The sequence below is a fragment of the Cryptomeria japonica genome, chromosome 7 (genome assembly GCF_030272615.1).
Source record: "Cryptomeria japonica chromosome 7, Sugi_1.0, whole genome shotgun sequence".
NCBI lineage: Eukaryota > Viridiplantae > Streptophyta > Pinopsida > Cupressales > Cupressaceae > Cryptomeria > Cryptomeria japonica.
This window is the reverse complement of record NC_081411.1, coordinates 147,115,884-147,187,972: the sequence shown is the minus strand read 5'-3', so window position 1 is coordinate 147,187,972 and position 72,089 is coordinate 147,115,884. Positions and strand designations below refer to the sequence as shown.

The 72,089-nt window shown below is 34.8% G+C and overlaps 1 protein-coding gene across 1 annotated transcript; it reads right to left on the bottom strand.

Moving 5' to 3' along the window:
- Positions 1–50,468: 50,468 nt before the first annotated feature.
- Positions 50,469–58,975, bottom strand: LOC131038016 (uncharacterized). Its single transcript, XM_057970280.2, has 3 exons — positions 58,591–58,975; positions 53,613–57,929; positions 50,469–53,448 (listed from the first exon to the last, which is right to left on the bottom strand). Exons 2-3 carry the CDS (start codon positions 57,816–57,818, stop codon positions 50,656–50,658), a joined length of 6,999 nt encoding a protein of 2,332 aa, XP_057826263.2. The 5' UTR covers positions 57,819–57,929; positions 58,591–58,975; the 3' UTR covers positions 50,469–50,655.
- Between the last annotated feature and the right edge of the window lie 13,114 nt (positions 58,976–72,089).

Sequence of the window (72,089 nt, the reverse complement as noted above, 5' to 3'; positions counted from 1 at the left end):
ATCCAAGGCTTGTAGTTGGTTTGATAGTGATATGTTAAATATATTTCATTTTATTAAGTTTTGAAGTCCGACTAATTATATTTTAAACATAGGTGTACATTTGAACACATAACTTGTTCTATATATATCGAAATTCATTTTTTTTTTGTTAGAAAGAAGACATCAATACCTAGGACATAGATATTTTTCACAATTTTTTTGAATTAGTTTACTATTTTTCCCAGTGCGTTGAATAGAGAAATTCTTGTTCGGTGAAAACCTATGTTTGGTGAAATTAAAAAAACAAGTTCATAATAAACTCAATATGTAATAAAATTATAGTCATTGGAAAGCTTTCTTCGAGGACTACAATACTACATTTTGGGTTGTCAAGATCATTCCATTTGAGCCTTCAACCAGATGTTTGAAGGCCAAAAATCTGCAAAAAATATAGAAAGCTTCAGAGAAGTGTTAAAAAAGGGGTTTGAATGAAGGGGGGTTCAAGCGAACCCCCCATTTTTAGGGGGGTTCGAATGAAGGGGATTTCAATCAAACCCCCCCAATATAATTGAAAAATGACATAAACAAGCATTAAAGGTGCTTCACTTGAAAGAGGGGGTTCGAGTGAAGTGGGTGCTTCGCTCGAACCCCAAAGGGTAGTCCGTTTGAAAACCCCCACTTCGCTCGAACCCATGTATTCATATGTATGGTTTGTGCTTTACATAGCTCTTTCATGCCTTATGAGCATTACTTCATGCCTTGCAGTCTTCTCAAAATATTGCAAAATCATTCAACAATAAAAAGAGTAGTAGAGGCTACATACCAAAATAAATTAGATCTCCCTCTTTATTTCCTCACTTTCTTCCCTATTTTCTTCCTCCCTTCTTTATCACTTCCGTTTTTCTTTATTTTTCCTTGATATAACTAACCTTTTCTCCTTAATGTTCTTCATGAATCCAAAGATTCCTTTACGCTCCCCACTCTACATCCATGGCAACTACCTCCATAACTTCACTTAGTGTGAAGTAATTATTCTCTTCTACCATGGCCTTCATATATCTTTCATATATCCTTTCATATATTACCATCCATATATATATCAACCTCATTCTAAGACTTTGAGTCTACCTCTTCTACCTCATTATGTGACAACAAAATGTGAGGATTTAAGACCAGCTTCAAATCATAATAGCCTTTAGCATTGGTTCAGAAAGAGTCTCATATTATGCCTCCTAGATTGGATGGCTCTGATCCTTATCACACTATTCAGCTTTGTCCTCCTCACTGGATTATTTGCAGTTGTGATGATAGAATTGTGAAGAGTGTATTTCAACAATTTTTCATTTTTTTTTCTCGCTTCTAATTCAACTCTTTATATGTCCTAAAATTGTATGAGCCTAATAGCTTCTACTCTTGTTGATAGTTTGGTGGCTCTGAACAATGGCTCCTTCGAAGAAGTGTGATCCTTATAATTTTGGCCTTCCACGATGTGAAAAAGAGGTTATGTTATGAATAATGGTCCAAATGATTTAGTTATTTCTTATTATGTTGAGTATGAGTAAATTTGGGCTTCCTTTGCTATGGTCACTATTTTGTACTAACTATTGTCATTTTGTGTGATTTGATTATGGACTTCAAGTAATCAAGAGGGTGGAAACAATCTTCAAGTGTTAGGGGGTACATGGCCTTGACCAAGGGATGAAAGTATCAGGAAAGTACAAGTGATTCATGTGTAGATCAATGTTTCATTCACCTATTAATTCCTAGTAACATTCTCAAATAAACAAGCAAAGAGGTATGTTGAGTGCATATATACATTTTATGTTGCCATGATATAAGTAATATATCAAACATGTAACTTAGATTGATTTTCAATTTCATTCATAAATATTAGTTCTTCCTTGTGGATTTTTGAATGCCTAATGTCTCGTTGATTTCAATATCTTTATTGCAAGTACTCTTTTCAGCATAAAACTCCACTCATTGAGGTCTCTTACTAAATGCAAGTTAGTTGTCCTATCAATGATTATATATTTTGCATTCATTTTATGGGGAAATCGTATTAATAGCTATGGTTGGGTTGTTCATTGTTTTGTGAAAATATATACAAGTAGATTGGGACATTAGAGTTATAAACACCGTAAAGTGTGTTTGAGATCATTGTCCTAATTGTAACAGTCAACCACCATCAGCCCAAGGCCACACCAACACAATTGTGACACCAAGGTTTGTGCATACTGGTGTAAGGGCTACTCTTAGGACATTTCATTACTATTACATATCCACACCTAGTGGGGTTTCCAAACACAACTAGTTTGAGTAGGCAGTATCACTGGTAAAATTGTGATTGTCACAATTGGTACCCTTAGGACAGTCATTAATATTTGGTCTATGGAACTTTTTTATGGCTTATAAATTCTTCTATGGGGTGTGCATGGGTCCCACACATCTCTTCCAACATTCCATCCAAGGCACTTCACTCTCACCTATCTTATATTCCACTTTCTCTATGTCGCTATCCCAGAGGTCCGATACATGAAGAATATCATACCAATCAATCAAATCTAGTGTGTGTCTCAAAGGTTTTGGAGACCTACAAGAAAGAGAAATGAAAATACATATTTACAAGAGCCTTTCCAACCAGTGGTGTGAGTTTTTAACAGTGAAAACGCCAAAAATACATTTTTTTCCCACTCATTGGAAACCCTACTAAGTGTTTTGATAGTTTTTGGAAAAATAGTGATATCTTCTTCAAATTTCAATGGATCTCAATGCTACAAAAGATGAAATGAAGGTAATTCATTTCTCTACCATATCCAATCGACTTCTAATGAAAATATGATGAATTTCAAAATTAAAAATAATAAGAATTAGACTGAAACATTTTTGTATGAACAAAAATCTCCAACTTCATTTAGTAAAACTTTCAAAATTCAACAAGACAAACTTGGGTGCTATGACAAAGGCCTATTTATGCCCATCCAAGTGGGTTACAATATTAAACCGCTAAAAACCAACCTGCCAACCAAATTTTAAAAAGTTGTCATGACAATAATGACAACTTTTTACAATTTTTACAATTTTTATCCAATGGACCTCAAACTTTCCCAATTAGGTCCAAATACATCAGAATGGCCTCAAATGGCCTTATTTACATGAAATAATACAATAAAAACTAAAATCTCAAATTTTGACCGTTTTGGCCTAACCTAGGTCCCTAGGGTGGTCCTGCACCATCAAACCATGTGAATATAATGAACAATAAAGACTTCTTTACAGTATTATATATTCATTGTAGCTGATAATGCTTACCAAAAAATAGAAAGGTAAGAGTTTATAAGTTGAACCATTCTTAAATAGATATGGTTGCAAATTACTTTGATATATTATGTATAACAAATTGCTATAACCGAATTTTTGTGCTATACTCTTGGATGCAATACTCATGATTTTGGATTTTAGATAGCATGTCCCGCTAGATTACTTTGGACTATAGGTGTAGATTCATTGTGGTTTATGCTAAAATAATTCAAACAATTGTAAATATTTTATGGGTAACTTCACTTAAGAAACTCATGTCCCATCTCAATTATGTTCAATTACATTGTCAATTTGAAGATTTGGTCAAGTTTTTGGTAGGAACTCAAATTCCTCCTTTGTTTTTCAATTGAATTGTTAGTTTGTTGCAAATGAATTGTTGAGTGAATTAAAGTATTCTTCCAATTTAAATCTCTCCATTTGGATAATTATATGATTTGTATGAACTAAATTTGGAAATTACAAGTATATATGAGGTTATGCTATTCAATTCTATTTGAGATTTTGAAGTGACAAATCAAGGGAGTATTGTATTGTTGAGTTGATTAGAATCAAAAGGCTATTCTTGCATTTTCATTTTATGTACTTTGAAATTTCAAGCTTTTTGAGGTCCATCAGTTAAGGGTGTTTGTCTTGGTCCCATAGACTATTTAGTCTCATGGAAGTCATTAAAATCCTTCATTCATTCATTCATCAATGGTAATTGGCCTCATGACTAGTTTTTGGTCCAAACTTGGGAATTATTGAAAAGTGGTATTTGATGATTTTGAGATGATATTCTATTATGGAATCATGATAACATATATGTGAATTTTGATAAGGGATCAATTGGGATCCGTTCTCTTGGTGTTGTGCCCAATTGAGTATGTCTTGCTTATGTATGAAAATGGCATTTTGCAATTGAGATAATTTGATGTATTTGAGATGTCTTGCATTTAGATATGGCATGAGCTTAGTCCTAGAGTGAGTCTAGGGAGTGGCTCCCACTTGTGTTCCTCATTTCAAAGTGGTACGCTTGGCATTCGCGTTTGGGGAGTTTTGTAATCAAGTGATAACATAACAATAGACTTGGGTTAAAACAAATAACAAGATAATCGGTTCCTTGAGCACGCCTTAAGCACTATCACAACACCAAGGGTGTTTTGGGAAGGCATGCTCACACATGGAGCATTGGGACTTGTGAAAAGAGGCATGCCCACTCACACAAGGATTATGTGATCGTTGTTCTCGTTCACATGAGAGAATGCTAGGTTTCATATGGTCCATCCCCAAGAGCACATACGATGAAAGGCATGCCCTCACATGGGGCGTTGGGACTTGTGCAAAGAGACATACCCACTCATGTAGCATAGGGATTGTGTGATCATCATTCTTGTCTGTATGAGAAAATGCTTGGTTCCATATGGTGCATCCCCATGAGCACATACAATGAAAGACATGCATGCACATGGAGCATTGGGACTTGTGAGAAGAGACATGCCCACTCATGTAGCATAGGGATTGTGTGATCGTTGTTCTTGTCTATATGAGAGAATGCTTGGTTCCATATGGTGCATCCCCATGAGCACATACGATGAATGGCATGCCTGCACTTGAAGCATTGGGACTTGTCAGAAGAGACATGCCTGCTCATGTAGCACAAGGATTGCACGATCGTCCTTCTCGTCCATATGAGAGAATGCTTGGTTACATATGGTGCGTCCCCATGAGCACATACGATGACACTTCCTCCACTGCACTCTAGAATCTAATGTCATGTGTACTTTTAAAGTAGTGACCCTATGTGGATTCATGACTTGGTATCATCCTTCTCTATTGATGTTGAACTGTATTATTCCATTACTTGTGTCATGTATGCATCGTGTATGGCATGTGTGAGCCTATCATCCCCCTTGTATACTTTGATTGACTATTTGGAACTATCTCCACAAGCACGATGGGGTGGACCTAAGGGTTCCACATGGTCCGGTGGCATTGCAAACCACCATTGGGGACTGATGGACTAAATTCGTGATACCTCGGAGAGCACTACCACCTCCCTCAACACATGTTCTTTCTCTTTCATTTATTCTTGCAAGTTGTAATTCAAATGTATATTGAAATAAGTATTGTAATTATTGATGATATGTATATTAAACACTCCAAGTGGAGTTAAATGTAATTAAACATAATTGATATGGTTTATGCTAACTTCACTTAAGTATATTATGGGCCCATAAGCCATAGGTCCCAAGATCAATTTCATAACTACAAAATAAGATATCTAAATGAGTTGAAAAATTTTAGGAGTAAACATGTGGAAATGTTGAACTATACATGGGAAGAGATGACCTTTAAAATTTTATTTTTTTATACCAAAATTTAAATTCAAATACCTAGTTACTTAAACAAAAGAAAGGTTGGAACTATTTTATATCAAGTGTTTTGTGGGTGGTCATAATGCATTTTTGTTTTCTTTTAAGATGCTAGTAACATTATTTTTAGTACTATCTTTACCTATTGTACTTTGCTATTGGACTCGATCAACCCAATAACCTTGTACATGTGATTTATTTTATTAAAGAGGATATTCATGTAGTCTGGAATGCATTTTTATCGTCTTTGAGGGTGAACTCACAATACTGGTTCCCACTTTTTGACCAACTTTGACACTTAGATGAACATTTTGCAAAAAACCTTCACTTTCCGACACCTATAACTTTTAAATCGTTAAGAATTTGAAGATGATGTAAACTAGTGATTTGTAACATCCTTTTTGTAGATTCTAAATATATTTTTTTCAAATTTTTTTGAATAAAATTTTATTGATTTTTCCATCTCCCTCAAAAGTAGTTTTTTACAAGAAACGACATTTTTTAAAAGTGATGTGCGTCCCGAAACGTATAATTTTTTTTTTAAATGATAAAAACTTATCTCTTTTAAATTTTGGTTTGTAACATCAATACCCAGGGCATGCAGTTGGTTTGATAGTGATATGTTGAATATTTTTTATTTTATTAAGTTTTGAAGTCCGACTAATTATAATTTAGATATAGGTGTACGTTTGAACACATAACTTGCTCTATATATATCAAAATTAAGTTTTATTTTTTTTGTTAGAAAGAAGACATCAATACCTAGGGCATAGATATTTTTCAAAAAAAATTTGAATTAGTTTGCTATTTTTCCCAATGCATTGAACAAAGAAGTTCATGTTCGGTGAAAAACCTACATACATAAAAAATAAAATAAAAATATATTAATAAACTTAAATATATTAAAAATTATACTATTTGGAAATCTTATAATAAGGACTAAATCCTTAAGAAAACAAAACTTCTAAATGAATTCGTTTGACCCCTCAAAAGCTAATGTAAAATTGGTTTTTTATTAGCATTTGATAGATGCAAAGGAGACTCCATTGCAAGTATGATTTAGAAGTAGAGAGGTTTTATCCAAGAAATTTTGATCTAAGAGCCTTTGATCTAACTCTCTTCAATTAATTACTTCAAATGGGACCTCTTAAAGCTTAAATAATTATATTTTCCAAAAAATGTATGATTTCAGCAAAAATCAGGATGTACCAAAAAGTGGGAACCAGCTTTGTGAGTTCACCCTTGAATATATGTTGAATATATAATAACAAGTGACTACTTAGTATGAGATATATACATGTCATTCAATAGGTATATGCCATGTATTGACATAGGATGACACTTTATATGAGATTATCAATTTGGGATATACTTATAAGAAATATGTGTATATATAGTAGATAAATTCATTTCATGTATATATATAGTAGATAAGTTTTGGTAGCTCCCAAGAACAACTAACTTAGATAAGGTAGATAAAGTCATTTCATCTCCCTGATTGGCTTTAAAGGCTCTTGTATTTGGGTTAGCTAATTCCCTATCAACACCATTTTTAATAGGTTTACTAGTACTCAGTGGTTCATACAGTCCTCTTAGGAGTTGGACCATCTCAACCATGGTGCGCATGATCATATTAGCTTGAAACCTGTGCGCCTCATATTAGCTTGAAACTTATGCCCCTTATTGGTAGCTGATGGGGATAGAATATCATTCGATGTACATATCAATGAGGTGTGTTTTACGTCTAGATAATAATATTTTATTTTTTTTTTAAATAAATAGCCGTCAAAATTATGATAGAGACTAAAATTTGCACCGACGATGAAATCGTCGGACCAACAACATTCTCAATGGTACAAAGTTTCTGGCTGTAGTCGCAATTCTGATGCCAACTAAACAAACATTCGACCAGGATGTTGTATGTCCGACAACACTTCCTTATCGGACGATCGTTGATGCATATTACTGGACCAATGACCAAACCGTCAGACCAACAACATTCTCATCAATACAAATTTTTAGGCTGCCATCGAAATTCTGATGCAAACTAAACAAACATCCAACGAGGATGTTGTATGTCTGATGACTTTTTTGACCGAAAGAGCGATCATGGTCATCGTCGGTAGAGTCCATGGTGTCATCATAATTTTGACATTCAAAGGCATCGTCGGAAAGTCCAATGATGATTTTTTGACAACTTCATTTGTCAGTAGTCCGATGAAAAGTAGTCCCAATTCTGACGATCAGTCATTGGAAATTAGCCCCGAATGTACTAGTTCTCATTTATAGGGAGATATTCACCTAGGGCACCCTAGTCTTGGGAGCAAGGGGTCATGGGTGCAATAGGCCCCTTAGAATTAGCTCAGATTTCATCTAGAGTTAGAACAAACGTCTAGGAACCCATAATCAAAATATCAGCTAGTTCCGAGAAGTCTCAAGAACCAGTCACCTAAGACAACCCAATCTCTGTAGAAATAGTCTAGATTTTAATTACAAGTGCACTGTACTCTTCTTGTTTTATTTCCACATTTGATTTATAGTTTACATATTTCTATTACAATCATTTTCAGGTTAAAGTTTAAAACCCTATCATTTTGTATCATTCCAATTGACATCTCGAAGCAACAAAAGAATATAAGTCTTAAGAGCATAGATACTGAATTGACTCTCTTGGATAAGGAGTTAGTCAATCATATTTATGTTTTGGTGGCTTCATATTCTAATGTGATTGGTAAAGGGGATCCTTAATCTAGTTGGTTTATCCTATCTTCTAACCATCACAAATAATAAGTATGAATAATGCAATAAACAATTGTAAATCCTCATAATAAGGATTAAAAAATCCTAGATGGAACCCTAAGTAAGGATTAAATTAGATCATGACATGTGTTCTAATCCTATGACTTGCTCAATACAAAGAAAAAACATATGAACTAAGTTTAGCTTAAGCATGCTAGTGTAAAATGGGACCTAAGAATTAATTAATTAGATGATTTATTTTTTTACTCTAGCAATATATATGTTATATCGTACTTCACCTAAATTGAATCAAGATGATTTTTGTAACCACAAAATTACTGAGAGTAACAAAAGGGCAAGCTATTAATTAAATCCAAAACATTGGTTTTTGTGAAGTCAAAATCAATTAGGACTCCAAAAACTTATTAAGTTGTACAAACTATATACCAGTTACATGTAAGTCACTATATTTGAGACAAGAAATCAAAGACTAATTCAAAATAGAAGAAAAATATGCAAGGTGTACACTTTTCACCCTAATAAATTTAAAATATCAACTTAACTACCAATCAACACTGACTAAATTTTTACTTATATGATTAAATTATCAAAGATATAAATAATTTTATGTGCAAATATGCTTTCCCTATTTTCATCTATGCTAAGAAAATAACTTCATATAGATAAACATAAATTGATTTGATTAAATTAAATGATAGAACTAGGTATGAGAAATGTGTGTGCATCAATGCTAAATTAGGAAATTAAATATGTAGGGTTATGATATGTAGATTTGAAAACTAAGTTGAAGAATTAAATTGATATAATACAAAATTTGACCTACCTCAGTACTAAAATTAGATGTGCTTGATTTGATATTCGTGATAAGAATAGAATACTATGTGAATCCATTGTACATAAAATCTCTATTTTGTAAGATTAGTTCTAACTTCAATGGACTTGTCAATAGTACACAAATTTATCTTACTTCATAATGACTTCTTCTCTTCATTAACTATAAGGACTAGTGGTATTTAGAACACCTTGAGGAAATTGTTGGATCGCAATGGCCAAGTTCACATAAGTCAAACCCCTTGATTGAACTACAACTTTTATGTTCATGTAGAGGATCAAAGGAAAGAACTTTCAATAATAAAAATATATTACAATTTGAAATTATGTACAATTAGGTTTCTTTTATTGATCTAATGTGAAGTCTGCTTAAAATAATCATTCTCCTTAATGCGTAAAATTTGTGAACATGAATTGGTAGTAATGAATACACATCGAGTTCCTTTAACTACTAAATCATAACAGTTAACATATGTAAACATGTATCAAATTGGCTCATAATAGATAAGGAATGGATGAGAGTTGGAAAATATTTGAAATATATATTGTAATTTTAGGCTAATTATGCATGTCGTGCAACCATTCTCATATATCACTAAATTTGGTCAAGACAAGTAAGTGCTAATATTGAAGTGTTATGTAGATGCATGGGAATATGTGGGGACATGGTTGCAATTAAAAAAATATATGGTATATGTATAGAATGATTGTGGTTATGGATAGGATAGCATTAAATGTATGGAAATGAGTGTGTATGGATAAGATAGAGTTAAAGACATGGAGAATGAGTGTAACTAGAGAGGACTAACAAATCAAGGATTGGTATGAATAAGAGGAGAGCTAGATAAATTAATAAGCCCAATTTTGTACAAAAAGGTGTCATTTATTGTATGTAATTTATTGATTCATTTTTTTAAAATGAGTCCAACGTTAAATGAGAATAGACATGATTATACAAATTTCAATATTGGAATAGTAAATTTACACTTTAAAGCTTTATAAAAAGAATGTAATTCCACAATTGATAGTTTTAAGTTTTAAATATATATGTGAAAATAAACTAATTAAAACCTATATAATAATATGTATTTCACCCTTACTCTACCTTTACAATATTCTCTGATGAAGATTTCAAATATAAACCATCAAAAGTTTATTTAATTAAGTATTCATGTTATGAAATTAATGATGTTTATTTCAACTTTACTCTTATGACACTTCCCATTTAATTGACTTAAATTTTAAAATTATATCCTTGTGAAAAAGATATGGACCATCAGAACTCATTACTTGATTAAGTCTTTATATTATGAAATAAAATTACAAATATCACACGTACTCTTATAATATTTTCCATCCATTTCACTAAATTTAATGGTGGGACCATCACAACTCTTTACTTGACTATGATTTTAAATTTAAGTTAAATTATTGTCCCAATCAATAATTCAAATGTTTCAAAATAATTATACAACACTTAAGATGTACTTTTGACTATATTTATTAATTAATTAAAAAATAAAAGAAATATCATATTCTAATTTTTAACTAATTATTAAATACAATCATCTTAATATATTAAAAACATGTCTTTTCCACTTTATTTTTTAATTTTTTTAAAAAACGATGATGTTGTTGTACTAGTCATACACTGAAGAGATAATATATTGGAGTGCATTAATTAGTAAATATCAATGAACTGACAATATTTGTGGCTTTTTGAAGGGCATTAATTAGTAGATAATTAGGGCATTAAGATACTCATTTGAGATATTGTTTGTAAATTTCTAAGAAAAATAACGTTACCATGTTGTTGGTCACTATCCACCATTTGGATGTGCTATGTACCTATCATAGAAAAAACCATTAAATCTTCTTTAAATAGCACTAGTCTTTAATAGTCAATGGACTGGAGAAATTATTATGAAACAAGTCATATTTATCTACTTTTCTTAGGTCCATTCTTGTATAGTTAGGATTGATTCCACAAGAAACATATTTAAACTAAAATCAATAATTTGAAAACTATTCTCATATTGAGACATATTAAATTGAGTGCATCCATTTTTAGAATTGAGATAAGTGAAATTTTGTGTTTTAAGGAAATCATTGGTGCTTCTAGCTTCCAAATTTAAATCTCTTAACTTTGTGTATTTAATTTTTTTTTAATTTAACATTGATTTACATACAAATATCATTTATTTTAAGGTTTTCATTCAAAGTATATTTTTATTTACAACTATCTATATCCTTAATATTTTAATAGTAGCAAATTAAATTTTATTTAGTATTGGTGATTGTTTAATTGATGTTTTATAATTGTTAAGGTGAAAAGTGCATGCTTTGCATCTTTTGGACTTTCATTTTGAACTCACTAGGGATCATGTGTCTCAAATACAAGAATTAGAAAATAAGTGGTATATATCTGTAGTCACATAAATTTGTCCATTTTAATTAAATGAATATTTGCTATTTATTTGATTAAAATCCCACTAGCCATCAGTTAATTAAATTAATATTTAATTAATTCATTATACCAAATTCACAAATCAATTAAATGAATAAATTCTATTTATTCAATTTAATCTCTTTTTCCTCTTTTAAATAAATAAAATAAAATATTTATTTAAATCATTAACCCCCCCCCGCCCCCCAACTTGCATTTTTCTTCAAATGCAACTTGCACACACAAATTGAAATAAATTAATTTTATTTTAATTAAAATCCTATTTTCCCTCACCCACCAAATCCAATTGCACTCCTAAACCCCCTTCTAGATTCTTCTAAACCCTTCCTAATTAGCCTAATCCATTCCCTAATTATTGTCACATTCCTAAGCAACTTGGAGTCACTTCTCAAAGACTTCAAAGTCTTTAAAAAACATTTAATGCTTTGTGTGTTCAACAAATTAACCTCCAAAGTCTTCCAAACCATTAAATGGCTCTTATATGACCATTAATGGCTCTTACATAACCATTTATGGTTAATTCAACTATGACTCATGTGTCTCCTCAAGCATTTATTGTTTTGACCATGGTTATCCCTTTTGCCTTTGCACAAGAGTTTATCCATTGGATAAAAGCTTTATTCACTCAACCCAACCTTGACGTTAACCCCCAAGTTGACTCTCAGGTCATGTCAAGCATTTAATGCTTATTCCCTCTCCTCTCAACCTATCTCATATTGACACTTGTCATCCTAGGATTGGGTTCAAATCCATCACATGGATTGAATATCATTCAATCCTAACCCTTGTTGAGATTATTCAATCTCAACCATCCATTGCTACATTTTTCCTATAAATAGAGCTCATTTCTTCATAATCCAGATCTTGAAAACTTGTATGCATTTAATCTATAGGCATCTCTAGAGAGCATTTAGCATAAATCACTAATATCTTGTCATTTTGGTTTTAAATAAATCATTTTAATATCAATAGCATCTAGTATTAGCTTTTTATTCACATTTAGAGCAAATACTTCAATCTCAAACCTCCATAAGCATCCATAGTGCGAAAAGTTGTTGAGAGCTACACTAGTTTGGAACTTGGAGAGGAGAGGACCAAGGGAGAAGGAGCTAAGAGAATGTTAGAAGGAATTTGGAGATGTCTCATCATATTTACTTTCCTAGTTAAATATTCTCTCATCCTTTTGGTATCTCTTTTGATATGCTTGTGTAGGAAAATATTTTGTTTATGATTTCTAACACTAACAATTTGGCTTTTCTTCTTGTTTGTGTTTTGTTATCATGACTAACCTTCCCTTTTTGCAGAGCGTCATTTGGTGAACCCGACATGAACAAAAACACCTAAAAACTTTTTTAAAAAAAACCAACTAACATGTTTGAATGTTGAACTTGACACAGGTCACGCTTTAGCGCTTTTGATCATGTTGTAGTGCTATTGCAACTTGTTATTCTAGTGCTATTGTTTTTACAATAGCGCTATTGTCTCAAGTTTGGCGCTATTGACCTTTATTTAGTGTTTTTGTGCTTGTTTAAGCGCTTTTGCGCTTGTTTTGGCGCTTTTGCATTTGTTGTCAAGTTTTTCTTTTAGCACTTTTGTCTCTGTAATCACATGTTTTTGGTTAAATAACGCTTCTGTTTTCACATAGACTAGCGCTATTGTAACAAAACATTGTAAGGAAGACCTTGTAACCAAAAAAATGATTTTTTTTAGGCTTGTGGAAGCCCTCCCTATGTGTGAATTTTACTAACTGTTTGCTTTTTGTGCAGGTCTAAAACTAACTTCCTTAAAAAATCAAAAATTTGTTTTTGGTGCTTTAAAATTGAACAAAAGCAATTTTCCATTTCTTGCAAGTTAGGACAAATTGGTTTTTGGTGCTCTTAAAATTGAACAAAAACAACTTTCATTTCCTTGCAAGTTAGGATCATTTGTTTTTGGTGCTTTAAAATTGAACAAAAACAAACTTTATTTTTTTGGCAAGTTAGGCTTAATTTTTCATTTGGTGCTTAAAATCAACAAGGAAAAATTTATTTCTTGCATCAAACTTAAGCAAAAACTCACAATCCACACTTCCATTTTGGTGCAAATAAAATTCACAATCAACTTGTTTCAATTTTGCAAAATGATTTTCCTTCATGCATACGTGTTTCAAATTAAGTTGACCAAGATTTTAAAATTCTAGTTTACTCAAATATATTACCTTTGAAGTTAAAAAGAACACCATGATTGTTGGAGCAACATCTCCAAATAGTTAAAAGACATTGCGATGACAAGTTAAAAAGAACAAGTGAATTTCGTGTTTGGCACACTTGTGCAAAAGAGTTGGTCGAGTGGTCTTACTTCTAACACACACTATCCTCTCCCTTGGCTCTCATGGTCCTATGTGCAAGACAAAAGTGTTAGTAACACTCAAAATTTTTATCTTTTTAAGAGAGGCCTGCCAAGGGATCGTTACACTTGGGAATGACCTCACGTGGTAAATCCTTTGAGCCACTATAGAAATCAGGTGAGAGCGAAAGTTGTAGCCTTGGGTATAGCTATTCCTACAGTGTAACTTGCTGAAAGGACAAATGGGCCCCACCACAAGTTACAAGGCTCTTAAGTGAGTCACTGTAGAATGAACTTATGTCCAAAAACATTGAAAATTACTAAACACCTTTAAGTAGTAGCCCACCCATTCTATTGATTGAGGATATTTGTGATATAATTCAGTGCAAGAGCATAGATGGTTTTGCTCCCAAGATACTCACCATACATATTTCCTTGAGTAGAAACATAGCTTTTTGAAAAGTCACTTGTGGCTTGATGAAAGTGGTGACTCCCCCATCATAGGGATCATCTATTTGTTATGCTCGTGCAAGACTTAGTATATCACATCCTTACCTGCCACAGTGGGATTCATAAGGTATGTAGTACCAAAGTTGAAGAAATATCAAGATGTGGGCTGAATTTATTGGAACTAGCCATTTGACCTTAGGGATAAAAAGTGTTTTAAGTATTTTCATTTTAGTCAAAGACCAAGTGCAAATTGAGTCGACTTCAGGCTTTGGAAATACACCTTAAAATACATCTAAAGGAAAGGGTCATAAAAAGTCCAAGGATTGGGTTGATCTAGACCCATACTTATTTGTGCCTTTTGAGGCAACATTTTGGTGTTTGTGTGCTTTCTTTGTTTTCTTGTCAAAGAAAAATCAAAAATCATTTCCAAAAACAAGTATTCATCCAGCACAAACATTTTCAGAACACCAACAAAGGATCCAAATCAAAGAGCAAGAGTATTAAACTATATGACCATTCTTCACATCTTGAGAAAGAAGGATCTTCATCAACACATCAACTTGAAGAGAAGAACATTAAGCTCAAAGGCTTTAATCAAAAGGAGGAAAATCTTCTATCTTAATAGACAAATCTTTGTCTCTAATAGAACCTTCTTACAACACATGCGTCTCTATCTTCAAGGGAAATCAAACGAATTTGATCAAGAGTCATTGAACCGCAGAGCTTTTATGCAATATAGAGCTTTGAGTTATCACAAAAACCAAGAAGGCAAGATCAATCCTGACTTCTTTCCAGACATTTGTATCACATACAACGTAGCTCGAGAGATGCCACCAACACCTGAAAGAGAAGAGATAGAATTTGTCCTATATGTAACACGAAGTTTCTATTGAAGTTAAACATTTCATCCATTTTTCACCTTCACATCATCACTTCATTTCAACTCTCAAAACATTAAGAGGTTCTTGTCCTAAGTTCTCTTTAGCTATTTCTTGAATCAAACACAATACAAATCACTTTTTAGAGTGTCTCTACATCTAGGATAAGCTCATCCTAAGAGACATCTCTACGCAGGTTAAAACTAGTCTGTGAGTGAATCCTCTCATTACTAGGTAGTTAAGTCTGTAACACATCTCAGATTTCTCTAAACCTTATCACATCAAACTTTGTCAAAACACAACAAGCAATTCAAGAAAGAACTTTGGTAACATCTACCTTTGAAGTGCTAGAGATCCATATGCAACACACCACACCAACCATAAATCTCTCATTTCATCAACAACTCATCATCATTTTCACCCAACTTCAACAAAAACTTATAAACAAAATGGCTCAAACCAGATCTAGAACTAGACAACAAGAAATTGAGGGAGAAGAAGAGGAGGAAAATATCAATGAATTCCAAGAAGCCCTTGGAGGAAATGCAAATGATGAAAACCCAAGTACTCCTACCCCAGCAACAATAGAAAGGGCACAACACAACCCTCTCTTCAACAAACTTTTTGACGAAATACTTAGGAGCAATGTTGATGCTCATTTTTTAAGACTTGCTCAAGAAGGAGCCAAACTCCCCTCTGACTTTGATCTTGCACAACTAAGACAAGCATCAGAGCGACAAAGTCGCAATGAGGAAGAAAGAGGTAGAGATCCCATCAGACACAACTTTCATCGAGGTAATCCACCACCTCCTCCTCCTCCAAATGAAATAGAGATGTTAAGGCAACAAGTTGAAAATATCGCCCAACAACTTCATAGTGGCATGAAAACAAATCAGTTTTCACTTAATGACATTTGTCCCTATCCCTTTGATAGGAATCTTTATATGCCACCTTTTCCATGAGGGTTTGAAACACCCAAGTTCAAAAAGTACCGAGGAAAAGGAGATCCTTGTGATCATGTTAGAGAGTTCCATTCAGCATGCCTAGAAGTGGCATACGAAGATACATACCTAATGTGACTCTTTCCCCAAAGTTTGGGAGGAACAACCACATCATGGTTTTCCCGATTACCAAGTGGCATTAGGACCTTTGAAGAACTAATCTAGAAGTTCCTATCGCATTACTCACACAATATTGAACAGGATATCACAATGGCAGATCTATGTAACACTAAACAAAAACCAGGTGAGCTATTTTCGGTCTTTCTGCAACAATGGCATCAAATGTCTAGTAGACATTCACTTCAATTACCAGAATGAGAATTAGTGGAAATATTTATTTCCAACTTAAATGACAAAATGGAATTTCACTTGGATCTCAAAGACACAAATTCCTTCAATGACATGATCACGAAAGGTTTAAAGTGTGAACGGGTTCTCATCAAAAAAGGGCTAATCAAAATCTACAATGAGCCAAAGGATGCCCCTCATCCATGCTTCAATAGTGACAAACCAAACTTCTGGAACAAAAACAAAAATGTCATCAACGACGAGGTTGTGGATGCAAGAACTATCAAAAGTGCCCAACTTGTGGTTAGATCTGCAGGACACAATCCTCCACCCAAGACTAATACAATTGTTCCTCCAAATCAAGGACACATCACATCTCAAGATGAACCTAGACTGCGTCAACAAAAACCAAAACGAACATACACTCCCTTAGGGAAACCCATCAAAACTGTGTTACGTCAGTTGGTTTCTCAGAATCTGGTCACCTTACCCAAAACATCAAATTATGAACCTCAAGTCAAACCTGCATGGTGGAGAGATACTGAACACTGTGATTTCCATCAAGGAAAAGGACATAAGACAAGCAATTATCATAGATTGAAAGATCTTATTCAAAATCTTATTGCCCGAGTGGAAATCGAAGTCAAAGGACACGACCCAAAGACAACAAACAATGATCATTTGATGTTCAAAAATCCACTTCCATCACAAGATCAAAGGGGTCCTTCCACTTCAGGGAGAAACACAGACACCACTGATTATACACAGGCAGCGTATAATTACACTGTGAATCACCTATATGATGCCAGTGAAAAAATTGCAACTATTACCATCAAAAATCCCAGCTCCACTTCCAATGTTGTTACACGTGGCAGCAAGATTACCATAAAAGTAGCTCCACAAGGCACCCCATCTATCCCCAAGTAGTATAACCTTGTGGACCAGTTAGACAAAACACCTACACTAATATCTATCTTAGAGCTATTGCGCCTGTCTCCATCTCATAAAACAATCTTGGATCAAGCTATCCAAGAGGCCCTAATCCCTGCAAATTTGAACATGGATCAATTCCAAGTCCTGGTTGGAAATCTAAGGTCATCACCTTGTCTCACTTTCTCTAAAAGTGACAACTCTTCCTTCCAGCAACCACATAACGCCTCACTACGCATTGAAGGATTTATCAATCAGCATATGATCAAGCGAGTTTTGATTGATAATGGAGCAGGCCTGAATATTTGTACACTCCAATTAGTCACTACATTGGGATATGCAATTGAATCAGTGGATCCTCGCAAGAAGATCACAATCAAAGCTTATGATGATGCAGAGCGTTCATCCAAAGGAGCTATTGTACTACCAATCTGAGTGGGCCCTGTGGTGAAGCACATCATATGTTAGGTTATGGACCCTCCTCTACCATACAACTTGTTGTTGGGAAGACCTTGGATACATGCCATGCAAGCCATTCCATCCACTTACCATCAGTGTATCAAGTTCCCACATAATGGTGCAGAAATCACAATCATGGGCGACGCAAACCCCTTTCAATATTGTCATAATATAAATCATCAGCCAGACATTAATGTTCCCAACAATAGAGAAGCCATCTCCTCCACATCATACATAAGTCTCACCTCTCTTTCCAGTTCAAATACCACTATACCCAAGCAAGAGAAGCTCAAAATGAAAATTGCAGAGGAAGGTCTTGGAGAATACAATCTAAGCCAACTCTTTTGTGTTGGACAAATGCCCACTTCTCCTAAAACACATGGAAAACCTCAACAGGTGCTTCAGACATCACTGGTCACACCAGCTTGTACATTGATGCCTTTCATCCTTGGAAAGAGTCAAGAAGAGGAAACCAACAATGAAGACATAGCAGAATGGATCTACAAGGATCCTAGCACCACCGACAATCCGCAAGATAAACTTCCCACAGATCAATATGGCAAAGGTCTTCTCATTATGCAAAGAATGGGATATGATGGTAAAAGTCCTTTAGGGTATTGTAAGCAAGGGTGACATGAGCCACTGCAGATAGAAATGAAGCCTAAAGATAACACAAGCTTAGGCTTTCAAAAAGAGATCTTTCCTAAGCTCAGATTCAAAGGGAAACCTAGCAAACCCCTATATCAACCTACTACAAAGAGACCTCCTTTGATTATAAAAGTAGCACCCCAAAACATAACAACTATCCCATTGAAGCTAAAAATCCCAGCAAAACCATCTGCAATGCTAGTCGTCCCATCAATTGACCTAGCAACACCGTCAATAGTAGTGATAACATCAATTGTCCCCTTAGTAGCAACAACTCTATCTAAATACCCAGCAGTATCTACAACACCAGTGGTTCCAGTAGAAGCGGTGGATTCAACACTACCAACACTCCCTATATCAGATTCATTGATCCCTATAATTCTTCCTGCAGCACCGATCATTTCATCCACAAAGGTACATCAACCGATCACACCTGCAATATTTAACACAAAAGATATCCTAGCATGGTATAGTAATCAGCTCCTAGAAAGTGACTCAAAAAATGACTCGCATGAGTGGGAATTTGATTCAGTATAGCTTAACACTTCAGATGAGGAAGACACATCACTACCTCCACCCTGCAAAGACATCCCTGTTTATGGAGAAGCACAGATAAAGACCTCTTGGGTTCTTGAGCTGGAAACTTCTTCCATAGACCCTACGTCACATCCTACACCTAATTCTGATAGGGAGAGTACCATCAATGACCTTCACCACAATGTCTTAACCCTCGCTGACACATCTAACAAGCTTAACCTAATCAATGAGTTAATGCCCATTATCCATCCTGAACTCATCGAATGGAACCAACCTAATCCCCCATGTCTTGACCTTTTCCAAAATTATGAGGCAATCATAGACTTCTTGGAATTGTAGGATAACATACCAAGTGGGGATCATAAAGTTGGATTCGCCATAGAACTTAATAGCGCAGCATACTTTGGGGCGGATGCCAAACCTTTCAGCTGCAAAAATATAACAATAAAACATGGATCTTCCAGTGAAAACCACACTGTGGCACTGTTTGATCCCACAAAAGTAAAAAGAAAGAGCGTATCCAATGGTGAAAACCTCTTTGAGGCACCCGAGGATGAAAGGTTTGACATCCTTCCCTCTAGTACACAACAAGAAAGATCAATGATTATAATCGAGGAAACAAAAGAATACAACATGGGGACTCCTGAAACTCCTCACCACATACATCTGGCATCTCTTTTGACTCCAGAGGAACAACCCAAGTTTGTTGAATTCTTCCAAAAATGTCAAATCAACTTTGCATTGTCATATGCAGACATGCCTGGTCTTGATTTGGATTTAGTCATGCATCACCTGACAGTAGCAGAAGGAGCTAGACCTATCAAGCAGAAGCTTCACAAGATGCATCCTCAGATTGTCATCCTAGTCAAAGCAAAACTTAAGAAACTCCTAGATGTCGACTTCATTAGACCCATTGATTATGTGGATTGGATATCCAACATTGTGCCTGTCGGCAAACCAAATGGGGGCATCCGTATTTGTATCGACTTCAGAGATCTGAACAAAGCATGTCCTAAGGATGACTTCCCCCTACCAAATATCGACATCATAGTAGACCTAACAGTAGGACATGCCATGCTTTCACTCATGGATGGCTTTTCAGGATACAATCAGATAAAAATCATACCAGAGGATCAACACAAGACAACTTTTATATGTCCATGGGGCACATACTGCTGGAACGTAATGCCTTTTGGTCTAAAAAATGCAAGAGCGACCTATCAACGAGCAATGACTACTATCTTTCATGATATGATGCATACCATAATGGAAGATTATGTTGATAACTTACTAGCAAAATCACTCACAAGAGAAGGTCATCTGGACATATTAGAGAAAATCTTTGATAGACTAGAACAATATCATGTTCGACTCAACCCAAAGAAATGTGTCTTTGGATTAACCTCAGGGAAGCTTCTCGGATACATTGTCTCAAGCAAAGGCATTGAGGTCGACTTAGCAAAGGTCAAGGCAACCATGTAAATGCCACCCCCAAAGAACATCAGTCAGCTAAGGACATTACAAGGGCGGCTCCAATCTATCTACAGATTCATTGCACAACTAGCCGATAAGTGTCACCCATTCACACACCTACTACACAAGAACATTTGCTTTCAGTGGGATGTTAGATGCCAGCACGCATTCCAGATGTTGAAAGACTATCTTATGAATACACCATTGCTGATCCCACCAGATCCAAGTAGGCCTCTATTACTCTATATTTCAGCAACTAATATAGCTTTGGGAGTACTATTGGCACAACATAATGCAGAAGGGAAAGAGTGTGTTGTTTACTACATTTCTTGCACACTGGTTGGCTATGAACTCAATTACACCCCTATTGAGCGAGCTTGCCTAGCAGTAATATTGGTAGCCACCAAACTGAGGCACTATCTATTGACACATAAAGTATAGCTCATTGCTAAGATCTATCCACTCAAGTACTTACTCAGCAAAGCAGCATTGACAAACCGCTTGGTCAAATGGGTCATGATTCTCAGTGAATTTGACATCGAGTATGTGGACTGTAAGGTTGTCAAAGGGCAAGTTATTATAGATTAGTTGGCTGACACACCCCTCATAGGCGATCATCCCCTCATTTCCAATTTTCCAAATGAAGAGATATTTATGATCACAGAAGTACAACCATGGAAGCTATACTTTGATGGTTCATACACTAGGCATGGCTCGGGGACAGGCATTCTATTTATCACAACTCAAGGTGACAGCATCCTGAAGTCTTACAGGCTCACATTTCCATGCACAAACAACATAGCTGAATATGAGGCTTTGATAATAGGACTTAGGCTAGCCATACAATGGAAGTTACAAGAACTAAAAGTATATGGTGACTCCTAATTGGTCATTCGACAAGCAACCGATGAGTATCAGACTAAAGATGATAAACTCATGCCATACAAACAAATGGTGGACCGTCTCAAGGCATCATTTACTACTATCACCTTTGAGAAGATACCTAGAGATCAGAATCGAGTCGCTGACGCTATGGCTACTATTGCATCTCTCTTAGATCTTCCAAAAAATTCAACACGCTATGAGTTCTTGGTAGAACAGCTTTGGATTCCTGCTTATGATATCCCCAAATCCGAGATGATATGTCGCCTTGTCGGTTCTGAATCCCCATGGTACGGTGAGTTCTACAACTATCTCCACGATCACACACTTCCTCCTAACCAATCGAATAACCAACGTAAAACCTTCATTCACCAAACTGCTTGATATACCATTATTGTTGAAACCCTATACCGACGTAGTCTTGATGGTACTCTCCTTCAATGTCTGGAACAAGATGAGATAACAAAGGCCTTGGAAGACGTACATGAAGGAATTTGTGGGACTCACTCAAGTGGCCCGTCACTAGCCAAGAAGATCATACGAGCTGGATACTATTGGCTATCCATGGAAAAAGACTCCTACTACCTTGTCAAAAAATGCAAGAAATGTCAAGTTCATGGAGACCTGATACATGCACCAGCACAGGAATTACAACCAATCACAACACCATGGCCCTTTTGTCAATGGGGACTTGACCTTGTGGGTAAAATCCATCCATCTTCATCTAATGGCCACAAATTCTTTATTACTGCCACCGAATACTTCACAAAGTGGATCGAAGTTGTTCCACTTACCCAAGTCACCAGCAAGTAGATCGCCTCATTCATCCTTAATTACATCATCTTCCAGTATGGTGTACCCATGTCCATCATCACAGATAACGGCCTTCCATTCAAAAATCGAGATGTTTGTGAACTTTGTGAAAAGTTTCACATCCAACACCGCTTTTCCACCCCCTATTACCCACAAGGCAATGGTCAGGCTGAAGCATCAAACAAGAACATATTGAGAATCCTTAAGAAGACAATCAATGATGTTGGCCATGATTGGCATGTTCAATTGAATCCCACACTATGGGCATATCAAACAAGCATTCACACCCCTACAGGCGCAACTCCTTATTCATTGGTCTATGGTGCAAAAGCTATCTTACCTATTGAGGTCGAGATACCATCTCTACGGGTTTCCTTGTTGGCATATGAAAACTCAATGAGACATTGAAGGTGATTGAAGGTTTTTTCATTGATGGCAACCTTACAATCTTATGGCATCGGCAAGGCATTACACCGGCAAGGCACTACACCGGCATCAGCAGAACACACTCTACATCAGCACTCAGAACACCGGCACCGGCACAGAGGCCGACAGGATTTTTGATATATTATATTTTGTTTATTATTTGAAAAACTTTGTAAGCCAACTTGATATCATTGTAAAATGAATTATATATATAAGAAGTCATTGTAGGACATTTTGTAAGGAGGTAGAAAAAAAAGTAATGAGGCGAAATTAGGCAGACCTATTATGTGAAATATAGGTTAAGGGGTATATGTAAAGAACAGAGCAGAAACCGGTATTGAATCTGGCATTGAAGATGCTATTTAAAAGAAATACAAGTTATTGGATTTGTATAATCCACATTGTAAGTCAGTGAGACTTCCATTTGAGCAGTGAGCTCTAGGCACTTGGCCTTCCTACATGTGCAGGCCCCCTATTGTAAGTAATATTCTCTTATTGGCCGGTAAGAAAATATAGTGGGTCACAAATCCCACCAAGGTTTTCCCCACACTGGGTTTCCTCACTGTGTTATGGTGTGTTTCTTATGTGGTTGCTTTCATTTCTATTTATTGCATTATTTCTTGCATACCGGTACACTGTTATAATATGTTCTGCATGTTTTAAGTTGAGAAATTCTATTAACTGGTTAGATACTGATTCACCCCCCCGCCTCTCAGTATCTGTGGGAATCCTAACAATTGGTATCAGAGCCTGGTCCTCTATTTTTAGAAGCCTAACAGCTTGAGGAAGATCTTGACACCCATAGAGATGGAAAATCTGATGAAGCAACTTGAAGTAGCTCTCTCAGACTATGATGCAGAGAAATTGAAAAACATCAAACTTGAAGATGATCTAAAGGCAGCTCAGGATATCATTCAAGCACTTCAAGAAAATCTCACCATTGCAAGAAATAAGAGAAGAGAACTTTGTGAAAAGATGCAATTTGAGAATGATGAAAAGGAATCTCTTAATGATATGATTGGCAAGCTGAAGCAAGAGAACATGACATCAAAGAATGAAATGCAGGATATGACTATGAGACTTTGTAAGGAAATTGAAGATAAAAAGAAGAATGAGGAGGAATTGACTAGAAGATTGAATGATGCTGAAAATACAAGTACAAGACTTAGCTATGAAAATGACTTATTAAAAACAGATCTGATGCACACACAGAATGACTCAAATGCACTCATGAGACAAAAAGAAATCTTGGAAAGAGAATTGGCTGCTGCAAATCAACACAAAGACAAATTCAAGAAAAGCTCAGAAGAACTTGGTGACTTGTTGAAAAATCAGAAACCTAATAGTGACACTAATGGGATTAGTTTTGAAGTTGGTGAAAGCTCTGGTACTGCAAACACTCAGGATCACAGCAAACCGGTAAGACAACCTAATGCTTATAAATTCAATGGCAAATGTTTTAACTATAATAAGTATGGTCATAGAGCAAATCAATGTAGATCTATAAATTATCAGAACATCAACACACCCACCAGTCAATGTTCAAAATACAACAAAGTTGGTCATAACTCTAAAAATTGCAGAATGAATGTAAGATGTTATGTTTGTGGAAGATTTGGACATCTATCTAATCAATGCAGAACTCAAACTGGCATAGGCTATGGCAAAGCTATTTAGAAGAATAATGTAACTTGTTATGCATGTAACAAAATTGGGCATATTGCAAAATTCTGTAGAAGCAAAGGATCACCGACAGACAACAAAAGTGCTAGCTTGAAAGGGAAAGAAAAAGTTGAAGAAGTCAAGCAAGAATTCTCAAAACAATGGATTAGAAAAGAAGATCTAAATGTTGGAAATACTCCTCCACTGGTACAACCAATCAACACCCCACTGGTAGGACAGAGTAATGCTCCACCGGCAGGAAGTTCTTCATCGAATTGAAGAAAGTTACTTTGAGGGTTTGGCAATCCAATGACACATGTGCTATTATTCCCTCGGTTAAAGATGAGAAGTTGAAAGATACTTCTATACCGGCAGACATGTTAAGTGATTACTTAATCAGCATACATTAAATGTGGTAGATGGCGAAATAAACATTACAAATATGAGGTTTTAGCTCCATTTCACTTCACTGCGAATTCAAACACTTGAAGAGCGTGAAAGCTCCAGAGCAAAGGCATGTCAAGTGAAGAAGCAAAGGATTTCAAGCACTCATCCACCCTAAGGCATAAAAAGGTATTTATCATCATGGAATCCACCTCTGCACTTGAATACATAGCAAACCCTACTGTAGTCGAGGTTATAGAATGCCCTAGGCTCATTTTTCAACTAGTTCCCGAAGTAGCAAAGAAGGATGATACAATAGGTACTTTTTCCCAAATTCCAAATGGAGTTGTTTATGCTGAAGACCCTAGAATTTACATCCATTGCAACATAGAGGAATTAGGAGATGAAGAGATTAAAACCATGTTTAAATATGTCATATGTGATGCTTCCGGTAATGTAAAAGATGAGCATAAAATTATTGAAACCCTAGGATTTACAGAGATCCTTAGCATTCCTGAATTCCCAAAGGATGTAATTAGGATAGTCTTAAGCAGGGTTCATGGAGAATTTTCCTGGCTAGATGCAGTCCACAAAATTACCAAAGAAGTTGTCAAGGCAGTGACAGGGTTACCCTCAATCGGTAAGAGACCAAACAAAACCAAGAAGGTCTCAAATGACCTAGTTACTAAACTAACTGGTGCTACATCTGATAAAAGGTCCTTAAGAGTCAATGATGTAATCGACACCTAAGGTTTATCAGCATGATATTAGGGTATAAGGAAACTCATGAAAACCAACTCAACTCAGTCTCAAGTTTGCGCATTAAAAGTGCTTATGACATGATCACTGATAATGTCAAGATTGATGTATGTGAGTGGTTGAAGGATGAATTAATTGACAACCTTGGAAAGATCAAGAAAGATAAGAAAGGAACCTTTAGGTTTGGAAATCTGTTAGTATGCCTAATGCTACATATAACCAAACAAGTTCCCGGTATAGGCTACAAAGAGCTTGGATTTGATATACCGGTAGGTAAACAGCTGACATAACTATTCAATAATATGGGAGAAGATAAGGAACCGAATATAGATGACTATTTTCAAGCATTTAAGGCCAAAATGAAGAAGAGAATCAGATTATCTCAAAAGATTGTTGACAAATACAAGAAGGAAATCTGTTTTGTGATTAAAAAGGATGAGATCTGGATGGAAGCAGTCATCCCTAGGACAGTTTGAGTAATAGAAATGGGTTATGAGACAGATGACCTTATCATTGAAACATATGCTAAAGCACTTCTGGAAGCACCCAAAGAACCAGAAGAAAAAAGTCTTCGCTAATGCTGAGACCATAGAGAGCCAAATTCAATCAAAGAAAAATGTCAAAAAGGTTGAAGCTATTGTGAGAAGAGGCTGTAGAAAAGCTAAGGCAATAAAAGAAGATGTACTTAAGAAAACCGGCATCACTAAGGCTGAGTTAGAATCACTTAAACCTGAAACTCACCTATCACCGGTAGGCACATCTTTGGAGAATGACATGCCTACAACTTTCAAAAGAGTTGTAAGAAAAAGAGACCCCTCACCGGCAACCACACCCTCACCTAGGAGAACAAGACAGAAACAACAAGCAGTGAGATCTCCGATAAAGAAAACTACACCCAAGAAGAAGTTGAAACCTAAGAAGAAAAAGAGCACTCATTAGGACATGGCCCCTCTAGACAAACTGCTAAATGAAATCACAGAGTAAGGCAAACTAAAGAATGTAAAGAAAATGTATGATACTTTTACTGCAGATGAAAAGGAACAAGTAGAAAACAATGTTATTTTGCATATGGATATGTATAAGAAATTTTTATTGGAAGTGGTAGATGAATTACCTGAAGAATTGTTCAAAAGGTTAGAAGCAAGGAGACAAGCAGTAATAGAACTTGACAAGAAAATCAAGATAGAAAAGCTACTTGATGTATACCCAATGAAATCACCCAAGGAAATTGATGATTTAATTGTTGAAGCCAACCGATCAGTATTTTCTACTGCACACCAGCACATTGCATTAATGGTTGGAAGAATCAATGAGGTAAATGAGGACACAGAAAATGCATGGGACATATTCCTAGTAGAAAAAGAAAAATAGGAAGAATACACGAGCCCCAAACCAATAAAGGTATATCAAAAGGAAATAGACAAGGGTAAATGTAAAGTTGGTGGACCACCCAGTATCAAAGTCAAAGACAACCTACCCCCACCTCCTTTGATTACTCCACCGGTAATAACAACAACAACAACTATAGAAGATCAACTGGTAGTTGAAAGTATGGATGTAGAGGATGTCAATCCTAATCCTGAAGTCTTATATACAGTAAATGTTGTTACACAAAAGATCAACATTGTGGTAGACCAAGATACAACTGGTAAGACTGAAATGGCTAGTGAGCCACCGGTAGCTGAGCAAACTAATAACACTCAAAAGAAACCGACAAATGATAACATAGGGGAATAGGTAGAGACTTAGACTTAGACTGAGACAGAGCAACAAACAAGGAAACAAACTGAAACACCAACAGAGACACAAGCTGAGCAACAGGCTCCGGAACAAGAACAGAAACATATTCATGTGGAAACAAAGAAACCGACAACTGGTGAAGTACAAAAACCATTGGCTAAGGAAATGCAAACATAGATAGACCTACCAGAGGTCAATATAGACTTGGTTACTTCCACCACCGGTAGTATTCTGAATATAGGATCCTCATCAGTAGGTTTTAAAGCAACAAATGTGACTGAAGTACTCTTAGATTCAATTAAGAGGATAATAGATTGCAGCTCTCAAGCCTATAAGGCTATAGATGATACAATTCCAATTTTGAAGAGATTCGCTCCTAACTATAACATAGACAATAAGAATTCACTAAGTCAAATTGAAATTTTGTCTAAGTATATTAATGAAAACATAGTGACAATTGAGCAAGAGGCATTTGAAGGATAAAATGGAAATTGAAAAACAAAAATTCTTTGAAGATCAGATAAAGAAGTGTACAAGAGAATTTGACACACTTCTACCGGAATTATGTAAATTACTAAAAGAGTTCAAGACCTTGTATAGAGACACATGTAAGACAAATCTACTAACAACTGATATAGATAAATAGATGAGCAAGGTACATGATCAAATAAATAAACTTGCAGACAGTTTTGTGAACTCACCTGATACACTATCAGTTTTTGAAAAACACATAACAAATTTTGAGGATGAGATACTAAAGTTGGGAAGAGAAAAGGATAGAATAGTGGATAAGGCAAAAAGTTTAAGGCTAAGACTGAGTCCAAGATTGGACTATCTAGTATTCATGTTGAAGGAGATATCTGAGGCACTTGTACAAGGACAGAGGACACCAGCAGAACACTTACAACAACTCACCGGTACAGTCCAGAGGACAGAGATAGCTATCAAAGATAATAAAAGTTTATGGAGAGCATAAACTTAATTTTGGCAGATATATTTCAAATTGCAACTGCTTAGTTACAAGGTTGAAACTACAAACTCTATTGACATCTTGACAACCTTTGTCATTGATGCCATAGGGGGAGTAGAGGTATGAGGAAATTCAAAAATCACAGGAATCATATGCTCAGGGGGAGCACATATTTTTGGACACACATTTTTGGAGAACACATTTTTGAAATTTCTCATGAGTGTTGCCATCAATGCCAAAGGGGGAGATACCATCTCTACAGGTTTCCTTGCATAATCTTATAGATGACGAAGCCTACAGAGTATCCCATCTTCGGGACTTAGAGTTACTTGATGAGAAACGACAAGCTGCATACGATCACCTCAAAGCCTATCAGCAGCGCATGAGCAAAAGCTACAATCACCAAGTTAGACCTCGTACATTTGAGGTAGGTGATCTTGTTCTTCGAGAAAATCCTCGTAACCAACCAAATAAGGAACATCAGGGAAAGTTTGAATCAAATTGGCTGGGTCCATATGTTATCACTGTTGTGTTTGGGTCTGGGGCATATTAGTTGGCTACTTCAGAAGGAGAGCCGCTAGCAGATCCGATCAACAACATTCACCTCAAATGGTTTTATACCTAAGTTGTACAGAGCATCAGGCTCCCATACATACCAAAAAAATACCAAAAACATTTAGAAAAATGTCTTGAAGAAAATACGCAAAAACATAAAAATAGTAAAGAAAGATCATGCATCCAAATGGTGAACAACCACTTCGGTGGCACCTTGGGTAAGTGCGATGGTGAAAACCTGGCAAACAGGTGCCACTCATAAAGGCTATGGCTCCATTGTCTTTCAAGCTTGTTGCGATCACATTCATTAAATACACACATCCATCTATCTAAATCATGGCTTGTTATTGATCTGCAATAAAGAGAAAGTACTTCATGCACCTTGCATCCTGCTTTTTCATAGTCATGTCTAAACTAGGGGCAATGCCCTTACCCTATTTTGATGGAAGTAGATTCTACATTACTTGTGATTCATTGGGTTCATCATTCAAAACTGTCTCACAAAATCCAAAAACATTCAAAACAATCACCAAACTATCAAAAACATTGAAAAACTATCTCACAAAAATCCAAAAAAAACATTCAAAACAATCACCAAAATATCAAAAACATTGGAAAAACAATCTCACAAAATCCAAAAACAACGGAAAACATCAAACATCAAACAAAACCATGGCAGCACATTGTACATACTCATCTAGGCAGATACCATGCAAACATTGTGATATACTCCACAAAATGACCACTTATCAATCAACCAAACACTCAACATCAAACACTCAAACTGTCTTCAACAAGGATGCATCCTTCCTTACCAAAACAAAGGAAAGATGACATTTTTCTTTGACAAGAAAATTTTGTTTAAGCTATCAAATACTTGGTTGATTTGTGGGTTATTCATATTGATTTTTTACAGCATTGTTTGTATGTTCTTTGCGATTTATTCGGATGAAATTCTGGGGCATGTACTAATGGTGTCTACATGGGAAGTTCATGAAGTTACAAGATCTTATGCGAAATGCAGTCATAGATCATTACAACTTGCTGACTACAGCGTATACCTCGACCATCTGAACATGAACCATTATCGAGGATCCATATTCTTTATTTTTTATGTATGTTGTTGGCTTACATGTACAATGCTCTTTCTTTGGTTTCTCCTACCTCATCCAAACTAGATAAAGGTTTTATCTCTTATTATGGTATGAACTTGTCTCAGGATATGATCAACCTAAGATCAAGGAGGACGATCCAAGTCATGCATGAAAGGAGATGATCCTTGTCTGTTCCGCAAGCAATACTCTGGTCAACTTGACCCATTATATCAAGTTGTTTGTATTAACTTGCTATATCAAAATCCATGTAAGAAATACTCAGGTCATCTTGAATCATTATGTCAAGATGCTTGTATTCTCTTCCAACATTTTAAAGCTCAATGATGAAAATAGAGCACTATGGATCGTCATTTCATCTCATCTGTTAATATATTGCATTCTATTGCATATTGCCCATCCATTTACTCATTCATATACGTGATTTTTTATGCAAATGTGAACAAAGTTAATGTGAGCAGTTATGTGAAAATTGGGCTGGTCTTGGATACAATCACGACCGAGTCCTCTGATACATCATCTGTGCATTATGCAAAGTTCAGACAACCTTGCATTCATCTATCATAATCACATCATCATTTCATTATATTTAGTTGCATTGACATTGATCTTTAGCCATTCATTAGCGTGCATTTAATATCATTTAGTTGCATTTACTTGCATTAATATCATTATATCATTTCATTATTGCATTGATCTTTAGCCATTCATTAGCGTGCATTTAATATCATTTAGTTGCATTTACTTGCATTAGTATCATTATATCATTTCATTATTCCACTCATGACATTTAAAAAGATTAATTGTCCTTATTTACATTTACTACCATGATTAGCCATTACTAAACATTCATTTATCTCTCCATTAGTTAAAAAGTGCATTCATCCATTTTAGTGTCTTATTATATTCATCTTATTTCACTTAGAATTCATTTAGATTGCATTCATTATCCCTTTTTAATTGCATTAAGGTGCAGTTATTAACCATAAGTTGCATTATCATCACATTATCATTTTACTTCATCATATTTGGGCATTTAGAATCATAAAACCATTTGTCTCAAACATTGGTTCATACATTATAAACATATACATTCATTTAGAAATCATCATTTAAACATTTGTACTTTACATTTATCCATGTTACATTCATTTTTAACCCATATAGATGCATATCTATAAATAAATCATTCATTCAAAGCATTACATTCACCTCATTGCATATCATTATCTCATCCTTGTATTAATCTAAAGTACAAGATACTATCTATCCCATCTATATCATTCTATCATTATGCATACACCATCATCATGGCATTACATACATCAAGCAATACATCAAACCAATCATGCATATATAAACCTGCATTCACATGTTAGTATCCAACATCATACAACATGCATATAAGACATCACGTAAGAATAAATCATCATAAACACATGCATATAGGCATCATCTCATACATGCATACATATACATGTATCCATCTAAGCATAAACTCATAAATTATCATCCTGCATAACATCCATACATATCAAAAATGCATATCATAACCAAAAATGGGATCTCCTCATATATATATCATCTCATGTATCAGAGTACAATGAATTCCAAAAAAAAAATCGACTACCAAGAACCATCCAAGGGATAGTATCAAAATATACAAAATGCTCTCTCAAATGCCACTCTGACCAGATCCTGCACCCCCATCTCCACCTGCTCCCCCACTAGTCCCTGCACCACCTGATCTGTCTCTCCGTGGAGGACCCATCAAACCCCCACTAGCTCCTGCATCCCTTGATCTGTCTCTTTGTGGAGGACCCATCACACCCCCACTGCTCTGCATCCTCTGAGATTGCTCTGACCTAGTCTGCCGCATCTGAGAATAGCTCAGTGCTCATTGACTAGCTAGCACCACCTGCTCATATAATCCCTGCCAATACTCTATCTCAACCTATGCCTATCCAAACTGTCTCATCACCTCCCCTGTAGGACCCTGTGCTCCTACTCCAACCTGAACTCTCTCTGGCAGTTCCGCTAATCTCTCCACCGCACTATCCCTCTTCTTGTAGCACTACAGTCAGCTCTGACTACCGTGCAAATAGCTGCACATCTCTAGCTGCAACCTCTACCTCCAAATCCTCCACCTATGTCTCAGATGCTGTCAGTCGAGACTGCAAATGTACTATCAACCGCTCCCGAATATCTCCACCCACTCCCTCCCCTGTATCCATAGGTGCCTCACCTGTCACACCATCTCTAGTGGCTCTCTCCCCTCTATCCATCGGTATCTCCCTCTCCATACCTCGACCACCTAATCTGACTCCTCTTGGCATCAATGGTCCCTGTGATATCCACAATGGCAATCCGCCTCTACCTCTCCGCTAGACCCGAAAGCCTAAACCACCTCCTCCATCACCTCCACCATCCCCCCTCCCTCTCCATCACCTCCTCCTCCATCTCCACCATCCCCTCTCCCTCGTCCAGAAACTATCAGTCCTCGACCTCCTCTCCTCCTCCATCTTCGTCCCCTATCATCCTCAAAATAGGGAATTGTCTCTGTCGGATCTGATATCCAAGGAATCGGATGAGCCGCCATATACTACGTATACTCCTCCGACACCCCTACATCTACCACCCTTGGCCGTATAACCCATGGTCTCGCCTGCAACATTTGAAACTCTACCAATGCCTGATCATAAGGAAGTATTGGCCCCCATGCATACCTCTCTCGGACCACTCTAGCATACTCTCCTTATCCCTTAGGTAATCCTTGCTGCCGTCCAAACTGTCTCATCACTCTGCCCGGCACCTGTCTCTACATGATAGCATGTCCTCCCCAAAAGGAATCAAGTCATGAATACATACGGCAACGCTTCCGCATCATCCTCCCAGGGCTCACACTCAAGATAGGGTCTCCAGATCACTGCATCCAGATCATCCAGCACCCGTCACCACAACTCTAACTTCCCCAAGTGGGGCTGACTCATCATACCACTATACATAAATACATAGGGCTAGTCGATTGCCTGAAATCGTAGACTCACTGGTCGGGTAACCGATAAGTGCTCCCACACCCAAATATGCAGCAGCGTCACTCCCACTACTAATGAGCCCCTCCCGCGGTACACTACCTCATGCAGCTCTTGATATAGGTGCGTTAGCATGAACGGTCCCCAGGCAAATCGGGTCCCCTCTGTCATCATCAGCTCAATCACCTGCCCCCAACCAACGGCCAAACCATGTGATTGTCTATCCGGACACAGTAACCCCCCCACAATACCTGACAAAACTGTTGGTAATGGCTCGTACAAAGCAGCAATATCCTCCTAGGCTATCGAACCATCATCAATATACACGTCCTCATCGAAGAATCTTTGCACCGCTAGAGTCTTCCATGATCTATCATATGTTACCAGCTCACACTGAATGGGAATATGCAGGATGCGCCATACATCCTCCAGTGTCACAGTCATCTCCCGCTGTGTCAAGTGAAACATGCATGTCTCACTGTGCCAGCACTCTGCTAATGCTATAATCAAACCGTGATTCATCTGAATCACGGGCATGTGCATCACATCATATAGCCCAGTCACTACAATGCAATCAATCTCAGCCTCTGTCAGTCGATCACGTAGCCCCTATGTAGCGGGATGTCTCTTGCACAACTATAAGACGCGTAGATCCTCTTGCACACGTGCATCAACCATCAACCATCATCATCAGTTGTTTTGTTTCAAACTTTCTTAAGTTTAAACCTAGACTATCAACAGATACTTTGATCAAGTATCTTCGGGTCTCAACAGGTAAGCAATCATGGCACACCTAGACTTCAACAGGTATTTATCCTAATGACCTAAGTCTCATCGGGGTTGTTATGATTCAAAACAACTCCCACCTCACATCGCCATCCATCCATCATCGGCATCGGGAGATTTTTGTTCACACAAACTAGGGTATCTATTTATGCTCAAACAAAAGCGTTATTTTTTAAACAATAGCACTAAACCCCTAACCAAAGCGCTTAATCAATCATGCAAAAGCGTTCAAACTATAAAAGCGCTACAAAACCTATACAATAGTGCTACTTAAAGACAAAAGTGCTCAATTGACCCCTCAATAGGGCTGAACAACCCATAGCGCTCAAACATGCATACAATAGTCCTCATCTTTTCAAATGCGCTCAAACAATGGCACAATAACGCCATTGCGACACAAAAGCGCTAATTAATTGGACAAAAGCGCCAAAACATAGTTTCAGCGCTATTGTCTTGACTCAACTTGGACTCAGCAAAAAGCATATCAAAAATGCATAAAATTCAAATTTTCAAATTTGCTTACCGCTGGTCCGTAGTCGTTTGGCTGCTGGAATCGACGGACTCGCTCAAATCAGTGCTCTGCAACGGGTACCGGCATCCTGACTACTGCTTGCTCCTACAAAATGTCACTATCAGAGCTATAGTTTCACGATGGTCGCGGAAACAAATGACCTTGTTTTCACCCATTTCTCCCCATATAAACCCTTCGCCGTAACCTAAATTTTCCCCCGCTCACCGCCATGATCCCCGTGAACTTCTCGAGTCTCCCATTTCTTCATTTCATCTCCGATTTCTTCTATTTTTCACCAGCATTACTAACTTCTTCTCTTCTATCAACCTGTCAATTTTCATTCTCTTTTGAGAGATCATCCGATTTTTCGAAATTTTTGGCCCATCTCTCAAGGGGGCATACCACCCATTAAATTAACATTTTCTGGGGCATTTTCTTCACACCTATTTTTCTTTCTTTGAAACGGTGTGATAAACCGCACCGTCTCAAAGAGGGGCAAATGTAGTCACGTAAATATGTCCATTTTAATTAAATGAATATTTGTTATTTATTTGATTAAAAACCCACTAGCCATCAGTTAATTAAATTAATATTTAATTTATTTATCTTCAAACATTCTCCTATTAATTAAATAGATTATATAATTTATTTTAATTAATTCATTATACCAAATTCACAAACCAATTAAATGAATAAATTCTATTTATTCAATTTAATCTCTGTTTCCTCTTTTAAATAAATTAAATAAAATATTTATTTAAATCATTAACCCCCCCCCTCCAACTTGCATTTTCCTACAAATGCAACTTGCACACACCAATTGAAATAAATTAATTTTATTTTAATTAAAATCCTATTTTCTCTCACCCACCAAATCCACTTGCACTCCTAAACCTCCTTTTAGATTCTTTTAAACCCTTCCTAATTAGCCTAATCCATTCCCTAATTATTGTCACATTCCTAAGCAACTTGGAGTCACTTCTCAAAGACTTCAAAGTCTTTGAAAAACATTTAATGCTTTGTGTGTTCAACAAATTAACCTCCAAAGTCTTCCAAACCATTAAATGGCTCTTATATGACCATTAATGGCTCTTACATAACCATTTATGGTTAATTCAACTATGACTCATTTGTCTCCTCAAGCACTTATTGTTTTGACCATGGTTATCTCTTTTGCCTTTACACAAGAGTTTATCCATTGGATAAAAGCTTTATTCTTTGAATAAAGAATTTATTCACTCAACCCAACCTTGACCTTAACCCCCAAGTTGACTCCCAGGTCATATCAAGCATTTAATGCTTATTCCCTCTCTTCTCAACCTATCTCATATTGACACTTGTCATCCTAGGATTGGGTTGAAATCCATCACATGGATTGAATATCATTCAATCCTGACCCTTGTTGAGATTATTCAATCTCAACCATCCATTGCTCCATTTTTCTTATAAATAGAGCTCATTTCTTCATAATCCAAATCTTGAAAACTTGTATGCATTTAATCTATAGGCATTTCTAGAGAGCATTTAGCATAAATCACTAATATCTTGTCATTTTGGTTTAAAATAAATCATTTTAATATCAATAGCATCTAGTATTAGCTTTTTATTCACATTTAGAGCAAATACTTCAATCTCAAACCTCCACAAGCATCCATAGTGCAAAAAACTGTTGAGAGCTACACTAGTTTGGAACTTGGAGAGGAGAGGAACAAGGGAGAAGGAGCTAAGAGCATGTTAGGAGGCATTTGGAGATGTCTCATCATATTTACTTTCCTAGTTAAATAATCTCTCATGTTTTTGGTATCTCTTTTGATATACTTGTGTAGGAAAGTATTTTGTTTATGATTTCTGACACTAACAATTTGGCTTTTCTTCTTGTAGACACCCAAAATTGTCATGTCTAATTAAATAAATATTTTATTTATTTAATTATCTAAGCCTAATTCTTCTATTAATTAAATAAATCTTTATTTATTTAATTAATTCATTTAGCCTCTTCTAGCCTTATTTCTCATTTAAATAAATACACTTATTTATTTAAATTATCCTTTTCCCAAATTAAATAAATATTTTATTTATTTAATTGATCCCATTTCTTCTATTAATTAAATAAATTTTTATTTATTTAATTAATTCATTAACCTTTTCTACTCATGACACATGTCATTCATCTCTTAATTCCTACACTACCTACCCCTTTCATTATTTTATTATTTCTTCTACCTACCCTCTAATCATAGCCGACCTCCTTTTTACACCTCTCAATCTTATCCCTCCATTTCATATTGTGTCTTCTATTTAAGGAGATGCTTCCTTCATTATCAAACCCTAATCAATCATTCTAATGCGCTAACTACTTGATCAATTGGCTACACTATGATCCTACTTGCAACCACATTTCGTTCTTTGTTGAGCTCTTGTGCACATAAAATCTGAGAGCAATTATATCAAGCAAGATCAATGGAGATAGGAAGAATGGAGATCAAAACCCTATTGGACATGTGATGGTATAATCTTTGTGATTTCATTTGATTTGCATGTCTTAGGTAATCTTCATATGTTATGGTGGATCTTTGTTGTTGTTAGGCTAGGGTTTGGTGGTTGAATTCATTTAGCCTTTCAATTTTGTTATTATTGTTATCCATTTTCACCATACACACTTATTGTTTGTGTTTTGTTATCATGACTAACCTTCCCTTTTTGCAGAGCATCAATATCTATGTAAAAGTTTGCAAATTACTCATTCTTTGATTGCATTTAAATTTGTACATCTCAATTATTTTAATCTAATCTATAATTTACTCATCCATTACTTTGAACCAATTTTGTATAGAAAAAAAATAACTTGGCTCAATTTAGTAGAAAAAAATGATCCCAAAACATAAAATCAAATTTAGTCATGGGCTTACCCAAGAATTTTCTATTGTTTCTTGTACAACACACCCTAATTTCTTAATGAAGAAATCCATCTTTGGAATTATTTCATTTTTTCTATGCTTTTAAAATTAAAAATTTGAAATAATATATATAAATAGCTATAAGGTATTTGAATTATGTAATTTTTTTATATTGACTTTTAGATCACTTTTTGTGATCCATCCTTATATTAATTTATTTAATATAAAAATAATTTTATATATAAATATCTAATTTTATTATATTTTTATGTAATTTTGTGTTTATTTTGGAGAGAGTGTTTTAATATGTAGACAATGACAAATTAAGTGGCATAGTTTTTTATATTGGGGTAAGTGCACAAAGATGGTGGTAAAAAAGGGGTTAAGTGGACACTTTTTTTCTGAAATCAGGTGAACCTGAACTTGGAGGCAAAATTTGAAAGTCATCCACTCAAGATATGAAGATAATAAAAGAACAAATATTATAGTACTCTGAATCTAGTTTCCAAACTACTAAACTTTTTCAAAATTGGATAAGATTAAGGGGGTCAAATCCTTCGCGCATGAAAAACAGACCCTGATTTTTTCTGAATAACATAGTGTCTAACGTGCGCGTCAAAAAAGCCATAGTTAGATTTAGTATTTTGACAAATCTTTTGGCAGAAAGATAGTTAAGAGTGAGCACTAGAAGATGTGTGTTTGTTTGTAATTTTTTGTTGAGTATCTTTTTTTTATGATTTTTCCAATCGAGCACATACTAAAAATTAGGAACTTGTTCATGCGCAAAGCAGAAGTTGCAGTAAAAAAATCAAAAATACAATTTTTTGTTTTAAATTGTAAAGAATCAAGTGCACAATAATAATATATAAAGTTTTTAAAATTTGGATAAGTAGATCGAAAGTTATTAAAAAAATGGTACATGTATGTTTGTGAGAACTATGGAGACACTAGTAAAAGAAATTCAATAATAATATGTTATTGTTGTTCAAATTTATTTTTTAAATATATGGTTAGAAAACTCGGAAGATGGGTGAAAATATGGTGGCAATTTTAGAAATACCCACTTGATGAAGTGTAAACTTGCTGATGACAAAGTCGAGAAACCAAGTTGATAAAATAAAACATGTCAAAAAGGAGAGATGGAGGAAAATTAAACTTCCAAACCATAGCTTTGTCATAGAGGCCTATTTCCAAGCCTAAACAGCCAATAGCGCGTACAGGGTACCTATGGTATAAAAAGAGTGTACGAGGTACTTATGGTGTAAGAAGCGCATACGCTCTATCTTTACTATAAACAGTGTGTACGCTCTACTTTTGTTTAAAATTTGGGAGTGTGTATAATATGATATTGTATATATAATATATAATATATAATATATAATATTTATAAATATGTATATAATAATATATAATATATTTGTAATGGTGGGAAAATGGTGAATGATAGATCAAGAGGAAAACTACCCTTTCCCTCAAAGAGAGATGAGAGTTTCACTATTGATTACCATTCAAGCACTTTTCACCATTACATTAGTAAGGGGGAGAAGATAATTCACTATATCCAATCTCTTCACACAAAGATGGTAGATTGAATTCTAAATGGATTGGGAATGCTAAGTTGATCCCCTCTTCTTTGTTTGATTTAGAGAGGAAATTGATTGAATTATGTAGTGCAAAAGTGACAAAGAATTGATCATAAATTGAGATTGGAATATGGGATGAAGTTGCACACCTGAATTTGGCAGTGAAATGTCGAGATGAAGTCGCCCTGCGAATTTGAGGAAAAGTTGCCAAGACCATGGCAGGAATGTACATGGTCCTCCAAAAAATCCGTGAAACGAAAAGGGTTTTTCCGCCTCTACAAATGAAGCCCGAATCCGAAAGTACAGCTATGCACCTCCAACCTACACATAGGAAAGAGAATAAAATGGGTTGGGAGTAGGGGTTTTCTTTTAGGTCAAACCCCAGTTTTGGAATTAATCAAGTAATAAAAGAAAGTACTTGCAAGTAGATGTAAATGAAAGACTGAATTGTAAATCACCTCAAGGGAGGTTGAAGTAGCAATTTTGATAGAAATGTTTGTGTGGAATTGTATGTTGAAATCAATATCCTCTTCAATGGTTGAATCCTTGACTTGAATGAAACACCTAGTCTTGAAGGGAAACTTGAGAATGCTCAATGCCAGAAAAGAATGCTTGAATGCTCTTGAATGCTTGATCACTTTTGAAACACGACCTTATCAAAATTCTACCTTATGAAAATGAGAGGACGAATGCTCCTTAAATACATTTTTGGAGTATTTGAATTTCGTCACGGGCCGACATCAGGGGTGTTTCCTACCCGAGGCACAACCCACAATGCATGCTCTAGGAAGGGTCCTGCCCTAAAATAAGGTAGGGATAGGGGTGCCACAACCCTATCCTGGGAGGACAAGGGCACCACACCCCTGTCCAAGGGGGGACAGTGGTGCCATGCCCCTATCCTACCCCTTTCTCCAGGGCAGAATGCGATTGGGGTGATGCAGAGGCCAAGGAAAAAGTTGTTTTCGCAAGTCAAGAAATCTCCAGTCTCCAATCAGGCTAGAGGATTCAAGTTCGCATGCGTGAGGACCCTAATGCAACCAAAAAATTTTAGGGTTGCAATTTTATGACACTACAATATTAAGTAATATATAGACACACATATTTGTGTATGTATGTGTATTGTTTGCCTCTCTCCCCCTCTCAAGTGCGTACAAGGTGCCTCTCTTTTTCTCCCTCTCTCTCTCTCTCTCCCTCTCTCTCCCTCTCCCTCTTCATCCCTCTCCCTCCCTCCCTCTCTCTCTCTCCCTCCCTCTCCCTCTCTCTCTCTCTCTCTTCCTCTCCCTCTCTCTCTCCCACCCTTTTCCTTCACATTTTCTTTACTACAAATAGCGTGTATAAGGTATTGAGCCTATTAATTCTCTGCCCTGCAATAACATTTTTAAGGCGTAGGAGCGCGTACGCACTAATTATGAGTTCTAAGCACATACAAGGTGAAAAAAATACCATTGGGCTTGCCAACATTTTAGGGATGAACAACGCACACACGGTTATTAATATATTGTGTATGGGGTACTTAGACATAGTTTTATTTGCCCAAGAGCCTCAATGGCCTCAAAAGAAGTTTTTGAGGTCGTTGAAGGCCCCACTACAACTATGTTTGCACTTCTATCACTATTTTATACATAGAAGTAAGTGATTTTTTTGTTTTTGCATGATTTCAAATGATTGAATTGTTGTTCTTATTAGTTTTGTCAATATTATTGTGATTGTTTAATAGTTTTGATTCAAAAAAATAATGATAAGATGCATATTTATGGCTATTTGTTTGTTTATGAACGTTTGTTTACATATATGTAATATGATTTTATTTAGGACAATCTATATGAACCATGGGAAAGAACAAGCGAGGAACGATAGAACAACGAGAGGCTAAAAAGGAAAGACAAAGGCAATGTATGAAGAAATTACATGATATAAGAACAATCGGAGAAGGTATGTCATCCTCAACATCTCAATTCGATGTACTAAATGAACATAATGCACCTAATGAAATTGAAGAAGAGACATTGGATTTACCATATGAAGCTAATGCAATTGAAGAAGACACCACGTTGAATAATCAATTAAATGATGAACATACACCTTCTCTATTTGATGAATTGAATGTACACAATGCACCGATGTTAACACCTCCTAGAATCATTTGTAGGAAACCAAAGTATCTAATTGACATTGATGAGAATATATTGAAGCCAATGCCTGATAAAATGAATGAACGAACTATTAGGAGAATGGCTAAAAGAATATGAAAAAAATATTTTGAAAACTTAAATAAAATCGCAAGATGTCAATTAATTGTTCAAATGATTAAAAATTTGAATTTTAGAGAGACAATGAAAATTCTAGGCCTAAGATCATCTGAAAGAAACAAAAAATGAACTATTGTGAGAAATCTATTTGATGCATATCAAGCTATTTGTTAAAAATCACGTACTAAGATTCCAATGCCACTCGACGTGTCATTACATCAACCATAATGAGCAAGAAAATTTAAAAATATTGTTTGATAAGAAAAATAAGTAAGTCATTAAACATTAGTAGAACAACATTAAGTAAATCATTACAGAGGCGAGAAAAAATAGAGGAACCTATCAATAATTTTCTTTGGGCATTCTCAAGTAGACTACCACGCAAAGACAAGGTTGTTGTTGATCACAAGAGTGGGTTGACAAATGCATGTATTGTTTGTGGGAAGAATGTGAACCACAAGAGTGGGTTGGCAAATGGTCTTGTAGACCATTGGTTCCCATTGATACATATTAAATTTCCAAAGCTCTACAATTGAGCCAGATGGAGACATCAATGGATTTTGACCATGTATCCAACCTAGTGGATTCAGGTGATTTTTTGAGTTAATTTTTTTGCAAGTATTCTTTTTGGTTCATTTTGTTGTACATCACACTTTATTTTCGGTATTAATTTTTATAAAATGCAGGTCACGTGTATGCAGTTGTTGCAGAAGAGAATAATTAAGAAGGAACGAATTACTATTTGTGTCGTTGTGTTGAGCCTAAAAGAAAATTGACAATCACAATCACTGATGGAGAGGGTATTGAGTACCCAATAGGGTCTATTGTCGTGATAGGAACATGGCTTAGGAGATACCCTATCAAGAATCTAATGTTTGGTTGTTTGAGGACTTTGAAAAACACAGACATATTCTTCATTTCTCTAACCTTGTTGTTGCAACAAATATTTATTTGATGAAGTATTGTAGTAGACCTCATAACAAGATTTTATGGAAAGTTCGTGAATTTGACCACAAGGCAATACTTAACACAATACAGGTTAGAGACGATCCTGAAGGCTCACTTGATTGATTCTATGGTTCAGAGTAGAATGATTTTGAGAATTTTGTATATATTGTTGACAAATTGTTCTATATTCATTTTTTTATATATAAATGCCCATGAGCTGATTTTTACATGTTTAGGGGCATAATTTTGTATATTTAAATGGAAATGAGCTGATTTGTACATATTTAGATGCCAAATTTTGTATATTAAAATGACGATGAGCTAAATCGCACATATTGTAATGCCAAATTTTGTATAAAATCCCATGAGATGATTTGTAAGATTTTTTTTTGTATATTCAAATAGCCAAGAGTTGATTTGACCATATTTAAAGGCAAATTTTTGAATAATATGTGGCAATGTTTTGTGACTATTTTTTGTGTCTATGTTTTGTGACTATGTTTTGAGTTTATGTGATATGATAAGGTCAATCATGACCATTATTGATAAGGTCAATCATGAGAATTCTTGACTCTTGTATAATCATGGATAATTATTTGAGTCATTATCGGGTCATAGGAGTCACAGATTGAGTCTAGATACAATTTGAGCAAAAATTGTCATTATTGTCAAAAAAGTTGTCAAGCAACTTGTACATCGGCTGGTAGGGTATGAGTCTCAGTTCTGATGCTTTGGTATGCATGAGAGGAGCTTTCCTAATGTAAACCTACCCACCCGAATGCACTTGTGATGTTGGTTTGTGCACACGAAGAACCGAATCAATTCTAACCTATCTTGCAACTTTGCATTGCATGCAATTGACGGTTTTTGCAGTAGGCAAAAAAATGCTACCAATTGAAAATAGCTTCGAGTTGTCAAAAACCAAGATAGGCCATTATAAAGGAGCCTCACGCAACCCCACAGGTTCAAACAGATCAATCATATGTGTCCTGGATTGGAAGAAACAATCCGTTAAAGTTTAACAATGTTTTGGACTTGGGGCACTTGAGAGATCGCGTTGGTAAGGTATGACTCTCGACGTTCTAATGCTTTGGGATGCATGAGAGGAGCATGCCTACCATAAACCTGCCCACCCAGACGTGCTCGTGACGTCAGTTTGTTCACATGACAAACCAAATCAATTCTAGCCTATCTTGCAACTTTTCATTGCATGCAATTGACGATTTTTGCAACAGGCGAAAAAATGCTACCAATTAAAAATGGCTCTGAGTCGTCAAAAACTGAGATAATCCATTGTAGAGAAGCCTCATGCAACCCCACATGTTCAAATAGATTGGTCACATGTGTCCTGGATTGGAAGAAACGGTCTGTCAAAGTTTGACAATTTTTTGGACTCACGACACGTGAGAGATCGCTCCTGTAGGGTATGACTCTTGACGTTCCGACACTTTGGGATGCATGAGAGAAACATTCTTATGTAAACCTACCCACCCGGATGTGCTCGTGACATTGGTTTGTTCACACGACGAACCAAATCAATTCTAGCCTATCTTGCAACTTTGCATTGCATGCAACTGACAATTTTTGCAACAGGCAAAAAAATGCTACCAATTGAAAATGGCTCTGAGTCGTGAAAACGCGAGATAGGCCATTGTGGAGGAGCCTCATGTGACCCCACATGTTCAAACAAATCATTCATATGTGTCATGGATTGGAAGAAACAATCCCTCAAGGTTTGACAATTTTTTGGACTTAGTGTTCTTGAGAGATCGCGTCGGTAGGGTATGACTCTCGACGTTCTGACGCTTTGGGATGTACGCGAGGAGCATGCCTAGCATAAACTTGCCCACCCGGATGTGCTCGTGATGTCGGTTTATTCACATGAGAACCAAAATTTGACCATTGCGAGTGTGAAGGTGCTCTCACACCACACACATATTGTTGTTTATATTCATATTGTCGATTTTTATTGTTTATATTCATATTGTTGATTACATAGGAAAATATTCATTTAAATTTATAAAAGGACAGCCACCAAATATAGTGAATACACAATAATGAACTGAATACAAGGAGTGTTGTAGGGTCAATTCGACATTTTAGAAATTTATCGAATCATATTCCACGATTGCAATGTTTTATATCATAGATTTTTGTTGTTTATATTCATATTGTTGATTACATAAGCAAATGATCAATTAACTTTATAAAAGGACAACCATGAAATATAACGAATACACAATAATGAACTCAATACATATTTATTGGATCGAATATCAACTTTTATATATATATCAAAAAAGGACATGTCTGCCAAGTCAATACAAGTATTACAAAAATGTGGCATATGCCATGTCCAAATCGATATACAATAAAAATGTAGAATATATCTACATGTGTTGGTCATTCTATTACCACAACTAACACTATATGATCCTAAACTTGTGGTGGATCATCAAAATCGAGCCTCTTCGATATAGTACGCGGCTCTATAGATGGCTGCAAAACCACAATTCAAAAGCCAAGTTAGAATTCTTTTGTAGAAAATAGTTCATAATTAACAATATAACTATGCATTTAACTATAATTCCTTTGCAATTGAAATGTAGATTACCTCATCGGCTAATCTCGGAGCTAATGTCTTCGCTCTCCTCTCCTTGTCACTCTTCGAAGTTTTCTTGAAGATAAATTTAAAAGGATCCACATTATGGTCGAACCGCGAAGGGGGCTATTGCAAATTAAATGTACAATCAATACAATGCACTAACATAAATACATCAAAAATACTTCAAAGCTATAATATAGAGAACAATGATGTACCTATCCCTAAGATGCTTCTCCAATGGACTGAGAATGGCTCACCATCAATGGAGAAACTGTCGCTATTACCTATACAAAAAATGATCAAAGATTAAATATAATTAATATAATGATAAGTATTGTGGGTTAAAAAAAATTAATGTAATATATCAAATAAAAGTGTATCGGATCTCGAGATGCTTCTCCAGTGCACGGAGGAGGGCTCTCCATTGATGAAGTAACTATGGATATTTCCTGTATGAAAAAATTATAAGTTATCACAAGTTCACATGTACACATGCATATAACCATGAAATCAAGAAAATAAAATAGAGATGCATACCTTTGCCCTCTCTTGATCCACAGACGAATCAGGTGGATTCAACAAATCCACATATCTAAATGGTCATTGTACATGTAAAATAGACAAAAAAACACTAATCAATCTACAAACCCCAACTAAGACTTGATTTCAACATTTTCAAACAATTGTACAACTAAAAATGTGTTCAATTACCTTCTTCCCACATTTTGGCGTCTTCGAGGAATTCTTTTGCTTAGGATGAGGCCTAGACGCGGAGGGGGTACCCTAAAAAAACAAAATTAACATGAGATATTAGTACAAATAATATATTAAACATAATTTTAAAAATCTAAAATGAAATGACTTGCATATTCCATCAAAACAATACATAAAAAAGGTTGTACAAAATATGATACCGTATTGCCTTGTAGGTCAAAATTGATCGCTGAGAGCGTGATGTCATGAATCTGGGACATTTGGTCTCCTGTCAACATCTACAAACCAAAAATTAGACCAAGCATTAAAGATAGTATATCTTGTCATTTTTTTGAATTCAAAGTGTACTATTATATTTTAACATGTTACAAAATTTATACCTCAGGCATCGAAGTTGCAGTTGTAGTAACTGGGGGAGGAGTATGGGATACTACTACTGCAACTTGAAATGCATATTATTTGTCTCAATTTAAATCAATGTATAAATGAAAATTCATTTATGTAATTACAAATTTAAAGTGACTGATAAATAAAATGCTATGAATTCAAATCAACACACATTTGTCTGCGACTGATGAGCAAACAACATGTCCATCAACTCCTCTGTCAGTGCCACATCCTCAGTCGTGCGAGACTGACATCTACTCCCACAAATCATGCACGAATGAGATGTGGATCCATCTGCAGCATCCTCGTCATCCGTCCTTGAGCATATCCCTAAACAACTAACACATAGATGTTGAATGGGCTCTCTATCGCCACCTGGAGCAACTAATGGCTCATCATTTAATACAAGAAGGTGTGCTAACGATGTCCCATGCTGGATGATGGCACCAGTCAATGTTGTGGCCGCCTGAAGAGTCTGTAACTCCATCGACTTTTTTATCTCTACTGGAACAGCCTGATGCACCTTCAGTTTGGGTGCTAGGGGGTGACGACTCTCCGAGGCTACTCACCTATGGGCTCCAAGTCTATCTTGGGCAGAGCTGCCACCTCTACCATGGAACTCTCTCATGTCAAAATAGTTTGACCGCACATTGAGAGCAAACTCACAATATACTTAGCTCAAAAAATACAATGGCACCTCATAATTATTACAAGGTGGATCATCAAAGACCATCCACCACCTCTGCCAAAAAAGATTATTCATATGCACATTGGTACACCAATGTATGGGAAACCTCTTTGCATTAAGAGGTAAAGATTCATCAGTTTTAGGATCAACAAAAAGGGCACATATTTGTTTTTTACTAATCTTTTTGTTTTTCACTCCCTCGTATGATAACCCATCATCATAGTATTGACGACACCTATCCCTAAAGTTTCCCCATTTTTTAAATGGTGGAAATGACTGTGGCACCACCTAGCTAATGTTTCTAGGTTAGTGGCAAGGGATTTATGATGCTCAAGCTCAGATGTTTTCAATTTATTAATCAGTCTATTTATTTTAGACGTGTTTTTCCCTAACTGATTAATCAATTGCTCCTGTGTTTCAAGTGTACAGTCAAATGGAGGAACTGGAGGTGTATCTTGTGGGTTTTCTTTGGGGTTTTCAACAGGTGCATTTTGTTATTCTTGTTGTGGATTATCAGAATCTGGTTTTTGAAACAAAAAATAAAAAAACCTAATCAAAATAAACAAAATTAAATTCAAAACGTAAAACAAATTGAATAAACGGGAAAGAAAGACAAAAATTAAGAAAAACTAACCTTGATCCATAGCGTCTGGAGGAGAAATGAGGTAGCCCGTTCGCAGTTTCATGGAGGAAATGGAGGAAAAAATGTTGTGGTCACGGGAAAATAAGACCCAATTTTTTTTTTTAAAGTTTTTTTGATAGGCACCGTGTACGTGGTTCTTTAGGGCTTATGAGCGCGTACATGCTCATTTTCCTAAAAGAAGCTCATACACGCTCACTTTCCTAAAGACCTAAGCGCGTACGGGTGATTTCAAATTTTAGAACCGCGTACACACTACTTGTTTTTTCATGTTTTTTTGGGGTGGTGTCCACTTTTTCTGACCACCATCTTTGTGCACATACCCATTGAACACATCTCTCTAAATTAACCCTGTCCACTTATTTATCATATTTATTCTCACACATATTTCTATACACATGCTTGTAGTTGTGGAATCATGTTGTCTAAATTCAAAATTCAAATTTTGCTAATCCTCATAAACAAATTTGTATGATGTTTTGCTACAACTTTGTATTTAACAAAATTTAATGGATTCATTTTAAAAACAAGAAATGAGAAGTAATGAATCTCCAATTGAGAGCTAGCTTCACAAATCATTCAATTGGTGAACTAAAAATAATCTACATCTACATCTACACAAGCATTCTTAGGAGCATATACATGATTGAACAATGCTGCTTTCCATCATTATACATATATTGTTGGTTGACCTAGGGAAACATGTTCCTTGTGATATACTTGAAAACCCTTTTCAAGATATTTTTAAATAATGTAGTCCTCAAATGGTAAAAATAATAAAAATGCCATGACTCATTAATTAAAATAAAGAATGAAATTTACTAATTATTAGAATGAATTTGTGACAATAAACTTGTTTCTAATCTTTATATTCATCCTTCCACATAATAGATAAAAATCTCTAATTCTAAACTGGCTAAATTTTTTAATACTTTTTATTTTTAATTTTGAAATATTTTAGAATTTTTTCTTAAAGTGACCATTCTTTATATAGAAAGTGAAACAATTTTATTTTATTTTTATTTTCAAGATAACAATTTTATTTTTATTAAACTATTCGTTTTTTATATAAGTTAATTTATGTTTATATGTCTTATTAAAAAAAATTAACTGTTATTTTTATAAACAATCTTTCTCTTTCTACAATTAATGTGATCCCAAACATTGACTAAAAATACACACAATTATTTCTACGAGCAATCTTTCTTTTTCTACCATCATGTGATCCCAAAAATTAGTTTAAAATACACACAAATATTTGCAAAAATAATTTTCCTCTTTTAATAATAAATTATTAACTATTAATCTTGTTTCTTGTATGCTACGGTTCACGGCATCTTATTTTTGGGAAAAAAAGACTTGGAAAGACTGAAATAAAGGGACCTTGGAAATCAATTGCTTTTGAAAAAAGACTTTTTTTAATGGAGTCATATGAACATGGTACACTCCGAAAGGAAATTTAATATACAAAAATGCTTCTGTCATGTTGTGGGAAAGATTCAGAAATTAATCAAATAAAGAGCCGTAATGATTCATATTTCATGGGAAGGATAATTTAAAACCCTAGTCAAGCGCACCAAAAATATAAAAAGATAAAAGTAAATAGTCTCATGGTCGACATTTCATGGGAGAGAATACAACTTTAAAGTAAAGTCAATTAAATGTCAAAACATAAAGGTGAATAAAAATTATTACTTTTATAATAGTTATTTTTTTCAAATTATTCTAGGTGTTTAATAGCATTTTTTTTATAAAGTTTTTAAGTGAAAATTATATTGTTGGTAAAAATCCAAATGAAATTGATAAGAGTTTTCAAAAGTTTCTTTAAATAACCCTTGTGCTTAATAGTCAATAAAGAGAAGAAATCATAGTGAAATAAGTGGCCATTTTTTTACTATTAGTAGGTCCATTCTTGTGGTGGGTAGGATTGATCCCATGAGACATATATTCAAACTACAATGAATTTTTGAAGACTATCCCAATATCAAGACATATCACATCTCCTAATCTTGCGTATTTAATTTTCTTTAATTTAGCATTGATTTACACACAATTAACATTCTCATTTATCATTCATTGTAGTCAAGTTAATTTATGTAAATTGTGATTTTATTTATAATTATTTATACTTTAGTGGATAATTAAATTTCCATTAGTATCTAATAGTAGTTTAATTGATATTTTCTAGATGTTGGGGTGAAAAGTGCATACCTTGCATCTTTTGGACTTTCAATTTGAATTTGTCTTCAATCATTTGTCTCAAATACAAGGACTAGAAAATTAGTGATATATATTTATGTAAAAGTTTGCAAATTATCCATGTCTTGATTGCATTTGAATTCACACATCCCAAGAGTTCAAATCTAATCTACATTTACCTATCCATTACCTTGAGCCAAAGACTAGAAACTTAGTGATATATATCCATGTAAAAGTTTGCAAATTACCTATGTCTTGATTTCATTTGAATTCACACATCCCAAGAGTTCAAATCTAATCTACAATTTACCTATCCATTACCTTGAGCCACAAACACTAATTTCTCAATGGAGAAATCAAGTAATCTCTTTTGAGAATCTTATTTTTAATTTTGATATTGTATGTAGTTACAAAAAATTAATTGATTTTCTTTATTTGTCTTGATTTTGGTCTTTGATTAGTGTATTTGAAAATTTTATTGATATTTTACATATACAATGAATCTTCATTTATACACTTGTTAATATGTTGTTGAATTTTATCCTTTTGTTTCACTTATTGCACTTAAAAACCTAATATAATTCTTTATTTCTATATGAATTTATTTTTTTACTAGCCTTATTTTAGTTCAAGTTATTTTAGCAATTATAGTCTCCTTAAATTAGTTCTTTGTTTGCAATCCTTATTTAGTACGAGATTAACTATCTTCAAATCACATTTAGTACCAAATTTAAAAATAAATTCATATCTTTGATTAGAGTTTTAAATGGTTATTTATTTATTAAAATTTTTATAATATTATTTTTTAGTTTATATATATTTTAATGTATTGTTGTGAAGAAAAATCATGAATAAGGATAAACATAAAATCTTATATTTTATCAATTTTCCATAATAAAAAAAATCAATAAATTTACTTGTAAATAGTATTTATTTATATCATAATTTATTTGAGAAATTATAAATATAACATTTACAATATTAATTCTATTTGATAAATTGTTTCTCAAAACTGCTTAATAAAATCAACAATAAAAATAAAATACAACCTACATATTCTAATTGATTTAATATTAAACGTAAATCATCCATACAAAAAGAGAATATTTGTACAGAGATTTAAAATCACTATTTTAATTTTTTTATAAAAGCATAGTCTTAAGCAGCAAAGACTAATTACCATTGATAAAAAAAAAACACAAAGACTAATTACCCATATACAATCATATATAAACTGCCCTCTAAACATTATATAGTGATTAATTATATCAACAAAGACAACTACATAAGTAGCCACTTTTTAAATAAACAAATAGTGGGGCTACCAAATATCAGACTCCAAAACTAAACAGACGATTACACAAAACACCAGACAAACAAATTTAAAAGGAAGCAAAGAAGGCAGGGGATGCCTCTTACATCAGTGCTGCAACTTGGGGTTTGAGACTTTCGGCCAGATTCTCAAAGCTACGGGCCAGTTGAATCTCATCTAATGTTTGCTCGAAGGTTCCACCTCCTTTCTTTGCCATTTCAATCAGGATGTTCATTGTCGGATCCGTTCCAAACATTATTGTATGAAGTGTCAATCTAGGATCTGATCTCTTCATTCTGTCCACATAATACAGGGGATCCCCTCCACCATTGTTTCCACCATCGCTCAGAAAGATGACCACGGGTTTTTTCACATTCACAGCATGGTGTCTAGCTCCTTTCATTAATATTTTCTCTGCAGCATCTAACCCTGCTGAGTAGATAGTTCCTCCACGATCTTCAAACTGAAGAAGGCGATCAACAACAGCTTCTCCCATGTCCTCCATCTCCAGAGCTACATCGGCAATATCATCAAATAGTACCACAGATACAGAATCATCAGAAATTGTTCTGAGGCGGGCTTGTATAAATCTCAGAATAGCCTCGTATACACATCCAAGTCTACAATTATGATAATTAGTAAACTTTGCCAGAGTGGGACTTATGTCAGGGGAACCCATGGAACCTGATCTGTCAATGGTAAATATGACATGGTGAGGGACATTTGTAGAATGATCACACCCAAAATGATGGCCATCATCAGTTATATACCCTCCAGAGCTTACATTCTGTCCAGTGCTCTTGATAGCTGGATGCCAGAGTTTTTCAGTGCAATATGATTTTTCAAAAGTACCCGACTCTGATTCATGCTCCTCAGATTTACAATAGTGATTGCATCGGTCAAAATCTTCCCTCTCTTCTTCGGTGCAAGGATCAACAAACCTAACATATTGCCAGTAGGTCTCATGAGTCATCTCATCTTTGGGAACATCTACATCAGGTCCATATTTAACTGTTTCGTGCCTCGAACCATCATAGAGGTTGCCGGTGCATTTGCTGGAGCCCGGACAAAAAACCAAATGGATATGCCCTCGACCCTGTTTCTTACAATACATGTTACACATTTCTGCTTCCCCTAACTCTCCCCATTTATACTTGCGGTCTTGAATATCAATATCTTCTCCCTCTGAAATGAAACTTACATTTCTCATATTGCCATGCACTGTATCGTGCAAGCCTGCGTGATCAATTGGGAGCTGGCAGAAGTAACCACAAGATTGGCATCTGGTATCGCAATAGTGCACAGAATCTTCTTTTTTTGTGTGAACATGAGGACCTTGATGATTTCTTTCGTAGGGAGGAATAGGAATGCAACAGCATTTGCGAAGGCCATTTTGCTCCGACACAAGTTCATACTCAAAAGATCCTCTTTGGCCCTGGAAAACCCTGGTTTGTTTGACAAGCTCGGTGAAAATTTCACATATACCTGGCATCTCGCATTCATGGGTGCAGGCATGCTCATTTCCACACAAATGCTCCGCATTTTGATCCAAGTCATGGAAATGATCTTTAACCCCACATGTTCTGCTGCACCCATCTATGGTACATTTGCTCTGACAATATCTCTCATGGCACTGATGCGTTTCATGGGTTGATTCAATCGCTACAGCACAGGGATTATTGCAGCTTGGAAGAGAACATTTTGCGCTGCACATGTGTTGAGGAGAATTACACTTATGCTGGCCAGGGTGCCCTGGCGCCAGAGAACATCGCTCATTACAATTTGAAGACATCTCATATAAGTAACAGCTCTCGCCACATGTATGATTTTGCTTTTTGCAATTGTGATTTCCTTCATGCCCTGCTAAATCCCCGCATAAGCTTGAGCTGTCTCCTTCTCGAGCACAATAACTGCAATTTTCTGTACACGAATGACTTCCCATGCAAGAATGTTGATCACCATGGCCTTTCTCCATTACACACCTCCAGAAGCAAACTGAACATTTGCATCCGCAAACTATTAAGCCTTGCTTTACTTTGCCAAGAGCTACATCAGCCTCTAGCTGCAATCTTTGCACATCATCATTATCAGAGAAATCTGAGGTGTTTGAACTTATCCACTGTTGAACCCTGGCATGCCTTCTTTCTGCCAGCGCCTCCAGGAAGCTCTCAAATGAAGAATGCCACTCCTCGCCGTTGCTACCATTCCTGGGTAAAAACATCTCCAGTTTCGACCTGATTTGAGAAAAGACGTCTCTTATAGTAACTGGAGTTTCTGATTCTGTACACGGTGAGAGATACAATCCTGTATCTCTTATATTCCATGAAGAATCACCGACAACAACAGGAAAATCAAGAACTTCTTCCTGTGTGTCGAAGTTATCCAAAACCCTCAATTCTTCATTTGTATTTGTCACAATGAGGCATCCCATGCGGACCGCCGACATAAGATTTCTCCTCAGAATATCAACTGTCACAGCAACTCGCTTGCTGTCAATAGAAGTCCAGTCTTTTGCTGCAATTTGAGCTATAATAAGCTTCAGATCCCTTAAAAAGCTGAATCCATTGTCATAGCAAGAATCGATTCTTTCTGCCACTGTTTCTGCTAGCTCACTCAGGCTCTCTCTATAATACTCAGATCTATTATAAGGAGCCATAGCAGCAATCTCGACCTTTCCGTCGTACATTTTCAAAATGAAATTCTCTTGTGATTTGCTGCATATTTGGGAAATCTTCTGATGAAATTCTTGCATAAGATCTTCTACATCGGATGTGTCCACATCCTTGATGGCAATGTAAAATAGACCTTTAAATAACTTTTTGTCCTGCTTAAGTAGATTGATCCCACTCTGGAACCGGCTGAAAGCTGATTCTGTGTCCTTATCTAAGTGAAAATCCTGTAATACCAAACGAAGGTTTACAGTAGAAAACAAGTCATTCATGTTATATATCACATAAAAACTGAGTTTCCCTCTCCCTTCAACTTATTGCACTATCTCTAGGTGGCCAGGATTTAAACAAAAACAGAAGAAAAGTTGGAGGTTAGAGAGAAATGACACACCTTTTTGTTGAATATTGTTATGTTGCTCACAGCAGCATTAAGAACAGAGAGAAGCATATCCTCTTGTTCGCTTCTCTCAAAACTGCCGAGCCCTTCGAAGTCTAAGAGCACATACAAGCAGCTGCTTCCCTCGCTCCCATCTCCATCTACACCCGTTGCAATGGTCATCCACACACCATCTGTGCACCTGCCACCTGCAACATCAAGAAGAGACCCTGATAGATGATTTAGCAAATATGACTTTCCGCTACTCTGTTTTCCCATGGAAGAAATGACCTTAATCTTGCCCTTCCAACTGTTAAGGACCGCATCATAGAACCCAAAGCGTATAGAGTAAGCAAGTGATACGCTGTCCACGTAACTAACATCAGGGGGTATCTGAAGTCCATCCTTAAGCGCTACCATAGCGTTGTTTTCTGCACGAGCTATTTGGATGGGAACAAGGGAAACAAGCTTCCGAACCCACATTCCCATTTTCACCTGTGTCTGCTGCTCTGCTGCAGCTGAAATTGTGCAATTCTCTACATTGTTGACTTTAAATTGGATCTTCATACTTGAAAAATCTTTGTCTTTTCCAGCCTTGAGTTGTCTGATAAGAGCTTCTAAATATGTGAGACATGCCTCACTATTGCTACGATCTGATCTGCTCCTTTCCATTATCACTTCGAATGTAATGCACTTCTTAGCATCTTGAAACAACTTAGGTGTTATAGCAAACTTGTCAAAAATGTGATAAATGTAACCCAAAACAGGGCAAGACCCAGCAATTTCCGTTTCACCTTCAGGAGCTTTAACCTGATCCACTTGCTGCAACTGAACAACTTCTCTAGCTAGAGCAGTTTTGAGGACATAAGAAAGGATGAAACCAGGAGCATCTACAGGGCTATATAGTAAAAGCTGGCTTTGAGATCCGAAGATTGTAATTTTCGCCACAAGTTGTTCCAAATCAGATATTCTGCATTCTCTTGCATTCAAAGGGATTGTCTTTAAGTAGCTCATTGTATCACCCAAAACATAAATATCAAGCACTTTTTCAGGACTTGCATGCCCTTTACCCTCAACATCAATATCTTCACCCTGATGTTGCAATTGCGTGAAGACGAGGAAGAAATAGCCATCAACAGAAACGCATGCTCTCAAATTCAAAGGGTGCTGCTGCGAAGGAAGAGAAATATGCTTTGCCTTCATCATAGGCCTCTCGTGGATTTCAGCCACCCTTGCCCTGTTGGTGTCATCAACCAACAAAAGCTCCATTTTTCCTGGAATTAAATGCATCCATGTAATGTTCTTGCTCCCCTTATATGATTCCATGTTAACCTCAACTCCAGTCCAGTAGACCTTCCTAAATGACTCATCAAACTTATATATTACAATCTTTGATCTCTCTTTTTCATAAAGAGCCATAGATCTGGTAGCTTCATCTACAGCCAATAAATCGAATCCCCTCCTAAATGAATAAATAGGACGACCCATGTTATTCATATTGAACCCAATCTTGGGACAACGGTACAGATACAAGGAGGAATCTATAAAATTGTGAATAAAAACCATTAGCTCTCCAGACTTGAGGATGACAACCTTAAATAATCTTTCATGCTTAGGATTAATGACTGCGAACTCCACTGATTCTCCACATGTTGGAACAATTGGACGCCCGCAGTTGCTGTTGAACTCAGACATGTCTTTTCTCATTGGAGTCAGTTCACATGCTTTATAAACAATGACAAACGGATGTTCCTCCACGATTGAAACCTTCATCTTCAGCTCCATTTGCTCGGTATACTTGTTCCATAGCCATGAATATGAATAAGACGAACGCTTAGTGGTAAATTCTTCAATATATCTGGTCACTAAGCTGTCATTCTTCACCGTGGACATCTTCTTCTTCAATTCCTGCACAAACTCATCCTCGGCTTCTCTGAAACGCTTCTGCTCCACCTTCCCCAAAGTCACCTTCTTCTTCTTAAACACAAGAGCCGACAAACCCTTTATGTTTTCCATTAACTTCCGTTCCTGGTCCTTATACACTTCACAGCAGATGGTTTTGAGAGTGTCGTGAGATAAGAGGGCCTCTTGATCAACTGTGGGCGGAGCAGGCTGGGCTTTAGAGAATTTTTCAAATTCAGATTGAATATTGCGTGGCAGACTGCGCGTGTTTTGGGTTGTCAAACCCTCTTTCATAAATCTTAAAGCAAGATGCTCGTCAGAGGCCAACAAGAAGGCAGCGAAAACTATATTTCTTTCCAGGCACCTCAATCCAATAGGAACAATGTTTTCTACGCAACTACGAATTGCAGAAACAGAGGCAGTCTTAGTAACAAGATAAACAGTCCCTTCCATTTCCTTCTTGTCATTATTACCCGATTTGGCAGGAGTAAATAGAACAAGTTTAACTACATCACCTGAGAATGGGAAGTCTTTAAATTCATTCGTATGCTGCAGGAACTTCGCCTTTCCATTGATCTTTTTGGAGCAGGGGCACAGAGGCGAGCACTTGGCATCAACTTCTTGTCCATAACAGATAAAAGGCGTTGTCTGCTTTCCTTGACCCGGGCCTTCAACGGTAATCGTATGCTCCCAGTCACTACATACGAATTTGATATCTGATCCGAGCAACAACACCCTCTGATCTCCATTGCAAACACTGTTCTCCCCTGCTAAAATCAATGAAAGTTCTCGATGCAGTTCCTCAAATCTGTTGCCGTCGACCTCCATGTCAAAGCATGAATCTAACACTTCCGTTTTCTTTAAATTTCTGCGCCCATCTCTATCTTTTGCTGTGCTGGTTTGGCCGCCCACGAAAAGGAGAACGTGATAGCAGAATTCCGGAAGAACTTGGAGAAAACATCTTTCAAACTTCTCTACTTGTGCAGAGCTCCTGGCTGACTCTCTCATCTTCAAAGATTCCTTCAACTTTGAGTGCTTTTCAAACTCCTGCGGCTGACAAATTTCAAGTAAACTTATGAATTGCTCATTACTCAGTCTAGAGTAATCAACATTGGACGCCGAAGACCAGGTTTTGAGCTTATTCCCAAACTCAGAAGCTTTCATAGATAGCTCCTCTGTTTTCCTAGAAGTCCGTGGACTTCTTTTCTCTGTTGTTAGGATACAACAGTGCTGATACCCTTCACAGAAAACCACTGTTCCATGATAATTGTTCACAGCTGCAACATTTGCAGTTGCTCCTGACGAAGATCTCTTACTATTTGCTTCCCCATCAATTTTTAGCTTATAACCAGTCATGAGCTCCACATCATTCTCGGAGTTCTTGACACTGGAGACTTGAATCCTTCTGGTGCGCTTAGCTTTTGAACTAGCACTTGTTGCAGAGGCAGCCAGAGCTTCAAAAGGATAGCTCCCCTCCACACAGACATATACACTATCACAAAGTTCAACTAGGTACCTAATGAAATTGCAAGACACATCTTTTCTAGAGGCCTGCTTAAAATGTTCACCTTCATGCCAGTAAAAAACCACGACGGTACATCCTTCTTCAGGAAGACTGACATATAATCCAGGCTCCAACAGTCTTCCTTCCATTTCTGCAAGAACAGAGTCATCTACCAGACTTTCCTTGCGGAAAATGCTTATCATCATGGTCTTGTCCCCATAGAACCCAACCGCAGGTAAGCATAGTTGATTTAGTGAATTGAAATTGATACGAACCCGGGGAGGCTCACCTAGGTAGGCAGAGGCAGAGGAGGGCACAAGCTTATTACAGAGGCTTAGAACTTCATCTTGTGGAAGCTGCACCTTTTCAACAAAGCTGTAATCTTGCTTGTCTGGGACAATGCGCATAACCCGAAACAGATTAGGAGACAGCGGTTCCATAACTGCGCTTGCATTCACACCTTCATCTTCATAATCAACATGCAGTGACAAAATGTCAGCAGACGCCGACGTCTCTCCCTCTTCGCTATACATCGGCATAGGTGACTTATCTTTCATACCTTCATCTTCATAATCAACATGCAGTGACAAAATGTCAGCAGACGCCGACGTCTCTCCCTCTTCGCTATACATCGGCATAGGTGACTTCTCTTTCATACCTTCATCTTCATAATCAACATGCAGTGACAAAATGTCAGCAGACGCCGACGTCTCTCCCTCTTCGCTATACATCGGCATAGGTGACTTCTCTTTCATGGAATGGGCAATGGCAATTTCTGCCATTCCACTTGTTGGAAATGAAACGAGATCGGACATCGGGAGCAGGTAAATTAAAAGATGACTACGCAGACACTGACAGAGCTCAGTGCAATCGCTAGAAGAAAACGCCTATATATGCAGGGAGAACCAGAAAGAAAACCTCGTCCCCTGAAGATTTTTATACAGCCCAAATGAAAACAACAGAATCACATAAAAAAACTGAAATAAATAAACATTTACTGTAGAACCATTCTACACGCAGAAAAACCTTTAAAGACAAATCTTCACTACTGAATAGCATTCGTAACTTTTCTTATGTGAAAGCCAAAATTAGAGCACCATCTAAACAGCTCTCAGTACAAAGTTTCTATAACATAAAGACATAATATGAGTTCGCAGACTCAATAGACAACCATGGCAAAGAAAAGAAATAAAACTAAAAATACAGTTTATTGCTTTAGCATGCTTAAGCGTTTTTTCTTTTTAATTCTAAATGCAAACTTAAACTGAAATAGAAACTGGAAGCTTGCAACAGATGACACGCAGCATCAGCCACAAACATACTCCCTACTCATATTATTTGAAACTAGAAACGCAGGAGTTTAAACCAATTGGGGTATTTAACAGGCGATGTTACTGGAATAGAACAAGAAAAAGGAAAAAAACGAAATAAGGGACTTTATAAAGCATAAAAGAGCTCAAACTGAAGCAGTCAAGGATCAACCAGTGCCATATGCAATGAGGAAAAACAAAACTAAGAAAATTTCATTTGGAAAATGATTTGCATTCTATTTTGCATCCAAATTTTAGGCTAGAATAGTCTACACACCTTTTTTCTCCCAAATTCTGTCCTCTGCCTGAATCACGGCAACCTCATATGACCAGCAATGGAAGCCGATACACCTCTGCTCACAAGACTCAGTTTGATGTTACATCTCCTGCGCTCGCCTTAAAATCACTACTGTCTGTTCTTTTTATTGATGAAGTCGCAGTCATGAGATTCTTCTTCTAGCGTAACCGTTACGGAGAAGAAACACTAAAAATCAAGTTCTTGCAACTGTTCTTCGATTCTGTGTGAGTGGAAGAGGGAAAGGCAGAAGTGGAGCCGCCATTGTGAGCGCTGCCTTCATAACTGCTCTGACTGTCTCTTTCACTTCCTTCTCCTGCTTTGGAGTTTTAAATATCGTTTGATACTGCTCCACTATCGCCACTACTTTTCCCAGTTATAATCGGAACTCCCGTCGGAATAATGATGACCAACCCTCAAATTTTGTGTATATAGTAATTACGAATCGGCAACTTTCCAAACAGATTTTATATACATGATTTATGAAAAATAAAAATAAAGTAACAAATATTTCTATTTTTCAAAAATAAAAATAATAATACTAAACAATTAACATAATAGACAATGAGAATAATCAAAATGGGAAAGAAACAATATAAGGAGCAAAATAAGTCAAAGCTATAAATTTATTATACATATCAAATACAAATGGTTGTATGTTAAAACATTTTAATTTAGTTTATACATCTTTAAAATAATTTATTAAAAATGTGTTGAGAGAATATTCAAGGTGTTAATTTTTATAGTTTAATTATGCTATTCAATTTAAGTGGAATAATGAAAAAAAATAGATACCTTGAGAAAGATATCTCTCAATAGATTTCATATAGATTATTTAAAAGATATATCGTTGAAGAAGGGGAAATAGGTTGAAGCAAAACAACATGAAAAATGCTTTGAAATCAAATGTGCACCTCAACTATTTCCATTCTCTTTGTTAGAGCTTGAAATAGAATGCACCCTAGCTCAATTTGATTTGATCTTGATATGTGGATTGCTCAATAAATGAGCATAACCTAGTTGTGATGGAAAGAATATGATAAAAATAGTAGCATAAGTTTGGTATGATAATAATAGATAATTTTGATTGATTGAAGTCCTCAAGTTATCTAATTCTTAAGAGGCAAAATCAAAGGATATGTTTAAGACGTTGAATGGATGACTTAGATTGAAAGCTAATTAGGGTTAGGCTAGAAAGATGCATTCCTATGTCAGTGTCACATGAGAGGAAAAATGTAAAGTTTGTTAGATGCATTCCTATGTCAGTGTCACATGAGAGGAAAAATGTAAAGTTTGTGATAAGGTTAGGGCAAATCCTTATGGGAATGGTTAAGATTAATAGGTTTAAGTTAAGATGGATGGATAGACTATAAAGGTAGGTTGAATTTTGGAAAGGTTCTTAGGTTCAATGAATGAGAACAAGGATTAGTTAGAAATGTGAAGGGACAAGGTGTGACACTTCTCACGTGACTATGAATTTAGATTATGGTCAATGTGAACAAGATGGATGACAGGGATTAGATGGACAAAGATAAAGGTAAAAAGGTGAATTATGAAATCAATTAAATAAATAAAGGATAGTAATTGAATTAATGGATAATGTAAAGGTGAAATAATTGAATAAATAATAAATATTTATTTAATTATATAGGTATTAGAATGGAAAGGGGGACTAATTAAATAATTATTTATTTAATTAATGGTTTGATGTAGCTAAAATTAGGTGTGGCTAGGTAAGGCACAATTTTAGGCGTCTATAATTGTAATTTAAACAATATTATTTTAAAACCAAATAAAACTAAAATGTAAGAAATTGAGATATTTCTTGTATATTACAATCCAACAACTTTCTCAATCTTGTGTAATGGCAACAAATTTTCTTAATCTATCTAATTGTAAATTAGCATTAATAATAAATTGTATATTTTAAAAAATTAAATGCAAAACTATAAAAAAAATGATAACAATGAATTCTTTTAAATTGTCCACATAAAGTAGAACTTAAATACAATCAACAAGTACCATGTAGTTGCGAGTACTTGCCTTTGTAACACTATAATAATAGTATTCACTTGTTTGATAGTAGATGAGTTATCACATAGTCTGAACCGACTAGATTATTAAAAGATTATAATTTTATTGAATATAGTTGACAAGTGTAACTAATTCTCTTCATGAGAATAAATATTTGTTAAATATTGAATAACTGGTAATATGAACTAGTAAAGAATTGTAGAGTGACATTGCAACAAAAACCTATAAATTAATATTGGGAATAGATCTAAAATAAAAATATTAGATGAATGAAATATGAGAAATTTTGAACCTAGGATAACATTATATCTATTAATCATATTCTAATGGTTTGAAATCTCACTTCACTATCCATGCATTACCACATATACCACTTAATCCCTTTATTCCATTTATAAGTTTAGTACTTTCCAAGATAAATAAGGTATTTGGACAATGATGCAAAACTATATATATTTGAATCCTTCATTTTACACTGCATCTAAACTATTTAAATGATGGTTGCGGCTTGAAGTAAACTTCACTTTTACAATAATTTAACCATCAAGAAGTCTCCTTTCTTAACTCATAGGATTGGATGAAGTAATATCCATGTAAAAAATATGATTGCATAGGTCATTTACAACAATAAACACCTTTTCACCTCTAAATGCAACACCTAGTCTTCATTATTCAAGCATAAAGAGGAATGTGTGGGTATATGTGGTAATCTTAATTACTAAAAAATTCATCTCCAACCATCTCTATCAATTTTTAGTCCTCATCTAACTCCCATTCATGTATCTTTATAAAAAAAATCAATTTTGATTATAAAAGTAGGATTTCTAAGGTTGTTATAGTAGCATTTTCACAAGAATAGGTTCCAAAAATTGAGTAAATGATTATTTTTATTTATTTTTAAATCTTGGATTTTTTCCTCAACCTTGTAGACATTTCCAAGATTCAATATTGTAGGTACAAGTGATAAATTTTCAATATTGTGATTTTTCCAATTGTTGTTAGCATGTTTTTGAATGTTTTCAACCACTTAATCAAGTTCAAATTATTAAATACTTTAATAAAACATAATTTTCATCATTTCCATTATTAGAAACATCATTTCAATAAAAAAATGAATGAAATGCCAATGTTATTGATAGTTGACAGTTTTACAACCTTTTTGTTTCAATGCTTATATCTTCACCATTGTCAACATTTTTCCTATTTGGGATAAGATATTTCAAGATATAATTTGATCTAGGTATGTAGCAACTTTTGACAACTTTTCATTTTTTTTTATTGTTGTTGCAATGTTGGTATAACAATCATCTTTCTCATTTTTTCTTATTATTTTCTACTTCTATCATTCCCTCATTTTTTGAAACCATAATAGTTATAGGTTCATTTTATTAATCAAAACACTTAAATTCATACTTTCTTATGATCCTCATAAGGCTATCCAATAGGGGATTTTCACGATAGTCTTTTTTATTGATGCATATTAATATTTTTTTATCATATTTTATGGACGTCCAAACATTGTAAGTAGATTCTCATTTAATTTTACAACACCTATGATCATTCTAAGAGACTTATAACAATCTTAAGAGACCTATAATAGTCCTATGAGACTTATGACGATCCCATTATACTTATAATAGCCCTAAAGGCTTTGAGATCCCCATATTAAACACCTTATATTACTTGTATTGTAAAATCTTGCATGATGCATGAAGATGGAGATAGGTGATTGTGATTTAGGTGGAAATATTTTAGGTCCCATGACTATCATAATAGTGCTAAAATTCTTTATGAGAAAGTTTAATTTTTTTAAGGGTTTTGAATAAATTTAATACATTTAATGCTTGTTAAATAACTCTCTATAACAAGGATATAATGATGATACCAATTAACAAATCAATATTTTGAACATTACAACCATGCTAAGTTCAATAACTAATTAAAGTTTCCACTTGGAATTCAAATATTTGATTCTCCTTTGTTACATAGCCTATAATTGAGCTATAACTTATAACCTAATTTCCTAATTCTTTTGTATAAAGTATTTTTTTCCTAATAAAATAACATATATTATCTTTCCATGTTTATGGTTGTGAAAATAATTACAATAAAGCTTGTGATTTATGGCTTGTAGAGAACATCATTTCTTAATGGAATCCCATCACTCCATGGCCTACTATAGTTTAATAATTCATTTGAGATAAGTAATGGATAAGTTCAAGAATAATAAATGCACAAGATTTAAGTATGGACTTATTAACCTCATTCAAACCACATGCAATTATATGGTTTGTCGAATATATTGGTACATATAAAATTATTAGTTTACCTAGTGTCACGTTGATATTCTAATGTCTCAGATCACAATAGTCTAACCATAATGCACAATTCAATCTATAACCTATGATCAAATGGTAGTGCAAATAGAGTGGGCATTTATATCATTTCATTGCATGGCAAAGACACCATAGAACAATAGTTCACATGTCAACAATCAATTGGGTTAAAATTTCATGATAATAGTAATCCTCTTTGATTATTTTTTTCATTCATTATGTCCTAATGACACCACCTAGTTATACTTATAAATAAAATTCCGTAAAAAACTAAAATTATTAATCTATCACTTAAGCAAAATAGAGGGCAATAATTACTTGTCAAAGACAAGTATTAAAAATTCTAACAAATGATTAATTAACAAAAACAAAGATTGATCTAACAATTAAATAATTGTTATTGCAATAATAATTTAATTGCCTTCAGCTAATTTACCCCGAAGGCATATTCTTATTTTTAATTGCTTTCAGCTAATTTTTTACATGGAAAGCATATCCTTATTTGAAATGAACAAGCTGATATGAATGATCCATGAATGATCCATGGTTGAAAATAATCCTCTCACCTTTCAAGACGATTGAAATTGTCTCACCCGTTCATTTTTTTCCTTAGATCGTCCACTGTTCATGGTCAGTGTGTATAGTACATATCATAGTCCTTTATTGAATTGAATATGGAAGAACGGAGTACGATTTTCTAATCAAATCAAATCAACTGTCGTAAACCGTCAGTGCATAGGTATGAAATAGATAATATCAGAAAAGACAAAGCTAAAAAGATACAGGCGCCTATTCTAGAGGGCGATTTAATCAAGAAATTATAGAATCGATAGAAATCTGCGCGAACTCAAACAGTTTCACTATTGGTGGAAGAAAGGATGCGTATCGAGGAAAATTGTCGCAATGCAAATTACAAACGGTATGCCATGGTCCCGAGTCATTCCCAATAAGTAATTTAACATTTATTATTATTTGCATGGATTTCGAAGATGGAATGACTCATATGCAAAAACTATGTGTGTTGGAATTAAAATTTGGTACTATAGAATTTATGTTTAAAATAATTAATATTATTTTTTCAAAAGTATAAATTATATATATATATATATATATATATATTATTTTTTTATGAAATATATATTTTTTAAAATACATGTCTAATAATGTATAATTCTATATAGTGTAAATTATATATATTTTTGTGTGTGTGTTGGAATTAAAATTTGGTATTATATAATTTACGTTTATAATAATTAGTATTATATTTTCAAATTATTTATATATATATATATATTATATTTTTATTTAATAAATATTTTTTTATGAAATATATATTATTTAAAATACATGTTTAATAATGTATAATTCTATATAGTGTACATAGTAATAAATATAATTTCAATATATTTTTTCAATAAATTTAATACATTTTTAAACAAAAATTAAAAATATTAAATGTATAATATATTTATTATTTTAATTAGTATTATGTGTAAAAGTATAATATATATTGATTCTATTGAATTATATTTATACCTAATAATATAATATTATATAGAACATAATGTATGATAATAAATATTGATCATATATTAATTCTTTATATAAGAGACATGCATACAATAAAAAAATAAAATTAGACAGCCCATTACTTACTATATTTGACTGCAATATAATTCTCAACTTGTCCCAAGTTTTATGAATTTTCTAAAAAAGAAGTATGTAAATTCATCCTATCAAACAATATTAAAAAATGACTATGTGATGATGTCTCTTTTCATCATGTTTTCATAGATGTCAATCATGTTGTTTGTCTATTTTAATAAATGTAAACAAACAAAGCTTTCAAGGTGAAAAAAATATTTTGTCATATGTTAAAAAGATCAACACTAAAGAATTGCCATCACCATCTCCATTTGCCCCCCCCTCTCTCTCTCTCTCTCTCTCTCTCTCTCTCTCTCTCTCTCTCTCTCTCTCTCTCCTCTCTCTCTCTCTCTCTCTCTCTCTCTCTCTCTCTCTCTCTCTCTCTCTCTCTCTCTTTCTATATATCTCTATCTGATTCATCATTTGCCCTTCGTCAATGCACTTACATCCACACCCACTCTCGTACATTCATCCCTAACCTAAGATAATCACTTTTCTACCCAAGTTAATTTCCAAGCCACTAGGGATTGATCTCATGGCATGTGGGACATAAACTAGAATTCAAATGTTAAAATTTAAATTCCAAAATCCCCACCCCTTCCTAAGAAGTTATTAGTAGACTTCGTACGCGTTTTGTGCAACATACTCTCTCTCTCTCTCTCAGTTTCTCTCTCTCAATACTCGTGTCTCTACCTCCCTCCCTCCCTATCCCCTATATCTCTCTATATCAACCTCCCTCTCCCTTTCTCTTTCCATCTCTCTCTCTCTCTCTCTCTCTCTCTCTCTCTCTCTCTCTCTCTCTCTCTCTCTCTCTCTCTCTCTCTTTCTATATATCTCTATATGTCCCTCTCTATCTCACTTTATTTTTTCCTCTCTCTCCAACTCTATCTATCACTATATATCTCTATATGTCCCTCTCTATCTCACTCTATTTTTTCCTCTCTCTCCAACTCTATCTATCACTATATATGTCTCTCTATCTCTTTATCCCTCTCCTCCTCTCTCTATATCTCTATCACCATATCTCATCACCTATATCTTTACTTATCTTTCCCTCTCCCTTTTCCCTTATATATCTCTCTTTCTATCTATATGTTCCTCTCTTCCATCTATCTACCCCTTTCTACTCTCCCTCTTTATCTCTCGTCTCTATCTCAAAATCTATTTCTTTCTCCATCTAGAATTCTCTCTGTAGGCTATTTGAAAATATATGCAAGATGATGAATACGATCCTCACCATTCATAATCATCAATGTCCTTTATTGTGGGTGATATGAGGGTCCTCAGGGGTGTTTAATATTCAAATGTGCATCTCGTAAGCAAGAAAAAACATTACCTATAGATCCCAAGAAAATAAAATCAAATCAATGTCATTAAATATTGTTGCTTTTCGGAAGATCCATTCCAATAGCTCAAAATATAAGTTTTATTATTTTATATCTTGAATTATCTATCTCTCTTATTTCATTTCTCATGGCCTATATCTCTATCTCTCTATTTCTTTATCTCCCTCTCGCTCCTCTGTCTATCTCTTCTTATCCATCTCTCTCTCTCTCTCTCTCTCTCTCTCTCTCTCTCTCTCTCTCTCTCTCTCTCTCTCTCTCTCTCTCTCTCCTTAGCTATCTCTCTCCTTAGCTATCTCTACATTTCTACCTCTCTTGAGCCCTTTATCTTTCAATATGTATCTATATTGTTATCTATCCTCCCATCTCTCTCTCTCTCTCTCTCTCTCTCTCTCTCTCTCTCTATTTAATTCTCTACTCTCTAATAGTTTGTCTCTTTATCCCTCTCCCTCTCTCAAACTATATATATCCTTATATCATTATCTCTTTATGACTCTCTCTCACCATCTATTTCTCTCTATCTCTCCTTCTCCCTCTTCTTCTCTATCTCACTTTCTAACTCCCTGTTAATTTCTATCTGTGTCTCTTTGCCACCCTCTCTCATTATCTTTATACATTTGTCTTCCTCTTCCTATCACACTCTATGTTCATCTCAACCTATGTCTCCCTCTCTCCCCCTCTATCTATATCTATGTCCCCCTCTCTCTAGATCCATCCATCTCCCTCCCTCTCCCTCTCCCTGGACATTTATATTTATATCTTTTTGCCTCTTTATCTCTCCATATTTAGTTTTCCATATCTTCCTCTATCTCCATCTCATCATCTCTCCATATCTCTCTATCTTTGCCTCCCTCTATGTCACTTCTTCTCTCTCTCTCTCTCTCTCTCTCTCTCTCTCTCTCTCTCTCTCTCTCTCTCTCTGTCTCTCTCTCTCTTTGTCTCTCTGTCTCTCTGTCTCTGTCTCTGTCTCTCTCTCTCTCTCTCTCCATATTCCTCTCCTACATCTCCATCACCATCTCTATCTCCTTTCCTCTCTCACACTTTTCCAAGTTCTATTAATCCCTCTTTCTATTCCTATGTCTCTTGATTTAAAGGCTTTGTTTCAACAATGTTTGGATCCCTATAAGTGGATGCATAGTTGATTTGAAGCTATCACTTCTCCATTCAGAACCTTTTTGCACAAACAAAATCATCCATTGAATGACCTACCAATTGACCTCGTGTACTACACAAATGTATCAAAAAATATACATCATTTTTTGTCAATTAACCTTCCACACCTCCTCGGCATACTCATTGCACACTAAGGTGCAATTGCTAGTAATATTAAACATATATGAATTTGGTTAAAGGTTGTTCAAATGACGGTGTACATGCACTGCGGGCTCCATGCAAATGCACTATAATATCTGGATCGAAATCTGTACTCTTTATGTTTTGAAATTTGCTCAGCTTTAATGAAGACAATTTAGTAGTACGTAAGCGAATAGCACTAATTACAAGTCCGACGTATTTGAAACGACTGACAGATAAGAGATTATGTACGTTGAACATATCCACATATTCTTTGGCTTCATCAACGGCACTGGCTACGTAGCGGATAAAATGGCCCGCTCCATGCCATGCCTTCTCCATGCCCCCATGCCATGTCTACGGTTTGATTGGACGTGGCGGCTCTCTCTTTCATGCACGTCACATCAGTCTTTCCCTGTAAAACAAATTAAATGCTTTGTTTTTGTTTTTTGGAATGTTTTTTTTTCTAAATCATTTTCATTCTAACTTGTATCTTTACAATAAAATTATAAATAATGTAAGTAATAATATAATACAAATAATTTAAAGATATGTATAATTTTTTTTAATAATATTTTTAAAGATATAAATCATAAAATTATTTAATAAAGAATTTTTTTTGTTTAAGAGATTTTTTTAGGGTTGAAATTAAAAAAATTACTTTAATTTGTTTTTAATAAATTAAATATTTTTAAAAATTTAAAGATAAATTTATTATTTTTTTTTAAATAATAAAATTATTTTAATTTGTCGTAACTTATTATCTTAAAATATATTAAATATTAAATTATAACAATGCTATTTTTTTTTTTTGAAATTTAAAAATTATTTTAACTTGTCATAATTTTATTTTAATTTGTGGCAACTTTTTTTTTTTTTTGATTGGTAATGGGTCGAAGCCAGTAAGGTGTCCTCTCTTTTAAGAGCACAAATTCTCCACCACTAGGCCAACTCAAGTTGTACAAATTTGTGGCAACTTATTATCTTGAAATATATAAATATAAAATTATAATACTTAAAATTATAAAAAAAATTTAAAATAAAAATAAATGAATGTTATCATTTTTTTTATTATTCTTTATCATTACAATTTTTATTGAAAAGATTATGAATGCAATACAAATAAATGATTTTTATCCTTTTTTATATTATTCTTTATTAATTTTTTTAATAAAGATTATATTCTTTATTAATTAATTTTTATTAATGAGGAAGATTCTTTTAGGGTTTGGAATGAATCTTATTAATCTTTGGAGATCCTAAAATAGTAGAAATATAATTCATATCTACATGATTATGTTAGAAAATAAATTATTGAAAAGAAAAATCTATAATGATTAATGCTTCTTCATCTTAATTCCTAACCCTAACCCTAACTAGGACATCAACACTAACCCTAGCCATAATCCTAACCATAACCCTAAATCATAAGCTTAATCATAAAACTAAACCATAACCCTAAATCATAAGCTTAATCATAAAACTAACCCTAACCCTAATCCTCTAAGCCTAACCTCAACCATAATGTAAATCCTAACCCTAACCCTAACCATATTCCTTCCTCTAAAGTTTGGAATGAATCTTATTAATCTTTGGAGATCCCTAAAATGGTAGAAATATAATTGATATCTACATAATTATGTCAAAAAATAAATTATTGAAAAGAATAATCTATAATGGATTAATACTTCATCTTAATTCCTAACCCTAACCCTGACCATGACATCAACACTAACCCTAGCCATAATCCTAGTCATAACCCTAAATCTTAAGCTTAATCATACAACTAACCCTAACCCTAATCATCTAAGCCTAACCTCAACCATAATGTAAATCCTAATCCTAACCATAACGATATTCCTAACCATAATCCCAAGTTGCGAGTCTAACAATAATCCTAACCTTAACCCTAACCATGTTGTAAATCCTTACCGTAGCCATGATGTAAATCCTAACCATAACCTCCTAACCCTAACCATAAGACTAACATTAAAATTATACAAATTATTATAATTAAAATGAAAGATTGTTATGGTTTTTTATATTATTCTTTATTAATTATTTTGATTATTATAGTTTTTATTTTTACTACAAAATTATTATATTATATTGATAATATATAGTACTAATCTTGTAAAAACTATAATAATAAAAATAATTAATAAAGATTAATATAAAAAAGATAACAATCATTTATTTTAATTCATAATAATTTGTATAATTTTATATTTAACATATTATAAGATAATAAGTTACACAAGTTAAAATAAATTTATGACAAGTTAAAATAATTTAATTATTTCAAAAAAATAATTAATTTATATTTAAATTTTCTTAACATCTTTAATTTATTAAAAATAAATTAAATTAAATTAATTTTTTTTAAGTAAATAAATAATGTTATTGTAAAAGATAGAAGTTAAAATGAAAATGATTTGAAAAAAAAAAAATTCCAAAAGAACAAAAACAAAGCATTTAATTTGTTTTACGGAGAAAAGACAGGTACTGATGTGATGTGCATGATAGAAAGAGCCACCACGTCCAATCAAACCGTACACATGACATGAAGAGCATGGAGAAGACATGGCATGGGGCGGGCCATTTTGTCGGCTGCGTAGCCAGTGCCTTCATGAACTTCCCTGGAACGAATTTACTTACCTACACCTTACTCACAGTCTAATTATATCTCTGTCCTACGGAGAAACTGCATACTCAAAACTATTCTCACTACAGTAAACCCTAAAAATTCTTTTTATTGACTTAAGCTGGAAGAAGCTACGATGTTTCAGCAGCTTACTTGTATGCTACGCTTTGCCGTGGTAGTACACCAGCATCTTTTTTTTCTGAGAAAAAGGTAGATCATTGGAATTGGAAAGAGCCTTAACATTGGCTAAACAAAAGATAGCTCGAATCGAAGTCTTTTTAGTCAAATCAGCATGAATGTGATATCCCAAACCTTTAGTGATTATGGGCATTATAACAACACTTTTTTTAAGCTTTACTTAGGCAGGAAGAGACTGCGCAAGTTCCTGTAGCCAATTAAAGCTTTCTAAAGCCAACAAAAGCATTGTTATCTTATCTATTCTTTGACATTATGCGAATTAGATGGATCATAGGACTTGCAAAATCTTAAAGGCTAAAATAAGGAAATATAAAATATGGTCATTTGATTCATTATGCAATTTCCCAGAAATGCATTCAATTAAGTTTCTAAAATATGGTCATTTGATTCTTTATGCAATTTCCCAGAAGTGCATTCAATTAAGTTTCCGGTCAATTCTTTTGTACGTGAAATTCCGAAATTTTCCTTTCCCCAATTCTTTTGTATATTATTGCTCTATCAAATAAAAAAAATCCCTTTCCCTTTCCCTTCCCAACGAAGTAAAGCTAAAATGTACATGTTGGAAGAAACTTGGTAGGAGGTTTCACACTAAGTTTATAAAGGGAACAAAAGTAATAATTACGGCACTAAGATATTCTATTTTATAGATATCGTTCGTAAATTTCAAAGAAAGTAATTTTATTTTAGGTGTATGCCACGCTTCACCGTGTGACGACAGCGGTATCTCTTTTTTTGAGAAGGAAGGACTGAGATAGAAAGAGAATGAAAAGACGTTTTGATTGAATCGGGTATGACAATGTTACAGGAGGTACAGTATGAAAACAGGAAGAAAATATTTGAGCTGGTGGCCGTATGATCCGGGAATAATTCAAAATCAATGTAAGTGGATGGATAAGAACATACAAGTGAAGTGAATGTTTTATGTTATATGTATTTTTACGTCAATTAAAGTGCATCCATTTACATTCTTTTTGTAAAATTTTAAATTGTAATGATTTAATTTGTATAAATGTGACAATTCTCATTTAATTTTGGCCTCATTTTGAAGGAACTGATTAATACAATTATATAATAACAAATGTCATCATCTTGTGAAAAAATTGATTTATTCGTTGATAGTTCATTCCTTCAAATTTAAGAGGGTTGACCTAGGAGAACTTGGTGTTTATGATCTAATAATTTGTTAAATATTTTAAATAGGACTATTTCTCAATAGTTGATGAAGAAATCACTATGAAATAAGCCACATTTGTCTAGTATTAACAAATTCATTCCCATGGTAGGATCATTCCCAAAAGACATAGATTTGACCTACAATGAATTCAAATATTATTCTAATTTAAATTCATATTTCAAATCAAGTGCATCCATATTTAATATTAAGGATACAAAGAAATCTTTTCTCATTGTAGTTTCCAAATATATGTATCCTAACACCACATATATAATTTCTCAATTCAACATTGATTTACACTCCTTTATCATACCCAGCTACTATTTACTTTAATCGATTTAATTTATGTCTAACTAAGTAAATTTACATAATTAGCCTACATGAACATTAGGAAAGTGCATTTATATTTAAAATTATTTAAATTTAATATTTGAGTTGTATTAAATTAATTTTTAATTACTATCCATTGGTAGTTAAATTGAGAATGTGTAAGTGGTAGGGTGAAAAGTGCACACTTTATAGCTTTTCCATCTGTTTCAAACTCAATTTTAATCATTTCTTTCAAGCTTAATGACTATAAAATAGGGAGTATATATTTGATTACAAGATGGAAAATTATTGGCAACTTGATTGATTTTGACTTCATAGTCCCAAGGGCTTGGATTCAATTTATAATTTATGGCTCAATTACCTTGGGCATGTGGGTCTTGAAATAAACTTGGTATAGTTTCACAATCATAGATTTGGCATCAACACTTTATTATGTTAGTGTAGTTAAAAATTATATTACATTGTTACATTAACCATCAATTATA

What these genes read in the sequence shown, in the direction of transcription:
- LOC131038016 (XM_057970280.2), bottom strand. Translation starts at nt 57,818, where the DNA reads ATGTCCGATCTCGTTTCATTTCCAACAAGTGGAATGGCAGAAATTGCC. An exon ending in TAACAATATTCAACAAAAAG is followed by an intron (nt 53,449 to 53,612) that starts GTGTGTCATTTC and finishes TTGGTATTACAG; the next exon opens with GATTTTCACTTAGATAAGGA.